We start from the raw sequence: 72,089 nt of genomic DNA on the forward strand, positions 1-72,089 counted from the left end.
CATATAAATTCAGAATCTTTGGCCAATAAACCAAAAAAAGGAGAGGCTAGCATGTTGAAGTCATTTATAGATCTTCTGTAATATCTAGCTAGCCTTAAGAAACTCCTAACATCTCTCTGATTTTGTGGAGGTGGGACCCTTTGAATGATTGCTACTTTGTTTGGGTCCACCTGCAGTCCCTACTGAGATATGGAATGACCGAGCATAGTCCCTTCAGTCATTAAGAATTCACATTTTTCTGTACTGAGGGACAGGTTCATCTCAATGCATTTGCGTAATACTTTTCCTGAGTTAGTTAGGGCCTCTTGGAAATCATAGCCTTAAGGTGTAAAATCATCCATGTATATCTCCATAGCGTCATGAACTAATTCAACAAAAATACTTAGGACTACTCTTTGGAAAGTGGCAAGAACATTGCAGAGGCTGAAAGGAAGGACCCTATAGGAAAAGGTACCCTAAGGATAGGTGAAAGTGGTCTTATCCTGGTCTTCTAAGAAGATTTGGATCTAGTTGTACCCACTGAATCCATCTAGGAAAGAAAAGAACTTCTTCCCTGCCATGCCATCTAACACTTGGTCAATGAAGGGTAAGGGAAAATGATCCTCCTTGGTGGCTTTGTTAAGCTCCCTATCATCGACACAAATCCTCCACTTCCCATTTTTCTTGGGCACTAGCACCAAAGGAGAGACCCACTCACTATCAGAGATAGGGTAAATGAACCGTGCATCTAATAGTTTCTATAGTTATTCCTTGACTATGTCTTTGAGGGTTGGATTCATCCTCCTTTGGGGTTGCCTGACTAGCTTGCAACCTTCCTTAATGTATATGTGGTGAGTACACACCGAGGGGTGTACTCCCTTCATTTCCTTGTAGTTCCAAGCAAAGGCTTCTAGGTACTCCCTCAACAAGTTGCATCGTTATTCCTCTGAAGTAGAGAGAGATGGATTAATCTTCAAGGTTTTCTCTAGCCCAAATTATATGGTTTTGACTCAGAGTGGGTTGGAATCGGACAAGCATAAGTCAATTTGATGATTGTTCAGTGTTTGTTTTATTCTTCTTCTAGGGGTAATGAACTAGGAGTTGGACTCTGGAGCAGGTGTTCAATTAAATCATCCTCATCTTGCTGTCCTCCTCCTATGATGGCTTCCAAAGTATACAGTTCGGCAGAATAAAGCTCATCTTCTTCCTCCTCCTCCAAAAATAAAGGTAAGTCCTGTTCTAGGGAGGGTTGCGCGGGAGGGTATAGGACTAATTGTTTCGCCATATGCCCATTCTTAATGGTCGTATTCCTAGCTCTGCAACTAATGTAGGCATTATATGTGGCCATCCATGGCCTCCCAAGGATGAGAGGGAAACCGGTAATCTTAGCCTTGGGCTAGAGAACTAGGAAATCTGCAAGGTACTCCCAGGAATCAATGGAGACCATCACATCCTCCACAATTCCCTTAGGGGTGACTGTGGAATGGTCTACAAGTTGCAGCACTAGTGTGGTCTTCCTCAATGACCCTTGGAGGTTAAGCTTGAGCATGGTGTCCTTTGTAATCACATTAATGGTAGCCCCAAGATCAATCAAAGTGTGTGGGATAATGGTGCTGTTGATGTGGACATCAACTACTGGGCTTCTAGGGTCTAAGTATTTTGGACATATTGCCTGCCCCAACATTAAGTCAGATAACTGCCCACTAACATTAATGGTAGGGGCATCCCTTTTTCTTCTTCCTGGATTCTTAAAGCACTTCTCCTTAATCAATTTATTGTAAATAGGCACATCTTTGATTGCCTGGAGAAGGGAGATATTTACACATAGGTTTTCCAATTCTCCCAGAAGTTCAATTTCTTCTGGGGTAGGCTGGTGTGGTTGGGCTAATCTTTCAGGAAAGGGTGGATTTGATTTAAGGTTGCTCTCCTTTTTTTCTTCCTCAACCTCCTTACGTGGAGAAGGAGGTTGGTTATCTGGGAGAATTCTCCCAAATCTCAGGTTGATCTCCTAAATTTCAACAACATAAGCTGGGTATAATGTCTCTCCACCGTATGTTTGTTGAGCCTGCCTATTGTTTGGGTTTGGATTTGGATGGGCATGCATCTGGGGTTGCCTAGGTGGAGCAAAGTGCAAGAGTTGCGATTGGGTAGGTGATGGAGGCGATAGAGATGGAACATTGTTGAATTGGGGCCTCCACCCCTAGGGTGGGGTATTATACTGATGTTGTGGCTGATTGTAGGTTTGAAGTGACTGGCTGGCTAGCTGGGAATGATATTGATATCCATAGGCCCAAGGAGGGGGTGTAGACCAGGAAGGATGAGCAGGGGATCCCCAAGAAGGTGTAGTTGTGGTTTGGTTGGGTCTGTAATATGCATGGGATGATCCTTGCATACCCTTCTAAAATGGTCTAGGCCCAGGAGGTCTCCTTTGGTTAATGTAGTAAAGATGCTCAGTGACCCCTTCAGCGCCTTGGTATACAGCTTTGAGTCCAGGTAAGGAAGGGCACCTGTCTGTGGAGTGGTTTTCTTCACAGACTGAGCAAACCTCAATACAATTTAATGTTCATTCCTAGGATGCATTCTAGTGCATCTAGGACAAAAGATGGCTAAAGCTCTCTCTGCTTCCTCTTGCTTTCTTCTGATATTCATTGTATCCAATTGCAAGGCAAGGGTTTGCAGCATCTCACTTTTGAATTCCTCCAACGTATTTCCAATTTCACCCTTGATGGATGAGTTGGAAGATGAGGTACTAGCCATAGGTTGACTATTTCTACCCTTGTTTCTAGTTGCCCTAGAATGGTTTCTGTTGAGCCTCGAACCTGCACCTTTCCATACACCCTCTTAGCCTTCTTTTCCACTCATTTTATCCACCAAGTTGATTAAATCATTGTATTTTAGTTTAAAAACGAGCTTTTGACATGGTTTTCTAACTATGCTGATGACTGTTGTTTGGTTTAGAATTTTGTTCAGACAGCTGCGGAAGCTTCTCAGTTTCCGCAGCCAACACAGGTTTCCGCAGCTGACCCAGGTTTCTGCAGCCAGCACATGATTCCGCAGCCGTTTTGTCAAACACCATGCTACAGGTGTCCTCTCAGGAAATGAGCCACATGGGCAAGTTACAAGAGTCGAGGACATGGATCGTGTCCCTCCAGATCATCCAGCACGGCCATAAAAGCCTGCGGTCAACCAAGGGGCAAAGGATAGTCAACGGAAGTGTTCAGCGGTGGCATGGCTCTGCGTAGCTCTGTTTTTGAGCACGTGAAGCTACGTGGCACAATCCTTAGCCACGAAGACATCCTGATAGCGTGAATCCAACAGCCATACCTCTCAGATTTAATAAACATGATGACAGTTACCTAGATCTGGGCTGAAGAGGATTTACGTGTCTCTGGCAGCGTGGTTAATAGCGTAGATTTAGTTAATCTGTTTAGCTTTCTTTCCTTATAAATAATGCGTCCATGAACGCTGTAAAAGTTAATCTCTGGTGTTAATATTTTTGGTATTGTAATCCGACACTGTTGTATTTCCCCACTGCACTTTTACGTTGCTGTTTAATATATGAGAAGACTGGTTTAAATTTAAGCTTGTAGCTGTTCGTTGAATCGGTTGAAGTGGCAGAGGGCCTCTGTTACTGAAGCCTTGTACAATTGTCTTTTAACTCTTGCATTACTTTTTCCTGTTCATGTATATTAGCTGTACAGTTGTCATTTAAATGCTGCGTTTTATTTCAACATGTATATTAGCTGTACATAACAAAGCTTTTGATTTCTGTTGATTTACATTTTCGTTGCTGCTCTTTTATGGTTACAACTGATCAGTGTTTTTGCAGGTGTTCTTAGGCAGCCCGGGGCAATTTTTCACCTTTTCTTTCCATAACTATTGGCATACGAGATCATCTTGTCTTTGTCGCTGACTCTTGTTTTCTGAAGTTTTGATTTCCAGTACTGTCATTTCCTTAAGTTGTACATTTATTTTCTGCTTTTAGATATCATGTTATTCATCTGTTAACGGTTCCTTTCTATAATCAAATCACTTTATTAGGAACCAGAATATCACTCATTATAGCTTGATTTAGTTTGCTTTAGATCTCACATTGCTTGACTTGTTCATGACTGTTTCTCACAGGGTAAATTAAGCTGAAAGGCAAAAGGTCAAGAAAGTTAAAGTAGTGTGATTAGTTTCTTTTATGCAGTTTAACTTCTTTTAGATTTCACATTGCTTAACATTTCATGATATCTTTTCACAAGGAAGATTGAGTTGAAGAGTTGAAATAGTGTGGACTAGTTGTTCTTACTTTTCATTTAGTGTAGATTTCACTTTCATTTTGATTCAGCAACAAAGATACTGGGCCGATGTCATAGTTCATTGTTTGATGTCTTTATTTCTTTTGAAGAATTGATTTCATTGTAGTTATTTTTAAGCTTTCTCTCTTTTAAGTTTTGAAAATCACTTAGAGATCACCATAATCATCCATATTTTACTTGCTTTATCACGTTTTCATCATCTCACATTAGGGAAAGATAAATCTAAAAACAAACTTAAAAAAATTAAAAACGACAAAAGACTAAGGAAATGGTTATCTAGTACATATAGTACACTTCACTTCGTCAGTTTACGAACCCCGGGTTGACATTATAAATAGCAATTTAGATCACACTAAATTGACCAAACATTTTGGCGCCGTTGCCGGGGAAGTGAAATTAGGTAGCCAAATTCTTAAAAAAAAAAAAAAACAAGAAAATTTCAAGGAAGGAAAATTGATAACCTCTCAAAGTATGCTCTCCTCTTGCACTTAATGTGATCTGGAGGATCAGAAAAGAGAAAGTTGTTGGTTTAATAGTTTCTTGAGTATGCTCTCTTCTTGCACCTAGAGTGACCTGGAAGATCAGAAAGAGAATTATTAGCCCGACTTGAAGAAAAATAAAAAAATGACATGCATAGAGCAAGAGATTCTAGGGGAAGGTTTTTAGCTAGAGCCAAGAGTTCGATTTTTACAAGTCCATCTACTTCAAGGAATAGACAAGAGACACCTCCATCATCTCCAACTTACACTCCTAGCCCTAGGATTCCTGGAATTCAAGAGGCAGGAGTCGACTCTCCCACACCTTCCATCGAATCTGAATTAGAAAGAGATCCCTTCCTTCCTTCTACAGAGAGACAAATTGTAATTGAAGAAGTAGAATCATCTGAAGAAGAAGAGGGAGAAATTCCTTCTCGTTCACCCTTAGTATAAGAACCAAAAGACTCTGAAGTCTCCAGGGAAACTACCATGACAGAGGAAGGAGCAACTGGATTTGGTAGAGGTAGAGGTAGAGGAGGAGGAGGAAACAATGGAGGAGGTAGAGGTAACATTGGGGGAAATAGGGATGGAGATAACTCATTCGGATTTCCTATAGTCGATGAGGACTCCCGAGCCACAATGAAAAAAATCTCACCATCTGTCCTCCCAAACTTCCATGGGTTAAGGAATGAGGACCCTGAAACATTTCTATTTGAGTTTGAAGTCGTGTGTCGAACTTATGATTATTTGGAAGACTCTCAAAAACTCAAACTGTTTCCTTCAACATTGAAAGGAGCAGCCTTGAAATGGTTCATGGGATTACTCACTCAACCCATTAGGTCTTGGAATGATATGAAACAAACATTTTTGGATAGGTACCTGGACTATTGTATGCCCACCAATCATAAGGATGAGGTATTCAAAATGGTGCAAAGAGAAGATGAAAACTTGGAGGATTTACTTGAAAGATTTCAATACAATCTGAAAAGAGCAAAAATGAATAACTTAGATGAGGAGACCTTGAAAGCCCTTCTATTAAAAGCCATTAGAGATGAATGGATAGATATTTTGAATATGATGGGGAAGGGAGATATATCTCAACTTTCACTCAATGATATAGCAGAGCTATGTGTCCATCTCTCAAGGGGGAAATCTAAAACTCAAAAAGGGCCTAGAGATCCTTCTCTCATCAGAGCAAACAAATCTGCAACTGGATCAGTAAGTAGGGCTGAGATTGGCAACATGCTTGATGAATTCAAAACTGACATCTTAGGGAGTCTTAGTGAGCAACTAGACACCTTTAAGATTCACAATAAACAGAAAGCAGAAGCTGAGGCTTTGGCCATCTTTTGCCCGAAGTGTAGGAAGAAACATGCTCTAAGGGAATGTCCCTTGGATGCAAAAGTTGTAGAAACATGTGTAATTTGTTCAGAGAATCATGAAACCAAGGATTGTCCTTCAATTCCTGGGCTCAAAGTTGTCTTTCAAGAAGATCCAAATACAATCGAATCTCTCTGTTTTGTTGCAAGGAGACCTTGGCAGGGGCAACAAAATCAATGGTTTAGCAACTCTATGAACTTTCAACCCCCACCAAATTGGAATCCTTGGCAACAACCTTGGTCCCAACCTCAAAATCCTTTTCAATCATGGGTACATGGTATGCAAAATCCTTATGGGAGATTTGCTCAATTTTACCAATATCCTCCATCTTTTCAAAACCAACAAGCTCCACAACTTCCAAATCAAAATCCACAACTATCATTGCCATTTCCACAACAACAACCTTCTCAACAGAATCCAAATTCTCAACTCTTGCTTCCATTCCAACAGAAGTCAAATCAACTTCCTTCTCAGCCATTGCCAAACCCCAATAATAAAAACCCTCAAAATGCTTACATGATGGAAGGTCAACAATTTCCTACCTATATGATTGTTCCTCTCAATGAAGTACAACTCAGATCAGGTAGAGTCCTAGATAAGCCTTCTATAAATGCTCAAAAGCAAAGCATTTTTGAGGAAGAGTATCTTGAAGCCAATAAGGGTTCTGAAGCATCTCTTCAAAACTCAAACACTCAAAAAGAAAAAGAAAAAGAATTAACCCCCACAACTCCCATAGTTGAGCAACCTGCATCTTTATCCACACCTCCTTTTCCTGAAAGATTACAAATTGAAAAAGGAGTGGAAAAACAAATTTGGCTGCCTGACTATAATTTTCTAGATGAATTGAAGAATGTCTGTATCAAGATTCCCTTGTTACAAGCCATTAAAGAGATTCCTATTCTAGCAAAAACAATAAAGGAGTTGAGTCTTAAAAGACCAGGAAGGAAACCAAGAGATACCAGAAGAATCCACCTGGTAGGAAAAATTGCAGATATCATGATGGGAAAAATTACTATGCAGAAATATGTAGATCCCGGTAGTCCAATTGTCAAAACACATATCAATGGGGTAGAAATACCAAATACTTTGATTGATTTAGGGGCTGCTATCAACATCATGAGTAGACAGACTATGGAACAGCTCAAACTTCCTAATCTTCTTTTTACACCTACTTTACTGCAACTTGCAGATCGATCAATTATCAAACCAGATGGTGTATTAGAAGACATTCCAGTCTCCTTAGATTCTTGGGAATACCCAGTGGATTTCATGATTTTAACTCCCAAGAGTAATCTAGGAGGACATCCTCTTATTTTAGGAAGACCATGGCTAGCCACAGCTGATGCTTTCATAAGTTGTAGGTCTGGGGATATGTATATTTCTGATGGTAATTCGATAAAGAAGTTCAATCTGTATCCTCCAGCAAAAGCAATTACAGAAATAGGAGATAATGAGTGGGTTGATGATGAAGATACTATACAACCTGTCTTTACCATTTCTGAGATTAGTGAAGATAGTCAAATTCTGAACACATTAGAAAACTTTGAACCATCTTCAGAATATGACCACACACAATTTCAGTTGGATTCTGACATTGAGTGTCTATCATCTAGACAAATGTCTCTTTTCTCTATGGAAGAGTTTGGTAGTTCTACCATTAAGATTTTTCCAGGAAAAACAATAAATATCAACAGAAACTTGGAAAAATCACAACAAGAGGAGCTAACCAAAATCTTGCAAAAACATTCTACTACATTTGCATGGGAGTATACCGATATGAAAGGTATTGATCCTAAGACTTGCATTCATCACATCTACATTGAGGAAAACAGTAAACCAATTAGACAACCTCAAAGAAGGATGAATCCAAACCTTAGGGAGATAGTGAAAGAAGAGCTCCAAAAGTTACTTAATGTAAACTTCATTTACCCCATTTCAGATAGCTGGTGGGTTTCTCCTTTGGTTATAGTACCTAAAAAGAATGGTAAATGGAGGGTTTGCATTGATTACAGGGAATTGAACAAAGCAACTTTGAAGGATCACTTTCCTTTACCCTTTATTGATTAGGTATTAGATACTTTAGCAGGCAAAAAGTATTTCTCATTTTTGGATGGTTTTAGTGGTTACAATCAGATTCAGGTAGCACCTGAAGATCAGGACAAGACCACATTTACCTGTCCATGGGGAACTTTTGCTTACCGAGTACTTCCTTTTGGATTATGTAATGCACCCGCAACATTTCAAAGGGAAGTACCAGGAATCTTTTCTGATCTAATTCATGATTGTGTAGAGGTCTATATGGATGATTTTACAGTTTATGGTAATTCATTTGAAGAGGCATTAGAAAATTTGGAAAAAGTCCTTATAAGATGTAAAGTAACAAATCTTTCATTAAGTCATGAAAAATGTTTTATGATGTTTACTGAAGGGATTGTTTTAGGACATCATATTTCAGGAGATGGGATTAAAGTTGATAGATCAAAAGTTGAAGTCATCTCCAAGTTACCTATTCCAAATTGTCAAAAAGATGTTAGAAGTTTTCTTGGATTTACTGGATATTATAGAAGATTTATTGAAAACTTCACCAAAATAGCATCTCCACTCTTCAAATTACTTACAAAAGACTGTGAATTCAAGTGGGATCCTGACTGTCAATCTGCATTTGAAACTTTGAAAACAAGAATATCTGAAGCACCTATTTTGAGAGGGCCAAATTGGAAACTTCCTTTCCATATTTCTACAGATGCTTCAGATACAGCTCTAGGAGCTGTGTTGGGTCAAAAGGATTTAGTTCCTTATGCCATTTACTACACCAGTAAAAATTTGACTCCTACTGAGTTAAATTATACTGTGACTGAAAAAGAGTTCTTAGCTGTTGTTCATGCAATCAACAAGTTTAGACACTATATAACTGGCTATGAAACTTTTGTCCATACTGATCATTCTGCAATTAGATATCTCATGAACAAACCTGTTACTAATGGCAGAGTTACAAGATGGCTTTTACTTTTACAAGAATTCAATATTACTGTGTTAGATAGACCAGGGAAACAAAATACAGTAGCTGATTTCTTGTCTAGAATCCAAAATACTAACGAAGATTCTCCTGTAGAGGATAAGTTTCCAGATGAATATTTGTTTGCAGTAACTACTAAAACTCCTTGGTATGCAGATATTGCTAACTATTTGGTTACAGGGAAGCTACCTCCACACTTATTTCCTAATGAGAAAAGAAAAATTATTCAGGAGAGTTCAAATTATTCATGGATTTCTAATGAATTGTTTAAAACAGGGCTAGATTGTGTGATCAGAAGATTTGTTCGGGAAGATGAAATGCCTGACATCCTTAAGGCATGTCATGATGAATCATGCGGTGGACACTTTGCTGACAAGAGGACGGCCTATAAAATCCTTTCTTTAGGATATTATTGGCCTTCTCTCTTCAAAGATGCAAAATAATATGTTAGAAGGTGTGACAACTGCCAAAGAGTTGGGAGACCAACTCTTTCAAATATAATGCCATTACAGCCACAGGTACTCATCGAACCCTTTGAAAAATGGGTTTTAGATTTCATTGGACCTATTAATCCACCATCTAGACAAAAGAAGTATATATTGGTTTGCACTGATTATGTTACTAAATGGGTAGAAGCCAAGGCATTGCCTTCTGCCACTGAAAATTCAGTTGTTCAATTTCTTTTTGAGGATATTTTTACTCATTTTGGTGTCCCAAGAGAAATTGTGACAGATCAGGGAAGTCAATTTACATATAACTTGATGGAGAAGCTGATGGAAGAATACAAAATCAAGCATAGAAAATCTACTCCTTACCATCCACAAGCAAATGGTCAAGTGGAATCTACAAACAAAGTTCTTGAGAGCATCATCACCAAAACTGTTCATCTCCATAGAAGAGATTGGGCAGAAAGGCTTCCTGAAGCCTTATGGGCCTACAGAACTACATGGAGGAACACAACAGGACATTCTCCCTATGAACTTGTTTATGGGAAAGAAGTCTTGCTCCCCATTGAGTTTCAAGTCAAGACTTTCAAGATGGCAGTTCAGTTGGGGATGAATCTATCAGAAGCCCAAAAGCACAGAATGGAGCAGCTGAATGAGCTAGATGAAATAAGACAAGATGCTATTTTAAGGACTGATCTAGTTCAGCACCAAAGAACTAAGTGGCATGACAGATATATCAAAGAGAAAAAGTTTCAAAAGGGAGATTGGGCGTTACTGTTTGATTCCAAGTTTAAAGACTTCAAAGGAAAATTTCAGACTCATTGGCTTGGACCATATGAGATTGACGAAGTCTTTAGCAATGGAGCAGTTCGAGTCAAGACCATTGATGAGTTTCAAACTCCTCTCATTGTGAATGGCCACCGATTAAAAATTTATCATAAGCCACTCTCAAAAGAGGACTTTGTCAAAATGTTTCAAGAAAATTCTGCAATGAGGCTGGTGGAGAGGAATCCTTCTCCTCCATCAGCCTAGTCTTTGTTTCTTTCAAGTTGAAAAAAAAAAAAAAAACTTTTATATAAGTCTGAAAACTAATCATAGATTGGCAGTCTTATACAGAAAATGTAGAGTGAAAATCAGGGGTACCTGACACTCTTTATTTTCCAAAAAAAAATCTCTCTCTCTTTCCATCTTCACTCCACCTCACTTGCCATTTCACTTCACCTCCATCCCATTTTCATCTCCATTCCACTTCACTCCACTTCATTTCCATCTCATTCCACTCATTTCATTTCATTCCATCAATAAAAGTCCCTCTCAGGACTATTTTATTTAGTTAGTTCTTCTCTAACTATCTTTGTGCAGTTAAAGGGGTGTTGTCTTAGTTTCCGCAGCTGGAAACCGTTTCCGCAGCTAGAACCAGTTTCCGCAGCCAGAAACGATTTCCGCAGCCAGCATCACTCTGTCTTTACAGCCAGCATCACTCTGTTTTCAAAAAAATCACAGTCAAAGGTTAGTGTCATCATCACCAAGTGTAGCAAAGACATGGGGCATCTTCAAGATCAAAAGAACAACCATGGGTCAGAAGCCTTAATCAAGAAGTGATAAACTTCCAAAGGTATGATCAAAAATCTCTACCAAATAACAATTCAATGTCATTATTATGCATAGTTATTTAAACCATGGCAAGTTCCACTAAATGCAATGATTTGATTCGACAAGCCCCATACCACTCCTCTTCCACCGACGTCATTCCACACACCCTATTCATTTCTAACAGTTCCATGATCATTCTAAATTTATGAACTGCTCTTCCATTTATTGGTCGTACTTTGAGACGTGACCTACTGAACTATGGCTCTCCTTCACCATAATTCCCGCAGCCGTCTGCTGAGACGTGTGCGCAAGTCATCCGATTCAAAAGGACTCAGCCATTATTCTGCCCATTTATCACTTCACTCCCGCATGCATTCGATGTTAAACTTGTTACTGTTGCTTACCCTTCACTACCCTCGGTACGCATACCATTCTCTGTTCTCCATTTCCGCTGCATCCACTACAGTTTACTCCAAACCTTGGCTCCAGTCACCACATACATCCTTAACTTCGATTACGGCTACTCCAGTTACCCTAAGAATCCCGTAATCAGCCCATTTTTTCCTGAACCTTCATACGCAGTAGAATTCTCAGTCGGAATTTAAAGCCGAGAATGGGAAAAATACTAAGAGCTGAACCGGAGGGACCAAAGTATCTGGAGGGTTATCCTCAAACGAAGGAGTCGTTAAAGAAAGCAAGGTGGCTGAGATTCATTCAAAAGTTCATGGGCTATAATAAAGAAGTGACTAAAGCTTTTGCCAGGTCCTTTAATGGACAAACAGTGGAGGTTGGTGACTTGAAATTTACAGTGACCGAGGCCACAATAGCAGCTGCAACAAGTCTTCCACAAGAAGGCGAAAGGTGGTTCAAAAACAGAAGTGTAGAAGATCAAATATGGAAAACAATGCTACAAAACCCAGGTATGGATACCTTTGTATTTACCAAAGGAATCCTTGTGCATGCAATAAAAGAAGAATGGTCCACTCTGTTATTACTTGTCCAGAAATTTATCACATGCGAGGGTCGTTTTGGCACAATGTACATGTATCATGCAAGGTTAATGATGAATTTTATGGAAGGTTATATCCTCAATTTGCCTTATTTTCTGTTATCAAGCTTGAAGAAAATGTGCTTTACTGTTCAAAAACACGTAGGTAATATTGAACCCCATCTTTACCATCACGGGTTCATAAAAATCCTTATTGAAGAGCAGTTGAAAAACACTAAGGATACTTGGGAAAAGTTTTTGACAAGAAACCACTTCCAAGAACTGACTGAAGCCTCTGGAAGCAGTTCCCCAAAAATTCCAAAGAGAAGTAGGAGGAAAGAAAAGAATATTATAGCCCAAGACTCTCCTACAATAGACATTCAGGAAACTATTCAGAAAGAAGAAGAGGAGGGAACTAAAAACAAGAAACAAAAGAAGGATAAAGGCAAGATAACTATTCAAGAAACCTATCCATCCCCTGAACAATCCCTAGAAGAAGATTATCAACCTCTGTCAGAGAGGTTAATAGATCTTCAAGCTGCTGCCATAACCAAGAGAAAGCAAAGAGGAAAACAGACTGCACAAGAGAAGAGTACTAGTTCCTACCTAAGAAGGAGCACTAGGCTAAAAGGGAAGGGGAATAAAACCAAAGAAAAACAGTCTCATTTTATTGATTTAGATAAAGAGACACTTGAGAAATCTCCAACTCAGCCAAGTATTGAGCCAAGTCCTCCACGTGAGGAAAGCCCTTTTCAGCCGGAAAGAGAAAGAAGTCCTCCTTCACCAGAATTTGAGTTCAGGCCGAGAAAGACACCTGAGGTAGACCCCACCCAGCAAGAAGCATATAACTACCTAGAGTCCTTGGAACAATCAGCTGCAGGACCAAGCACCACCTTGCCACTTGATGCACAAGTACAGTCTTTAAAACAGGAAGTGTTTGAATTGGAAGTCTTAAATAGGCACATCAAACAAGAAAACGAAGCACTCAAAGAGCAGAGTAAGGTAGACAAGATTGTCCATGATAACACTATGCTCCATTTAGGACTGTGGCAGAAGAAGAACAGGAAGCTAAAGAAAAAGTGTAAAAAGTTGAGCAGGGCATTGATTAATCTTAAGTTCAAGTGTCTAGTCAGGAAACCAAGGACCATTTTAGCATCAAAGAGAAAGAGAAGAAGGCTAGATGTTCTTGCAGAAGCCTCAGAGCATATGGATTGAGGGAAAATAACTAAGTTTTGGTTGCATGAGGACATGCAACACCTTCACCGTGGGGATATGTTGAGCCTCGAACCTGCACCTTTCCATACACCCTCTCAGCCTTCTTTTCCACTCATTTTATCCACCAAGTTGATTAAATCATTGTATTTTAGTTTAAAAATGAGCTTTTGACATGGTTTTCTAACTACGCTGATGACTGTTGTTTGGTTTAGAATTTTGTTCAGACAGCTGCGGAAGCTTCTCAGTTTCCGCAGCCAACACAGGTTTCCGCAGCCGACCCAGGTTTCTACAGCCAGCACAGGATTCCGCAGCCGTTTTGTCAAACACCATGCTACAGGTGTCCTCTCAGGAAATGAGCCACATGGGCAAGTTACAAGAGTCGAGGACATGGATCGTGTCCCTCCAGATCATCCAGCACGGCCATAAAAGCCCGCGGTCAACCAAGGGGCAAAGGATAGTCAACGGAAGTGTTCAGCGGTGGCACGGCTCTGCGTAGCTCTGTTTTTGAGCACGTGAAGCTACGTGGCACAATCCTTAGCCACGAAGACATCCTGATAGCGTGAATCCAACAGCCATACCTCTCAGATTTAATAAACATGATGACAGTTACCTAGATCTGGGCTGAAGAGGATTTACGTGTCTCTGGCAGCGTGGTTAATAGCGTAGATTTAGTTAATCTGTTTAGCTTTCTTTCCTTATAAATAATGCGTTCATGAACGCTGTAAAAGTTAATCTCTGGTGTTAATCTTTTTGGTATTGTAATCCGACACTGTTGTATTTCCCCACTGCACTTTTATGTTGCTGTTTAATATATGAGAAGACTGGTTTAAATTTAAGCTTGTAGCTGTTCGTTGAATCGGTTGAAGTGGCAGAGGGCCCCTGTTACTGAAGCCTTGTACAGTTGTCTTTTAACTCTTGCATTACTTTTTCCTGTTCATGTATATTAGCTGTACAGTTGTCATTTAAATGCTGCGTTTTATTTCAACATGTATATTAACTGTACATAACAAAGCTTTTGATTTCTGTTGATTTACATTTTCGTTGCTGCTCTTTTATGGTTACAACTGATCAGTGTTTTTGCAGGTGTTCTTAGGCAGCCCGGGGCAATTTTTCACCTTTTCTTTCCATAACTATTGGCATACGAGATCATCTTGTCTTTGTCGCTGACTCTTGTTTTCTGAAGTTTTGATTTCCAGTACTGTCATTTCCTTAAGTTGTACATTTATTTTCTGCTTTTAGATATCATGCTATTCATCTGTTAACAGTTCCTTTCTATAATCAAATCACTTTATTAGGAACCAGAATATCACTCATTATAGCTTGATTTAGTTTGTTTTAGATCTCACATTGCTTGACTTGTTCATGACTGTTTCTCACAGGGTAAATTAAGCTGAAAGGCAAAAGGTCAAGAAAGTTAAAGTAGTGTGATTAGTTTCTTTTATGCAGTTTAACTTCTTTTAGATTTCACATTGCTTAACATTTCATGATATCTTTTCACAAGGAAGATTGAGTTGAAGAGTTGAAATAGTGTGGACTAGTTGTTCTTACTTTTCATTTAGTGTAGATTTCACTTTCATTTTCATTCAGCAACAAAGATACTGGGCCGATGTCATAGTTCATTGTTTGATGTCTTTATTTCTTTTGAAGAATTGATTTCATTGCAGTTATTTTTAAGCTTTCTCTCTTTTAAGTTTTGAAAATCACTTAGAGATCACCATAATCATCCATATTTTACTTGCTTTATCACCTTTTCATCATCTCACATTAGGAAAAGATAAATCTAAAAACAAACTTAAAAAAACTAAAAACGACAAAAGACTAAGGAAATGGTTATCTAGTACATATAGTACACTTCACTTCGTTAGTTTACGAACCCCGGATTGACATTATAAATAGCAATTTAGATCACACTAAATTGACCAAACAGTTTCTAAAGACAATCTTGATGTCCTCATAGGGTAGTTCGTAGATATCTCCTCCTGATAACATATGTAAGGTGTCTAGGATATCCTCCCTTACTCCTCTAAGTAGGACCAGCTTCAGTGACTCAGGGTCAAGTGTGCACCTAGCCCTTTTGTAGCTAAGCTGGAATCTCTCCTCGTAGTCTTATAGGGATTCATCATGCCCAATGGTCATCCTGAAAATTTCATCTTTAGTGTCCTTTGACCTATAATAGTCCCTATATTTGTTGTTAAAGGCCTGCTGCATCTGAGCCCAAGTTGTTATGCTATCTCCAAGTAAACCCATGAACCAGTGCAATGTTTCCTCCTTGAGGATAGATGGAAACAGTTTCAACTTCTGCTCATCATCTGTGTAGTAATAGGTTCGGAAAACAACAACAAACTCAAATAGGAAAGTGTCAGGGTCCTATGTTGTCAAGCCATGTAAATGAGGTAGAGCAGAGGGGCTTATCTTCTTCATTTTAGTGTCCCCATTGGTTTCCCTGATGGGGAAGGCACTCCCAATTCTCCCTCTATCTCCTCTATCATTTAAGTGTTCAACCATTGGTTCAGTAGTAATCGGTTCTTCCTCTTCTTCTTCCCCTATAGGTTCCTCAAATATATTAGGTTGCTCACCTAAAGGGGCTTCCAATTCACCGCCAGTGAAGAAGAAAGAAGGTTGACTGTTCGATGAGGTGGGGGTATTTGGAAAGAATTTTCCTGAATTGTCCCTAATCCTACGAGGCATGAAAGGAAATGTTTTTCAGTTTTTGTGAGATTTTCTTTAAAGATGGAAAGTACTCTGTAGAAAGGGAATTGTTGATTAAATGAAAGACAACTAGCAGAATGGAAACTACTTGCAAAATGAAATTGCTGAATTGAATGAAAACCACTAACAAAAGGGAAATACTTACTGAATTGAAATTCTATTTGCAGGAAAGGAAACTAGATTAACTTGCAGAATGGAAAGGAAAGCAGATAAATGACAAAATGAAAGAAAGAAACTAGATTACTTTTGCAGAAATAAACTAATGGAAGAAAGCTGGAAACTAGAAAATAGAAGAAAAGAGCAATAATCACTACTACTCTGACACCTCCCTAGCAATGGCGCCAAAAAGTGATGAGCCTAGGTATTATAGCAAGAATGCTGCAACTCCCAGGGCTACCAACTTTACTTATCAACCCGGGGTTCGTACAAACTTGGAGGTGACTGTGCTATATACACAAGTGACAAGTAGAAGTGAAGGTACTACCTATTGTCACTGCTCATCTGGAAAGAGACCTTGGGGGTTCCAAGCCATACTTCTATAGGGTTAGATGAAGCTTGATTTTGATGGAAGGAGAGCAAACCTATCCTAGGGGAGAGCTATTCTACTACAGAAATGAAGAAAACAACATGCACACCTAAATCACCATAACCTAATTAATCATGAAAACAGCTAGACTAAGCAGAATTTCTAAACAACACTAATATAATGCTAACTATCTAGGTTGCAGAAGTAAAAGAGCATAAAAAAAGACTAAGGGGTGAACAATGGAAACTAGGCTAAGTCTGTGTTTAGGTGGAAGAGCAGTCGGAGGTCAAAATGAAGAAAAGAGGATGTGAGGGAGAAAAATTGCATGAGGACCATTGGATCAGGGTGGTGGAAGGCGAATGAACATCTGAGATCAGATCGGAGGAGGGTACGTAGGTGGATGGGTGAACAGGGTTAACTAACAGGATGGATGGCTGGGATTAGATCGCGGGGGCAATCAACAGATGGACAGCGAAGATCGCAGCCAAAAGAAAAGCGTGCGGAAATGGTATTGGGTGATGCAACAGTCGTCAGATCTGGCAGGGCAGATCGACATTGGAGATTGGAGCGCGAAAAGAAACATGTGGAAATGGCAAGTAGGTTTGGAGGGAAGTAAGCTGCATCTCACGCGTCCTCAAAGCTATAAATGGTTTTGTAGAATTTTGTGCGATTAGCCTCCCCGGCTGACATGTAGCATGGGGAAACCGCCCACATAGTGTGCTCTCAGCCCGATAACGGTCAAACTGAAATCCACGTGATATCGCACAATGGTCGTCAGATCTAGCAAGGCATACCTAGGACAAAGATGTGACCGAGCAGGTTGGTGAGCGGGTGCGTGACAACCGTCAGATCTGACAAGGAAGATCGACGGTGGGAATTTAAAGGGAAAAAAAGTCAAACACGAAAGGTGGATTTGAGCGGTGATTGGACGATTTGGCTTGTGAAAGGCGTTTTACCGGTAAAACCATTTAAACATGAATTATCAACTCCTGCACAAGCGTTTCGGGCCGAAGGAGAATGACAGTATGAGTGAGGTCTTAGGCAGAGGGTGAAGGGACAAATGACCAAGAAATGAGTGAATGATCATGAAATGAACCAAGCAATGATATGATGAACCACGTGATTACATTAAACGACAAACCCTATGAAAACCAAAACCCTGTGTTTTTGGGGTTGCTGCAGGGTTTCTTCCTCACATCATGGTCCCAGAGGGAGGAGGTGAGGCCAAGACACCTGTGAGCATCCTGATGGATCTTTTCTTTGCCAACCTACTAATTAAATGAAAGCATAAATGGAACAAACTGAAACACAACTACTATGTTCTACCCTGCTGTAATGGACTGCAACTATTCAAGCAAATGAACATGAAACAGGAAGCTACTTAATTCAATGAGTAGGAAAGCCATGAATCTGTGCTAAACCACTAGAATGAACATGCATCTACTTAACAAAATGAAAAATCAAACCATGCATCTATGCTACTGCTGTAATGGAAATGAACTGCCTGAGCAAATGCACAGAGAGCATGAATCTATACTGTTGTTGTAATGAGAATGCATCTGATTAAACAAATGGATAGAAAGAAGGAAGCTATACTACTTAACAATACAATAAAGAAGAGCTTTGGCTTCTAGGGTCGGGCCCTAACCCAAGAGCTTCATCCCTCTGAGTTAACTTAGTGCTGGCTCAAATCAAAACTCATCTTCATTATCAAAGAACACTGTATTACATCAAACTGTTACAAGTCAAAAGGTCCAAATACTTGCTAACTCACTGACTGATTATTGGTTAACTAACTAAAAAAAACTGAGGTCCTAAGCCTCTCTATTTATACATCTGAAGTCTCAACGACTTCCCTCAAAATTACAGAGGTACAGCTCCCAACTTAACGGTAACTTGTCCTTTCACTTTCACTAGCTCGGCTACCTTCTAGTAGGGAGGCTGCTTGTACTTCCACTTGCTTGGCTGTCTTTTAGTACTCCTGATTTGGTTGTGTGTACTTTTAGCTGATGGAGGGATATTTGAATGGATGGGCAGTAAATGAGGAGGATTTACCTCCTGTAATTCCTCTCCCTTGTCTCATCCGAGTTTTTACCAAGGTCTTTTACCATAGTTCCTTGCTTTTACCTTTATTCCTGCATTACATGCACATTAGACCACAAAGCAAAATATCCAACTCAAACTCATCTCATAAGCAAAATATAATCAAAAGTATGCAATAAGTTGTGAGAATGGTTGGTTTCACTAAGCTAGGAGGTGAATTAAGGCCAATTAAGGCCCATATAATTGCTCGATGATGAGACTCATCACCTGACCAAGTTGAAAACTCTGAAAATTGTATACAAAGATGAAATGAACAAATTGAGAGGAAAGGAATTTGTGCTCCTCATAATCATTCTACCCAACAACAATGGATCTCTGTATGGTCAGTATTTTATTCTTTCTTGAGGATTCATTAACTTTGATCATGTAGAAGCAGATTTTACACGGAATTTGATCATGTAAAATTTATGGAATATCTGAGTATGTTATTCCAGTAATATGTTTATCATTTGTATGAAACCTTAAGAGTCACCTTCAATTATTACACTTACATTTCTTTCACTGGAAGGGTTGAGAAACCTAAATTTAAGAGAAATTAACTCGATGACATTATTGATATTGATACCTATGCAGCATACATACACCCAAAGAACTTCTTCTTTATCACTTATGAAAGCCCCACCAAAGTTCGTAGTCTAGTATTTCCCTTAGATTAACCAAGGTGGAGATTCATAAAATGCATGGGATTATGCTCCTATTTATCTAGAAGGGGACTTATAAGCTCTAAATATCTTAGAAGTGAATGGGTGTTGTTAGGATTGAGCTCCAAGCATTAGATAGTTATAACATATTGTGCATTACATTATCAATTTACTCTAGGCACGAAGTATAAAATATCATTTAATGTATGTATTTCATGATCCTACCCTATATTCCATCCACTACAAGGTGGGTGTTTCATAAGACAGGTTGGTTCCCTTGCTTCGAAAATTACCATAGTAGGAAACCTAATTTTTTTTTCCGTGTGATCTCAAGAATGGGGTTCGATACTGAAAAATGCTTCTAGTTTACTATAGTTTCAAACCATGGGATCTCCACTTAGTAAACATATATAACTATGAGTTGTGTTTGAGCCTTGAGCTCAATCAGATAAAAAAAAAAAGACTTTGTGAAGGAGCTATAGTTCCACTTCAGGAATATGGATTCTGAAGTAGGACAGGGAACTAGTCTAGCCAAGAGCCATCTAATCCTGGATCTGATATACACCTTTAGGTTGCATACCCGAGTCACAATATTTGATATGTCAATTATTTCTTTGTATGAGCTCAAGATCCATTGGTTTTTATGAACTCAAGAGATGTAGCATCAAGCTTCACATGGTGCTAATTGAATATGGGTTTAGATGTGTCTAGATATGTGTGCATATTCAATAGTGCCCAGTGTACCATCAAAATTAAATGAATTATTCCACAAGTTAAAAGAGTTGATGTATCACCACACTCACTCAGGTTGTAGAATGCACCTTGATTCTGTCCATGCAAATAGGCTCCTCTACGATTAGATCTACAATGCATAACATTATGTTAATGCTGTTAGTTAGGAGAAATGTCAAGTAAACTAAAGTTGTGCAAATTTCAACACTCTCTTAAATTTGCTCATGAGACACTATAGGAAAATTATTTTTCCTTTTTTTATTTAATTTGTTGTAGTGCTCTGACATATCAGTCTATTTGAAATTCAGTTGAGACAACCAAGATCTCGTAGCCTATTGTATTGTTCATTCCAAATGTAGGATATCTATTACAGACTCTAATGAAAGCTAGCATTCAAAAGCTCACCTTAAACAGTAAGCCTTAGATTTATTTTTTCAGTGGATTAGGTTTCGATCATGTGCTTGATGATCTCAATACTGACTTCACCCATATGGGTACTTTTTTATGTCATATTGAAATTCAATTCAATTCAATTCCAAGAGCAATAGAGAATGCTCCTGGGGCCCATCCAAAAATGTTTGAAAGAATGCACCATGCCCTTTGAGAGGTTGATGGCTTGATCATTTGTGCCAAGTAATAACCATGGTGTCTCAGCTGTTGTTCCCTCCACAACCCCAAGTTGTCCACCTAAATCAGAGATTGGAAGATGAGATTTGATTGATTATTTGAAGAGCTTGAAAGGGTATTTTCAATCTCAACGAATACTCAATAGATTGTGTCCAACCTGTTTTGGACTTTGGCTCCGTAGGGTCGACCATTGAATCCACTCATATGCACCTGCATTGGTGTTAGTACATCTATGTTTTTTAGCTCTAGTGGGTCTCGATTGAGGTGGAGTGATTATATGTTAGCTCGATTAAAAATTTATATCACACAGTGCATTATCAATTAAGATTTTAGTTTATTTACTTTTAATCATTGTGCACCATCAACATTGAATTGAACTTTTTTATACTATATGAGCATATTCTACCATTAGTTATTACTTTTTAATAATATAATTTTCTTCTGTTATTAATGTCAACTCCATATAGAGTTATAATCTGGAATGAAAATGGCCTTTGTATTATAAAGTGGATTTAGGTCCATGTTCACATCATGAGTACTATTTTTTATGGCACACCCATTGAAATATTTGTTTGATATCAATCTCAACTTCTTGCAAAAGCTAATCTTATTCCAAATTCCTTATTCTCTTGTTTTCTTCTCTTTACATTCAAGTCCATGAAATGAGGATTATATATTTTTCATTTAGTTATTAAAATCACTATAGTACATGGAAATGCTATTAAGAGTAAGGCTTAAAAACATATTGGTCTTTAGAAACTGTATTAATTTTTTTGAATTCTTTAAGTTGGTTTCTCAGAAATTTTAATTTGATTTATTGACAATATATTATTGATTATGACCATATAGATGGCGAGCTTCTTCGGCAAGGTATTTTATTAAATGATTAATTACAAAGCGTGCTTGAAAAGCATGACGTGATAGCCTCATGGTCTCCTTTACAACAACAACTTGTGATTTCCAGATCTCAAACACCATCTTCTAGTGCCCCTTATGAGGAAGATGACGATGAAGATCATTTTGGACAATTGGCCCACAGGTAATGTGAAGATGTTTTCTATTTTATGTTGCTAGAGATAAGTTGAAATAAAGATTTCACTATTATCTTCAAATGACATATAGTTGTGGAAAAACAACTTAAGAACAAAATTCATTCACGTAATAGCAATTTCGAGCATTGAAACAGATAATAAGAGCAAAATTTCCCATAGGAAAATCCAGTCAAACAGGAAAATACAATGATATCTTACTATTGTGTTAACCTAACTATAATAGAATTTGACTTGGTTTTGGGAGCCAATTACAATAACATGGCCAAAAATGAACTTACACAAGGCGATTTCAACAAGTAGTTCACATGCCCATTTCCTGGATTACTCAATTTCAAAACTAAATGCATACAATATCAAAATTCATTCAGTAAATAACGATTTTGAGCATTGAAACAGACAATAAGAGAAATATTTCTCATAGATAACCAATCTCATAGACAAATCTAATGAAACCCATGCAACTAGGACCTCCTGTAAGCCAAAGAAGAAGTGGATCATTTTCTAGATCTCTTTCTGACTTCAAAAAATAGTAGAAAATTTATCTTCCAGTAACCTCACTAATTGTCACGTACCTGCATGAATACAAAGAAAGCACAATGAATTTCATGCAGTTACTGAATTGGTCATCCAATAGAATATAAGCATTGAAGAATCACATCTTTAACCACTCCATATAAAAAAATTAACTCTTCTTTACTTCATACAACAATTTTGACTCCAGTAGTCATTTTTTTTAGCTTCAATTGTTACAAAATTTTGTCAAATGTCCATAGATATTAAACTTTGTTCAAACATATGTCAAACTTCAATGTGTTTATATCAATGTAAATCGTTTCTTTTTGGATGTAAATAGAGATCTGTGTCTTTTATATTTTTCTCTCTCTTTCTTTTTTTCATATTAACATGCATTCTGCTATTAAAAGTGGAGATTTATCAACTCTTTGGTTCTCTTCTTAATCTTCACATAAATACAAAGTTGATTGTTTATTTATCAGATCCATATCAACCTAGAATCTTCTATGTTGGTCTTCTAATTTCAATATTTGAACATGGACTATATATAATATTAAATAGGCTAGCCTCGATTGTATTAACAAGACATGCATTGAACCATTAGAAAATACCTTATGTGATTTGACCATTTTCCACTGTGAATGCACCCACAAAAAGTATATGGGGATTTAATTTTACCTTACGCAAAAAATTGGAACTTAATAACTAAAAACATATATAGATTAGCTGCATGAAAATATAATGTATCAAATATTCACACATCGGTTTCCTTGGATCTTGAACATGTATACCTGTACAATATGGTACACATGCATGGGCTAGAGCCTTGTTCATATGACATAGATAAGAGCTTCTTTGGTATGAAATTTGGCACTTATGCCACCTCCTAATATCATTACATTAGTTTAGAAGTTAGAGGTTCCATATATGGGCTTCCTAAACTACTGGACATGGAGCTTTGCATTCCATTGTGCCCTTATCTTTGTTGTTGTTGCTATTGTGACTCTAACTATTGATTTTTCCATTGAGAACCCATTTGTGGTGACATCCTTTCCCTTATTACTAGATGGGCTCCCACATTTTGACCATGGACTAGACCAAGTGGACTTACATGTCGTTGTTGATGTAGTCTTGTGATATTTGTCTCTGGAGACAATATGCCAAGAGTTGTGGGTGTTGGCACTACAACAATTCCATTTAATGGGGTGATCAATGTCCTTGCTAAATTGGCTAGAGATATTTGAGTGCCTGAAACACTATTATGATTAGATAATTTATATGGCACACATGTTTGTGCTATGCTCTGCCCTTCTTTCCACTGTGTTGTATTTACATTAGTGGCATTTGAATTCATAGCAGAAGTAATTGGTACAACAGGTTTGGGTGATATTGTACTTAATATGCTACCCACATTAAACCCAACTTGAAATGCTACATGTCTGTTAATATGGTAGTTGAGAAGCAACCTGATCCTGTTGTTACACAAAGCCTTTGCTGAGTTGAGGGGATGGTTGTATTCAAGCATCAAATCATGTTTGACGAGGCAAAAGCTTTTGGTGAACAACCTATTGGGATTGCATTTATTTCCTTTGTTGTTCTGATGATGAAACTAATGGAGGGATGGAAGATGATGCTGCTTATTGTGACATGTGCACATGTTTTTGTGGTTGTACAGTAGGTGGAAATAACACTGATGATTGGTGGTTTTCCATGGATAATGAAACTTGAGATTGTTTCTTTACTGATGATCGGTGCAAAAATCCCTTTGGATGTTGAAAAAAGGTTGAAGTATGAGACAAGATACCTCCTAGCAAGTACAATAGAATTTGACTCGGTCTTGGGTGCCAATTACAATAACATGGCCAAAAATGAACTTACACATGGCCATTTCAACAAGGAGTTCACATATCTATTTGCTAGATTACTCAATTTCAAAACTAAATGTATACAATATCAAAATTCATTGAGTAAATAACGATTTTGAGCATTAAAACAAACATTAAGAGAAAGATTTCTCATAGCTAACCAATCTCATAGACAAATCTAGTGAAACTCGTGCAACTAGGACCTCCTGTAAGCCAAAGAAGAAGTGGATCATTTTCTCGATCTCTTTCTGACTTCAAAAAATAGTAGAAAAGTTCTCTTCTAGTAACCTTATTAACTGTAACGTACCTGCATGAATATGAAGAAAGCACAATGAATTTCATGCAGTTAGTCAATTGGTCATCCAATAGAATATAAGCATTGAATAATCACATCTTTAACCACTCCATATAAAAAAATTAGCTCTTGTTTACTTCATACAACAATTTTGACTCCAATAGTCATTTTTTTTTAGCTTCAATTGTTACATAATTTTATCAAATGTCCATAGATATTAAACTCTATTCAAACATATGTCAAACTTCAGTGTGTTCATATCAATGTAAATCGCTGCTTTTTGGATGTAAATAGAGATCTGTGTCTTTTATCTTTTTCTCTCTCTTTCTTTTTTTCATATTAACATGCATTCTACTATTAAAAGTGGAGATTTATCAACTCTTTGGTTCTCTTCTTAATCTCCACATAAATACAAAGTTGATTGTTTATTTATAAGATTCATATCAAACTAGAATCTGCTATGTTGGTATGCTAATTTCAATATTTGAACATGGACTGTATATAAGATTAAATAGGATTTACTGTGAATAGATATGACACTTACCCAACATATATCTCAAAACTAATATTGCCATGGTAGCCTAGAAATGACTCTACTCTTGCATTTGCAGGTGCTCCGGGGAATCAGGCAAGGCAAGGCAAGTGATAATGAAGAAATACTAAGAGTGCACACATTTCTATTTTAGGTACACACTAAATTTATTTTATTTTATTTCAGTAAGTAACTCCCTTGGAAATGGTTGAGCAATGGTATAAAACTTGCCTTACGTGAATTTATTATTTTATTCTTAACATGAAGAAGGATGGGTGGTTTGGTGTGCCTCCAAGAAACGATTAACTACCCAAAAAATAGTTAGTGATAGGGACTTCTCTACAACTTTAGCTTGCTATGTATTCAATTAAAATAGTTCATTACCTGAATTAGATTCATTGGATATGACGCTTCCTTTGGAACTAGAACACTACCAATTTGGATACCAATTGCAGCAATTCTCAGGCTGCAAACAGGAGATGGAGCCAACTCAAATTGTGAAAGCCAGTAATGGAGGAGATAAATTTGTAGGTCACCAATAGATTGAGAATTGGCCTATATCATGTTGCCAGGACCTATGTAAATTTTCCATATTTTGTAAAACCTTCATCAAGACATGATTGCTAATCAATTGTAGATTCAAATGCATATACATTCTTACAATTCTTTGTTATCAAGGAAGCCAATTCCAATTATACAAGGGTATTGAAATTGTGGATTTAACCACTGGATATGAATTTAATTTCCACCATTTAATGTGATTCAAGCTTTGGATTTATATGTTAGAGAGTAAACCCTCTTGTAGGATGGAGAAATCTTGAACATTTTTCTTTTGCCTCATAATATGTCATAAAATGAAGTTCCAATTGAGGATCCTGTATGTTCAAATGACATGTATTTATTTTCAGCAAATATAAGTGTGTTGCCTTATTATTTTCAAGGTTAGAATTGTTTTTTCATTTAGATTTAAAATGACTTTGCTGTTAGCTTTAAAAATAATGGAATTTGTTTTTTTTTTTTTTTGTATCCATAAAGAACAAAGATTTAAGGTAATTAAAATCACTATTTGGGAACTTTGAATGTTGAAACCACCTTAAAAGAACATTTAAAATGATTTTATTTATTTATTTTAAAATATTTTTTATATTGTCTCTAGAGAGACAATAGTTGGAATTATGGACATATAGTCTCTATAGAGACAATATGTTTTTAATCTTAGCTATTGTATCTGAAAAGACAAAAATCTAATTGTCTCTAAAGAGACAAAAATGAAAGTGTCTCTAAAGAGACAAAAATGAAAGTGTCTCTACAAAGTCAAATGAAATTGTCTCTTAAGAGACAATAATTCTTCTCTTTATAGAGACAATAATAATATGTGTTATATATTGTCTTTATAGAGACAAATTTGTAAGACAATAATTTTGAGACACTGGCTTAAAGACAATACACAAGTTTCTTTTTGTCTTAAGTTACGACAATTGACTCAAAAATTTCCTTAAATATTGTCTTAAACCCCCTACATGTAGTAGTGCATGGACACTAAGATTTCCAAACTCATTGACCTCTATTATCTCAACAAATCTTTCATTACTTAAATCATAGAGCAAAAGAAAAACCTTCAAACTATCATATAGAATAAGCCGAATAACATATAACAAAAATTTCACATTATTTATAACAAAGATTTCACTTCAAATTTTTAACCTCTAACAAAACTCTCATTTCCCCTTTCATCCGATCCACATTTATAAAAATACTCTTAATCACTATTCTAAAAAAACTTAACCGCTTCAACAAAATAACATAAAAGAAAAACCAACGCTGAAGTTAAAAAATGATCTCCCATACTAGCCCTTTTAAAATCTTCTATATTTATGTTAGAAATAAGGCCCTAGCTAATGTTGTCTCAATGTGTTGTTTTATAAACTATGCTACTTTGAAAGACAAAACTTATACAATGAACATGCTCGTATCCCTATGCTCTTGGTATTTAAGGTGGCAACCCAAAGTTACCTTTGAAATAATACACATGGCAGCTTGGGGAAAGAACTTTTCATTTATAATTAATATATAACAGAATTACTACAACGGTTAAATCGCACCAAAATCTGCCCTCAAATTCAGCCCACACCCGGCCGTGCTGGGCCAAATGAAGGGTATGAGAATCGAATTAGGGCAAGAAGAAAATAAAGAAGTACATCAAGGGAAGGCCTAAATCGATACCTTTATTATACATTGAGCAAACCCGAAGCAATACATAGCGTGAAATTGCCATCACTTTCATTCGCAGATATACGAGAGTTTGACATTCAAGGACGTGTAATTAGGCGGCGAATTAGGGACGCAAAAAACACAATATGGTGTAATTAAACTAGGGTCTAGTGGTTTATTGGTTTTGGATATATGTGATTTGGTTTTGGGTAGATGTGATTAAGTTTTGGATAGACGTAACAGGTGTCTTGGATAGACATGATCAGGTATTACTGATTCAATTTCCTCGTAAAAAATCACATTAAAGTTAAACATGTGCAAGAATCCAAGGGTCTTTATAAAGAAGTGATTGAGTGTGACTGGTTTAATTCTCTACTATTCTGTGAACATGAACATGATTTAATCTGATCCAAAAATTCTCCACCGGATGTTATTATTTGGACATAAATTCATGATATAAGCCTGATATTCTCCCTAAATTCTTCAAAAATTCTCCACTTTGTTCGGGTGTTATTATTTGGACATAAGCATGATATAATATGACCCAAAAAAAAATTCGAGCCCCCAAATAATTCTGTGGAGTTCACAGTCAAAATATACACAGGATACGTCGACTACAGCCATGACGGATCCCACAGCTCCGGTAGGGATTGATCATCTTGATCACGAGCATCTGAAAGGTGGTACCCATTGGGAAGTTCATCGAATGAAGATATGGATCTTTCATGGAAAGTGCTCAGAGTGTGAGAAAACGGCTCCGATATGGATTGATCTCCGCCCTCAACAATATGCAGGTTTTCTTTTATGTAAGAAAACGGCTCCGATATGCATTGATCTCCAGCCTCAACAATATGCAGGTTTTCTCTTATGTAAGAAAAGATATTCGCCTGATGCAAATTCATGTGAAGAAGCTCCGCCTGCAAGATCGCCTTCTCTAACTGCAGCTTAGAGACATGTTCCTGCAGCTGCCAGATTGTTCCCGCGCACCCATACACAGGGTCTCTCAGCCTTGCGCTCGCTTCATATACCATACTGCTAACTGCATCAGCGCGATATTCCAGTGGCAGATCCTGAATAGAAATCGTCATGTCAGCACCGGTATTGAAAAATTGCAGCAAACCTGAATAAATGAGAATAAACCTGAGTGAAAGAGAATACTTCTATTTACTAGAGGCTTTGTAGAATCTCTGGAAAAGCTCCTGAATAAAATAGAATACTCTTAATTAGCAGAGGCTTTGTAGAATGTATGGAAAAGAGTTAAAAGACTATTTCTTCTATGCCCGAGACGAAGCTGGTTATTAGAGGCTTTGAACGATCGAAAAGAGTAAAAAAGTTATCAGAAGGTTTAAGGATTGAAAGAGTAAAAATGTCATTTAGTAAAAAACCTATTTTGTTTATGAGCCAGAGAAAGAGAATAGATTTTATAGAGGAGGAAGACAGTCATTTTTTCTAAACCATAAGAGGTTATTAGAAATCCATTATTATTAGACGTTTTTGCATAATTTATGGAAAAGAGTAAAACTATTATTTTATTTTTTCTAATAAGAAAATATCAACATATTTTTATTATTAAAAAATAATTACATATTTTAAATACAATTTGAACTATTTATATCTTGGTTTCCCACATTTTATTCTTCAAAAAAGATGTCTAATATCATTTATATAACTTAGTCAAAAATCAATTTAAAAGGTTATCTGTCTTTATCTAACTTCATAAAAACAACCAAACCTTGACAGTTCAATAAGATCTTCACATGATAATAAACAATAACTTTAAAAATCATCAACTGTATCCAACCAAAGACTAATAAAAACTATCTACATTAGGATACTAGGAAAATATACTTCAAAGGCTTTGTAAGTTACTATATTCAAAAGCAGCAAAACTGATCAAACCAGACTTACCACCACAGCCTTCCTTTGATAAGAGATTTGCTACTTGGTTCTGGTCCTTAAAAATGTGTGAGAAACATGTTCTCTAAAAGGTCTTTGCAGGAAAGAGCAGAAGATAGTTATTAAAGGCTTTGCAGAGTTTATAGAAGAGAGTAAAAATGTTAGCTTATCCATGAGCATTAGAAGAAGAAAATATTTTATATTGGAGGAAGATGGTTGTTTTTCTATGCTAAGGAGGAAGATGGTTATTAAAAACTATGCAGTATTTTAATAGAAAAGAATAGAAAAGTTATTTCCTCTGTCACCATAAGCAAGAACTAGAGAAGATTTTATTATGGAAAAGATGTTTATTTCTTCTATCCTAGGGAGGAATATAGTTATTAAATTATTTGCAAGATTTATGGAAAAAAAAAATCAAAATAGTTATTTCTCTATGAGCATGAGGAAGAAAATGAGAAAATATTTTATAATGGAGGAAGATGGTTATTTCTTCTATTGTAGTGAGGAAGATGGTTCTTGAAGACTTTGCAAGATTTATGGAAAAAAATGAAAAGTTATTTTATTTATTATCATGCCCAAGAGAAATAGATAAGATTTTATAGTGGAAGAAGATTGCTATTATAAAATGTACAGAATTTTTAGAGAAAACAGAAAGATGAGAAGATTTTATTTTAGGTTTATGTCAAGTGGTTAGGAGGAATGATTATTATCACACACAAATAATATGATGAAATTTAATATAATAACTTCTAATTTTATTGTTAACATTAAATAATCTTTCTTCATAATCTTTCTCCAACACAAACATATATATTGTGTATATATAATTGAATATAAATCATTTAAAAAATTATATGATATCATTATACACTCAAATCATTAAAAATCGAAAGCATTAAAATACCAAGGCCAATAGAAAAATAATAAATTATTGGCTTTATAATTAGATCCTCCCATTATAACTTAAAATCAAAAAATAAATTATATTACAATATTTATTTATATAATATATTTATATTATACTTTAAAAAACACATTTATATGATACATTCTACAAAATAAGAAAATGGAAAAGTAGTATGAGTAACATATAAATATCAACACTGTTATCTTTATTAAAACATAAATCAATTCAAGTTTGAACCAAGCGAATATAATGATAATAATTTTCTGAAGTTACAGTGCAGTCTGAGACTCAATATTCATCCCAAACACAAAGTTATGTTCATTAACATACAGATCAAATATATGAAGACTTATACATAATGTTGTATAGCATTACCTCTAGCATTTTTATGATATTGCTTGCTCCAAATACTCTATGTGCATCTGCAAATTTCTGACATTCATTTTGTGGGAAGTAAGCGGCGAGCACACAGCTCTCTGTACATCGTCTTCTCAATAGCTTGCAAGCTGCGCATGGTGATGTTGTATGCCGTCCTCTTAATTCGCTCATCTGCAATAGCAGTTACCACACAATAGCCCATTATGACCATGACTGCAACAATGAGAAACCAAATACTGCAAACAAAAAAAAGATGACGTTGATGGAAAAAAAATATGAGAGAAATCTGCAGATCGTTGGATTAATGGATTTTACTTTTTTTTTTTTGAGGTTATGACAAAATGCTCAGATTCACAATTCCAGCACTGGCCGAGGGACCTCAAAATCCTGAGGAGCAAGAGGGTGGTGTACGCCCTATGTGATGACATGGTGGAGGTGAGAACTGAATTTATAGGAATTGAGGGGAGAATTAGGCAGATTGTAACATGAATTCAACACGTGAAGTCACATAAAACGGCGCGACGCACTGTCTGGTTCGTTCCCGTGAAGCGGTTGACTATAAAATCATGTCCTCTGTCTGATCTGCCTGTGAGTTCTGATTTACGGATGCATGAGAATTATAATTTTGAGTTATGAAATCTGACTTACCGAACCATCAGAGGAATAGGATAAAATATTCAGCGTTTTTTTCAGGGGCATCCGTGTTCAGAGTTAGATGGTTTAAATGAGAACCAAATCTGCGAAATCAATTGCTCTACACAGTAACAAAAGATTAAGATTTCATTAAAAGATTTGGTCCAGGCAAAACTACAAAAAAGTCAAGATTTGGTCCAGGCAAAACTACAAAAAAGTCAAGATTTGGTGAAAAATGGTATGACATAGTTTTGAGGAAAAAAAAAATTTCAAAATATATAATAGTTAAATTTCAACCTTACTTTAATGAATTTTAAATAATTAAAAATTAAAAGCTAAAAATTGTATGATTAGATTTTAGAAAAAAGAAAAACTCCAAAGGTATCATAGTGAAATTGAATCATATCTTAATTATTAACATATTAAATGATTAGCATTCAAAAATAATGCTTATAACTATTTTATAATTATTTATATAATTAAAATTATTATAAAAAATTTCAATATCATAAAAAATTTCAATTTCAAAATAAGATATTTGAATTTCAAAGAGTAGTTTGCAATAATCATATAATGATGTTAATATGACTTATGTCTAAAGAGTTTTCAAAGATTTATAGTTTTAACCAACATAAGTTTTTTTTATCATAATTTTTTCATGACAACTAATTAATTTATTATGATATGTATTATTACTAATATTTAATTTTATAATAGTCTCTTTTTGTGCCAAATGACTCTCTTGTGACTTTTCTTTAGAAATTTTTTCACAAAAACTTCTTTCTTATATTTTAATTTTAGCTAATACATTTATTTTTTTCCAAATCGGGTAAGGTTTGTTGGAATCACAAGTTTTAGTTGACAAATTTTCTCAATCCAAATGCCACATAGCTTTTAAATAACAAAAAATCAAGATTTGGTAAAAAATTGTGTGAATAAATTTGAAAAAAAAAAACTCAAAATATATAATAGTTAAATTGAGCCATATTCTGGGATGAGAATATGCTCTACGGTTTGTTCAGACAAATGATGTTTTTGGGAAAACCCTAGGCTTTGCGGCCTTGTGATGTGTGATACCCTCTAATTTTGAGTAGTAGTCTCGACTGGCTTGGATCCTCCAATGAAGCAAGTTGCAGATCTTCCTGATGTCAGTTTGATATAATTACAATCCTCCTTCCCTCTCATTAAAGGTCTATGTCTTTGGCAAAGGTAAGCGCTCTGAGATTTTGAGGTCTCTAATTTTTTTCTTTTTACTAGGCAACCCTTTGTGGCCAGTTTGGCCCAAGATTACAATTTAGCCCTAGAGGTTTGAACCTTCAATAACCTAGTAGCTAATGGACCCAAATTCCAAAATCCCCTTCCTCCAAATTTGTTAAGAAGCTTGATGATATCCCTAAAGTTGTGATTCCAACCCCTCGGGCCTAATCAAGGGCCCTTCAACTCACTAAACAAGGCTTGATTGGCCAATTTACTAACTTTGGGCTTTCACTAAGATCAGTTAGATCATGGATCAAGACTAATTGGAAAGAAAAAATGAAAGGGGAAGTGGTTTCCTCCTTTGTCGGAAAGGGTTTCTTCACCTTTCATTTTGAGCTCAAGGAAGATAGGGACCTTATTTTCAGAATCAACCCATACTTTATGGGACCTCAAGGTTTGTATTTGGACATATGAAACCCTAACTTCAATCTAGATTGTGATATCCCTATGAAAGTCCTAGTTTAGGTTAAGTTTCCATATTTCCCTCTTTATTGCTGGAATGATGCCACCTTCAAGCTCATTAGCAACTCTCATTGAAAATACACTGATTGTGTTGAACCTAGGGAAGGTCTATTTGCTTATGCTTGAATTTGTGTAGAAGTGGATATGCAAAACGGTCTTCTAGCAACAATAAAATTATGCATACATGACTAGAAGCACATTCACGAAATAGACGATGACCAATTACCATTCAAGTTCCATATTTTCCACAAATATGGTCACTTCACTAGGAACTGCACCAAAGTCCTAACAATCTATGAAAATCAGGGAGAAGAGGAGGATCAATGGCAATAATCCAAAAGGAGAAGAGGTCCTAATCAACAACATTATCCTCAACACGAGAAGAATGTCTAGTAGCCTAAGGACATGGCAAACCCTAATAAGACAAATAAAAAACGAGAAGGCATTATCTAATCTAGTAGCCATTCAGGAGAAAATCATAAATATGAAGCTTTAGCAGATCTGAATGATGAAGAAGGACTTCCCAAAAATATACAGAGCCAGATCCTCAAAACATCCCACCTCAAAGTCCAAATAAAGATTCGGAAGAGGAGAATCGAGCTCCTGAAACCTCTCAAAATGCTTCATAAAACTTGTTTGAAGAAGAAGAGGATATCTACCTCTCATCAAAGGAGCCCACTGACTCATATAGAATATCCACTTCAGAAAATAAAAAATTAGAAGCTAAAAAAGGCAAAGACATGGAAAGTAGAACCCGACGTATAGGAAGGAAAACCAACAGGGAGATCCATGTAGCCCAAACTAAGAAAGATAAGGAACTAGGATATCAAAGCACCATACCCCACGAGCTTGTTAGTCATGGTAACAAATAAGGGAAAAACGGTGTGACGATAGGCCCCTTGAAGGGGGCATCTCAACCAAAATTTTAAGTAATGAATATAGTCGTCGGGAATTGTAGGGGCTTGGGTCCCAATAAAATAATCATAGAAGCAAAATATTCGCTATTGAAAGAAAAGCAAACAATAGCCCTTTTCCGCAAGACTAAGTTAGATGAGAAGGACTTCTCATCCAAGCACAAAAAGATATGGAACAAAGGTTGCCATCTTGAGGTAAGTTCTCGGGATGCATTAGGAGGTGTATGTACATTATGGGATCTAGATCAATTAAAACTAATAAAGAGTAAAAAAACCCAACATTAGATCACTCCTTCTTTCAACACTCTGACTCTTAATCAGGTATGCACTATTGTAAATCTTTATATGCCTATCCTCTTTAGGGAAAATAAATATTGTTGGAAATAGTTAATGATCTTAAATATATTGCTTTTGTTTACAACTTGCATCATTAGCGGAGACGTTAATACCATATTTCATCAAAAAGTAAAGAGAGGAGGGTCACTGGTCAGGGATGTGCACCAAGAAACTATGGAGGACCTGATTAGTTCCCTCAATATGATTGATATAAAGCCTTCTAAAATTAGATACAATTGGAACAATAAAATGTAGTTGGAAGATTTTGGTAATAGATGGAAAAGATTGCCAATACTATTTGTAATAGATATGTTAATAAATTTTTATAAGTATTAAGTAGTGTAAGCCTAGGTGTTGGTAAATAATTTTCTAAAGTAAATTCTTACTTTGGTCAAAATAATTATATTCTCAAGATTTATCAGAGTCCATTCTACTCAATTTTGGTTGATGAAAGTACAGACAGAACTATGGAGCAACATATTATTATTTACATTACATATTTGACAAATAAGGAAAAGGCCAATGCATGAAAATATTCATACACTTACCTCAAATTAAGGATAGAACAATTGAATCTATTTATGATGTAATAATAACTCTTTTAGCATAAACGAATCTATCCTTGATGAAATTAGTTGGATTTGGATTTGATGGGGCTTATGCCATGAGGGGTATATTGGAACGTTTATCAACTAAATCATGTCGACATCCTCTTCAATTATATATTCATTGCATATCTCATTGAGAAGAATTAACAACAAATGATGCTTCAACTCATTTTCAAGAGGTGTAATTTATTGACAACTTCACAAATAAAGTTTATTCTTGGATTGGACAATCTACTAAAAGAAATGGAGAACTAAAAGAAGTAATTGAAACATTTCAAATCACCAAGTTAGAGGTGTTACAAATTCACCAAATTAGGTGGTTGTCTAGAGGAATGGTCATGGGAAGACTTGATAAGCTCATGTCAACTTTGTTAAAAAATTCAGTGTAGGGGGATAAAAAAATGTATGACTTGGTAACAATATTTCAAGTAGAATTTTGCATCAATTTACTTGCAAATATTCTTATTGAGTTAAATAGATTGAATCACAAGTTCTAAAAGAATTACCTGGATATTAATTATATAGGAACTACTTTATATATTACAATTACCATGCTTTATAAGCAGTTTTTAAGAGGCATATTTGGAGTTGGTACAACACACACATCATGGTTTTTGAAGAAAGCACAAAAAGGAACTCTTTAGTTTTCAAATGGTGCATGTATGCTACATGTACATCCATTGGAGTTCATTATTTGTCCCAATACATATACATAAGGGACACTAGATCATTACATTCTTTTGGGCAAGAGCTTTGTAATGAAGAAGATCGATTCTCTAAATATGAGGCTTGCAGATTTTCCCATATTTAATATTGCTAAGATTTTTAGTCCTCACCATTATTATGAGGAGATAGATGATAGAGATGCTCAAAGAAGAATGTGGTTAACATGCATATGTGAAAAAATCATTGTTGAAAATTGACCTATTGTGGATGTTGTTAGGTGTTTGGTGAGATGGATGAGTTTGTTTGTACTATTTATAAATCATAAACAAAAAACCATATGCATGGCGTATGGGATCTATGTGGAAATGAACCTGAATTATTTGAAATTATTCCATGTATAATATCATTATGGCAAACTATTCTTGTTATTCCAATTTTACTATTATTTTACTAAAACTAAATAAGATAAAATGTCATGATAGATCAAGGATTTTGTTGGACACATTAGGTATGTTAATGTTTCTCTCTCGTATTGCAAATCATGCTCTAAATGAGGTAGATTGAAATATAAGTTATGATGTTTAAAAACTAATGAAAACTTGAAAGCCATTTTTATTCGGCAAATACCTTCATCTCACCCACGATGTAAATTTTGAAAAATGTAAATTGAATAGAAGCAAACTAATCCAATATTATTTTTTAAATTCAGATACATTATTTTATTAGGTTTTATTGAAATTAAAAAAAATTATTGAGTAATTAATTATTTCTAACAATATCAGTATTTGAAAGAGTGATATTTTATTAAATATTTTTTTAATAAAATATATAATTAATTTATTATTTTCAATTAAATACAATCATATATAAACTTTTGAAGTGAATATATGCTCTTAATTTTTTTTTAATGCCCTTCCAATTTGTTCACTAAAGTCTGTTCCATTGCAATGCTAAATTAAATACAAAGAAACTCATGCACAAGATATTAATTTAATAATATTTAAAATATATTTTACGTTGCATTGGCCTCAATTTATGAGGTTGAAAATCATTTTTTTTTATATGGTCATTTTTTTATTATCAAACAACAATAATGATTTAAGCAAAGTTTTTTGGTAGACATCATACAAGAGAAATATTATTCTTCAAATTACTTGAAATTATGTCTCTACATTTCTCTCTATTTAAGCCTTTGCCATGGTCCGTCTCTTCATATGGCCCTGATTAACCACACTTGTTGGTTTGAAACGCATCGGTCAAAATTTCTTATTTTATGATTTCTAGTAAAAAACTTTACTTAATTCATTATAAATCACAAAAATCTGAATAAAAAAACAATAATGACATTATTATTATTATATTCCTTTCCATATATCTCCAACGTGAAAGCTAGTCAACGAAATTCATCGAATAATTTACATATTTAAATATTATTTAATAGTAATGAGGACTAAATCTGCATGGGTAGGTAGTTAATACATTTATTCATTTCAAATATGGAATAAAATAAGGTTCATAATAAAAATTTATATAAAATAATTTTCTTCTATTGAATGTCGTAAGTAATTGTCGGTTACTTTTAAGCCAAAATGAAGACTTCGGTTATAAAAACCTATACTACTTTCGCAGAAAATGCAATGGAATAATATATCAATGGTTCAACGGTCCTTTACTATAACTTACAAACATGTCCACGATTCATAATTAATGTGAAATTGTGAAATATATCAATGATTCATAATTAATGTGAAATTGTAAGTGGGGAGGCCACGGTAGAGGCAACAAAAGTATATTGCATTAGATATTAGTATTTTCTTGTGTATTTTATAAAAATAATTTTATTCTCTATTTTCTCAAGACTACAATATTCGCTTCATATTCATTATTAAAGTTTTTTTGATTCCCGATTAGTTTGTGAGTTTTTTGGTTTTTTTTTAGCAATTTTAATCAAAGTTTTTATAAAATATAAAATATTTCTATTTTTCTATAAATTCAAAAATATTTTCCTAAGTTTTGAAAATCTTATTTCTAATTTTTTATTGGCTGAGTGAGCTGTGATGTGACATTATTCCCTTGGTGAAGGGAAATTTAATATAGGTATTTGTAACCCCTAGGGGTGCGATTTGTTGGCTAGCGAATGTACTGCTAAGGCATCTTTGTTGATGTGCAGGTCACAGATTCAAACCTCTTCTTACCCATGCCCTGTGCTTGGGGGCAGTGCAGTTGCACCTGGAGGTTATAGTGGGAGTTGTAGGGGATCAATCCTATGTCACGCGAGTACAACAACTGGCATGTTACCGATTCAGCTAGTCATAAAAAAATAATTTTGGTATTTCTCAATGTCTTACAAATTATTTTTAAATGAAAATTAGACTAATTTTGTAAATGACCATTTTGTCGATGACTACTCTGACACTAACGCTGAAACTAACACTAACACAGTGCTTTGAGAAAGCGTTGTGAGAGGGGTTGGGGGATGAGGCATGTGAGAGGGGGTGGGGAACGAGTCTGTGGAGCTAGGAACATAAAATTTTATTTGCAATGTTCTGCATCTTTGCATGCATTTCCCATATGCACATTTCTTTTGCATACCTCTGACACTACATCTTAATCAAATAATTAGTAGTTTTAGATCATTAAATTTAGGGGCATGAAAAGTTTGGTTTACGTGTATCTCGGGTGTGAAATAAGGTTGGGCGGTTAACTTTTTGCACTACTATGTGGACGTGAGATTGTTTTATTTGATATCGGGATGCAAAGGAGTTGTGGAAAAACCACTTTATTGATGACCCGATGTGCGTTTTTCAAAAACTATGTTTAGCGACTTTGATCATTTAAAAACTGTATCAAAGTAGAAATAACAAATCTTTGTATTCCTAGTTCTCGAATATTATGTGCATTTGCGATCTCACATTTTTGAATTAAATAAGTTTATCCAATATTAAATGAAGTACCTTCTAAATGCGTGTGAGGAATAAGTGTTGTGTGGGAGAAAGGGTGTGTGGAGCAAGGAACATAAACTTTCTTCCACAATGTCCTGTACCTTAGCATACATTCCCACATACCTCTGTTCCACACAACACTACATATTAATCAATTAATTATCATTTTTTGGATTATTAAAGTTTTGGGTATGAAAGGTGTGGGTTATGTGTATATCGAGTGTGAAATAAGGGTGGACGATTAATTGTCACCACTACTATGTCAATGCGGGCTTGTTTTATTTGAGCTTCTCAAATACTAAGTGCATTCATAATTTCATATTTGTTAATTAAATAGTTATTATCCAATATTAAATAAAGTGTCTTTTTAATGTGTATGATGAATAAGTGTTGTGCGGGAGAACGAGTTTCTAAAACAAGGAACACAAACTTCCATCTACAATGTTCATACTTCTGGGTACATTTTGCCTCTACACACTTCTTCCACACACCTCCCTCCCGCACAAATCTACATATTAATCAATTAATTAGCAGTTTTGACTTATTAAAAACTGAGGCGTGAAAAAATTGGTTTACATGTATATTAGGTGCGAAATAAGGGCAGGAAATTAACTATCCACACTACTATGTCGATGTGGGCTCACTGTATCTAATATCAGGATGTAAAAGAGCTTCGATAAAACTACTTTGTGGATAATTTAATGCATGGTTTTCAAAACTATGTTCGATGGATCTTATCATTCATTATAATTAGTGGTTGATATAGAGTGTGGGGTCCCTCTTCTAACCTCAATCAACTTCCCATGTCACGGACTAGCATATATTAATATCTAAGTCTTTTCGACATTTATTTGGTGAATTGATGCATAATCAGGACATCGTACGTGTGTTTAATATCATTTACTCTAATAACTTGTTTCATTACTAACTACTGTTGTACTTTGACTAGATTTTCATTCAATATTGATATGTTTATCTTGATGTTTCTTTCAAACTAATTCTCCTATTCATTAAAAACTTTATCAAAGTAGAATCAACAAATATTGGTATTCATGGTTCCAGAATACAAAGTGCATTTTTAATGTCACATTTGGGAATGAAATACTTATTATCCAATATAAATGAAGTGTCTTTTTAATGTGTGTGAGAAAAAAGTTTTGTGGAAGAGAACAGGTATGCACAGAAGGAACAAAAACTTTCTTCTAGAATTTTTTGTACCTCTACATATATTCCCCCTCTGTACACTTCTTTTGCACACCTCCCTCCCACACAACACTACATATTAGTCAATTAATTAGTGATTTTTTTTGGCATGATAAGCTTTGTTTACATGTATATCATGTGTGAAATAAGGGTGGGCAGTTAATTGTGCCCCCTACTATGTCGATGTGGACTCATTTTATTTGACAAGTAGAATCAATGAATCTTGGTATACATGCTTCCTAAATACTAAATGCATTTGTAATTTCACATTTTTCAATCAAATATTTGTTATCTAACATTAAATGAAGTGTATTTTTAGTGCATATGAGGAATAGGTATTGTGCGGGATAACGACACTAGTAATAATGGGGAGAAAATGTGCCATATATTCATCAGCTATTTGACTTACTATCACCGGCTATCTGACACATTGGAGTCATAATTTTCATCTTTGGGATTGTGTCGAATGATCGACGCTTTATTACGCATAATATACTCAATGAGACTGATGTCGAATATCCAATGTTAAAGATGCTCAAAAATTTCTTTAACCATCTGACGAATTTTGGTTAGTTTCCAACATACATCGGATATGCAGTGGGCTAAATGTTAGATAACCACTGCCCTAGATGCCAAAAATGAGTATAAACATCCAAATATTTGACATCGGATATTCGATGTTCTACTATTCTACTCCAACGTGATCTGGCGGTTTGTTCCATCAGTATGGAGTCAGATGTACGACGGGTACATGTCAAATAATTGACATTAAAAGAATTGTGTGCGATGAGATTGTTATGGCTCAGACACATTGTTCTTCCAATACAACATCAGACATCTGACGATATGTTCCATCGACTTAAAGTCAGATATTCGACAGTTTCCACTTAACGTCGAATATATGACAAGTGTCCTTATGCATGTGCTTATCAGAGGAATTCTCTACCTCCTTCTAATCCATTTCTAGTGAGAAATGGGATGGTATCTGGTATTGATTATTGTGTGGTAGATCTAGGGCTTCAATATCTACACCATTAGAGAATAAGAGAATGTGTTTTAAGAGAAGACTTATCCTGATGAGATCAGTAAGACTTATGGGGCAAGAGAGGCTGACTATAGTGAAGCTTCCCTTTGTAGAGCTTACTTTAGATCTCCTCCAGGTATTTCATATCCTTCACTACTAGCATCATCTTCATTGTAACAATACTGATTGAAATATATTTTATGTATGTTTTGGTAACTTTTATGAATTGAAAATCACTAGAGACTTCTATTATAAGGAGCATGATAGAACATTTACCACAGACATTTCTTTGGAATAGAGAAGGCTATTAGTTGATCATTAGTGTCAACTTTCGCAAGCAAAGCATAAAAAATTTATTTCTGACACATGCTGGAAAATAGTTAGGTGTCTTGGCTAGTGCCTACGACTTTTAAAGAGATATCCAACCTAATGGCTTGCCTTCTATATTCAAAAGTGTATTCTTGCACCAGTTATCACTATTCTTACCTAAGGTACTACCATTTCATGAGTGGCTCGTCTTCATAACATATGGGATAAAGGTGTAACATCAACAATGTCTTGAATTCCTCCCAGTTTGTAATAATGGGCTTCTTGCCTAGCTTCAATGCACCCACATGGCTCTCCCACCACAATAGATAATGTCCAATTATCTTCAACCAACAAACAAAAATATACTCCATTTCCTAGATATGATAAAGGAAAAAATAAACTCCCATTTATTTCAACTACTTATTTAATACTTCAATGTTAACTTGTCCATCAAACATGGGTATTTCAAGCTTCGCTTCAACTCTCAAAGGAACATTTGGAGATGAAGAAGATGAGTTGTTTTTACACAATTCACTAGGTTTCTTAGCTTTGGTATCTTGTCTTCTTCTTGCTTGAAATTTATTGAGTTTTCTTCCTTATCCTTTTGTACTTTCCATAATATAACCCACACTTTATTGCTACATCCAAAAATATGTAATAAAAAACAAAACCACCCAATAAAGCAAATGAAGACCAAAATTACGAAAATTAAAGCAATAAAATGACTAGAATCAAAAGATTGACCACAATGTCTCACTGAGAATATTTAAATATATCAAAATGTAACAACAAAGTGCTACTTACAAAATCCATCCAAATTGCTTACAACTATATGAGTTCTAAGAGTATTTTGAGATGTCTTTAGGAGTTTTAAGGACATTTTGTTGTGTTTGAAGAATTTTCATTGATGTCAAGGGCTGAATGGGCCATATCAAGATTAAAATCTACAATATGTTTGGTTTTCCTTGAGAGGATTGATTAACATATTAATGGGATTCCCACTAGTTTTTGTAATCATTCTTCCAATCTTCGTGTGTTGCAAAATGGATGGATTCATCATCTCCAAGCTGTAGATATTGTGAGCAACAACCTTATAAGTCTTATTTTGTTAGTTGAAGGATAATTTTTTAAGTATCGCGGAATTCCTATTTGATATATTCTGTTTATAAAACAATCAAATAGGTCTTTCTCCTCCTTAATCACAGGATGATTTTTTCCATTTTTAGTTTAATAGAAGTATTATCTTCAACTTTTGTATGTAATTTAATAATAATTAAAACTTGAATGCTAAAAATTGCTTCCCCTCTAAACTTTCAACTATCACAAGTCAACATGCTAAGCCCAACTCTAGTGGATGATATATTTGACATCACACCAAACCTGTTCAAAATATTTATCATTGGCATTATAGTTATTAGAGCTCAAATATGATAGATCAAAATTTGCTTGAAATGTATAGGCCAATTCTTAAGAAAAAGTTGGCTCATCCACTAAATATAAATCAGTCGCCCCAAGAAACATGTCGATTCACACATGTTTGAATTGATATAAATAGACCATTCGATTACTCCTCTTGGAAATCCAACTTAGTTGAGGAGGAAAAGAGAAAAAGTGGTTCAGATATCAAGAAAAAAGAGAAGTTCATAACTCATGAACTTAATGACAAACAAGAAGAAGAATTCATAATTGACATCTTCGTGCTTGGATCTAGTTTTCTTGGTGGATTTTTGTTCGATTCTTGGTGGATTCATTGCTATATTGTGAACATAGTTCTTCCGTTAAAGAAAACCTTTGGCAAGGCACTTTCAGTCATGGGGAGGAACTAAAATACAAACCTATGACAAGACCTGTAACAAAGCTTTTTCGGCCCTATGAAAAAACACAAAGTTTGGTCCTAACGTCATACACCAGACTTCAACCTTCAATTTCAATAAATATCTTACCCTTGGAGTAGACCTAGTAACTTACATAATTAAACTTTAAGTAGTGCTATTCGACCTCTTGATGCTGGTCTATTATTAGACTTGTGTAAGAGGTATACTTCAGACCTTCTAAATCTTTAGGGGAATCCTTAGACCTGTGGCAGATATCATGTTTATGGATAAATATTCAACACTCTTCCTTAGCCTTTTGCACTTGCCATAATATAACCCATACTTTATTCCTACATCTAAAACTATGTAATTAAAAACAAAACCACCGAATAAAATAAATGAAGACCACAATTATGCAAATTACAACCATCAAATGTCTAGAATCAAAACATTGTCCACAATATCTCACTAAGAATATTTAAACATAACAAATGAAACAACAAAGTGTTATTTACAAAATCCAACCAAATTGTCTATAGGTATATGAGTTCTAAGATTATTAACAAAATAAGATTAAGAAAATATGTAATAATTTAGCCGACCTACTTGATTTCCAGTTAAGTATTTATTCAAGTATTTTCATTTGTATCGTTTTCTCGATGTTACCTTTCATTCCTGAAGGTTTCATGGAGTTCTAGGTACTCACCTCAGTCCTGGCCCTGAAAAATTGGCATAGAATATGGGGTCACAAGCTCAGAACTAGCTAAAAAGGACCCCAGTCACTTGCATGCCCATGATGTGAGAGGGACTGGAAGGCCCTGTTAGATTCCTATACCAATAGGAGTCATAATTTTTGAATGCATGAGATTAAACCTGTAATATGTACATACCTTTGCTTTCTGCAAATGTTTTCCATATTCAAGAAATTAAAAAATGTAAAGAGGGTATGTCCTAAAAGAAATATCAAAGGACAAAAAGGATAAAAAGGGGTCAAAAAAGATGAAAAAATGAACCCCAAGAAAAGAAAAGACCATGAAAGTGTGCAAGTCAAAATGCCACTCCTAGTTACTTTTGATGCAGAATAAATGATTGTGTGCAGCTTGTTACCTTTGCAACAATCCATGATAGTCAAAATCTTTAAACTTGACTATTTCATGCTTTCAATTTTATGCTTATAGATAGAGAATAAAATCTGACCAAACAGTGTAATCTTGGCAAATAATTAGATTAGGTAGAGTGAATAAAAGGAGCTCAACTGTTTAATCTAAGCCCTTGGATATAATAAGGTTAGACTTAGTTAGATTACTATTGTAAAAGAAAAGAAAATGTTTTGATAAGGGTTTGCCAGCTTAAGTGCACCCTAATAAAGAGAAGTAAAAATGGTAGGTGAGTAAATGGGTATGGAGAAGAAAGGTTGCAGAATTGTGATGATTTTTAGATAAAAGCATACTGATCACCTTCATCATCAAAGTTCTAAGTATGGATGAAAATTGGACATGCATCAAGTCCACAAAGTCACATTGATTAACTTCCCTCACTCTTTACACCTTTCACTTAACTAATTTCCAATAAAAATCCTTAAGTACCCAAAATCTTAAGTCAAATGGGCTCAGAGCATTTCTCTAACTTCTAGAGGGACCGAACCCTCGACCCAATGACTTATAGGTCCTAAGTACTAAAAATCCCCTCATAAACATTCACCCCTTTCAATTCACTCATATCTCCAAACAAATCCCCTTTCCTAAGAAAGACACCATTTTCCTAAGGAAAAGTCACTTTCCCCTAATAAACCCATTTTTCTAAGGATAAAACCTTGTTGTCCTAGGAGAAGTGATCACCCCCATGAAAAAGACCCCTTTTCTCAAAAAACCCAAAAATACTTTTGGCCTAAGTCATAATATATGTGTGTTAAAGCAAACAAAGGCAATAGATACATTATACTTAGCGCTTTTTCATTCTCCGCCATTATCATATTAATTTCTAACACTTATATGTATATTAAATCCAAAAGAAATAACCCTTCCCCATATATGTTATAAATAAATCCTTAATATTAATACCCCTCCTCGAAAGTTTGAAATATAAACCTTATAATACCCCGGACCTGACTAATGAGTTAATTAATCAATCAGTGGTTGATTAATAATCAAACCCTTCGCCAATAAAATCACCCCCAACGCCCTAAACCCGCATTAAACCATCATTTGATTAAACCCGCTATGCTTAAATGTTAGCTAGGCCCATCCATTACCCTTCGTACAAAATCCCCACTCCGATCACCATGTGATCACCTTCCCTTTAATCCGACGGCTGTTATACATATCGAGCGGCCTCCAACACCCGAACTTTACCCGCCCAATATGGGTTGTTTTCCTTTGGGCCCCGATGCTATGTGGCATCTGATGAGTGGGATCGGGCACCCTCCCCCCAAAACCACCCAGCCCATAAAAGTGGTGTGAGCAAACCTGCTTACCGCCTCCCGCTAAACGACAAAGCCATCACATCCCTCGCTAAAAGCCAAAAGTACTTTTCCCCATGTGCCCGCCAAATCATTGAATTTGTGAATAAAACCATAAAAACCTGATTATTTTTGTTTTATCGTGAAAAGAATGCTCCAGACCTCCATGCACGCGACTGACGACGTCCAACCACCAACCTGCAGAAGCCATTAAACTCCCAGTCAACCCTCCAGTTCACATAGACCTTCTGCAACCGTGCACAATCGCCCATCGACCCATTCAAAGCCAATTCCCTGAAATTCCAGGTATTTATCCAAATTTACCAGAAACCTTGTCTCATTTCTGAACCAGTTACTAAATTGCTTATAATTATTAAGTAATTAAGTGAAATAATTGCCCTGCGACCCCAAAACTGCTCTGTATTTAAATCAAATTTCCCCAATTGACTAAAAACCATTTTCCCCATTCTTAAATCCACAAGAACTAAGAATGGCCGCTCCAGTTGCTATGGATGTCCGACCAGTTTCAACTCCCCATCTGGATTTAGACCATCTCCCTTTGGCAGACAAAGACTTCCAAATCAAGGACACCTCTGTCTATGAATCCCCAATAAAATTATGCTGCCGATATAGAGACCAATACCTAAACCATGCAGACAAAATAGGTCTTTGGGAGTCTAATTTACCCAAGTACCAATTCCGTCCAGTACATATCTTTCCCGAAATTGTCCACTATTGTCATACAAACTATAGTCCCAACCAAAGAGCAGTGATGTACCCTGACCATATTGTACTTTTTACTATCACTACTGAATCCATCAATGAAATGCTGAAGTTGCAACCAGGACAAAATCTGACCCCCATTTCCATTGGAGACCTGCTAGACAAATTCCCCAAGATTACCCCTGCCAGACTTGCTGAAATATTTCAAACCTTTATTGTGGAAGAGAAACATATTCCAAAGGATCCTCCCTTGTACATGTGGACCATATTTTCTTAACTTGGCTAGGACATTGTGTCAATGATATCTAGTGTCTTAGGCTATACTACCAATGAGTATATTGATGAAATCATTCTAGCCTTCATGTCCATCTTCACTCCATGACAACCCCCTGCCATCATATATGATTATGCCAAATTCATAGCAAATAAAATGCATGATCAATTCTTAGGAATGAACAATGAAAGAGTATTCAAATATTCCTCAGTTCTATACCACCTTTTCTTATATTATCAAGCTGATAAATTCCCATTTACTCTTCAAAAACTTGATACCAAAGGCAACCCTAGGTCAATAGTCTTCTGGACTCCTCTGATCCACAAATTTGAATCACCATATCCATACACAGACTTCATAGATCTTTTTGTATATCCAGTAGTGACTATGCTACTAGGAAGTCCTCCTCCAAGAATCAGTTCAGACATCAGGAGGATCCTAAAGCTTTCAAAATAACACAAAGTGGGAGATTGGTACTTGTACCAAAATCACACTGAAATTAGGATCTATGGATGTGAGTTAGTGCCATACAAGTTACCTAGATACCTCCCAATGAGGTTATTTGCTCTGGAGTACTATAAACAGATAATCAACTCAGATGAGGTACATTTTGTGAAAGCCAAAAAGAAGGCTCAACTCAGAATCAAAGATCAACTAGGCCCCTTTGTGTGCAATAGTCAAGAAGCTGGAGGAGAAGTAGAAGAAATCCTTCAAAGGCTCAAACTGAAACAAAGCTTAATATGGAGATATGACCCCTTTGATTTCATCTGCAATGGAAGACAAAAAAAAAAGTTGTCTCCCCATATCCACCATAGAATCCCCGAGATAGAAAAATATGAAAATTAGTTGGAATGGGTGGAGAATACTCTAGTAGACAGAGATAGCACTGAAGTTGCTATTGAAAATGCATTAATTGATCTAGAGAGGAAGCTTGATGAAGGTTCTTTCATACAGGTGCTTGGAGAATCTCAAGCTCAAAGGGAACCACAGGCACACAATGAACAACAAGCAGAAGAAAGACCCCACGTGCAAGAAGAGTCTGAACAACCGGACTTATCAAAAGAATTGACTCAAACAAGACTAACACAGCCCATCATGAGCACTCCCCCTATTGTGTAGACTCCTCTCAGTGACGAGAGAAACCTCAAAAGAGATAGGGAGGAGGCCACTCCTTCAAGCAGAGCCATTTCACAAACATATGTCAAAAGGCAAAGGTTAAATCCTTTCTCCAAGCAAGAATTCACAGAAGAAACAGTTGGAGCCACAAGCACAGAAAGAGAAGGGAGCAGGCATGCTACTCCCTCTGGAGGAACACAAGAACCTTCCACATCACATGCTCAGATGTTGGAAAAACAAAAAAGTGTGGAAGTGTCCTCATTAAGGATTCCAGCTGACCAAGACCAGGATATCAAAGAAAAGTACAAGGAAATAAAGGCCAAGAATGAAAGGTTAAAAGCCCAAAGCTATGCACAGTACCTCAAAATGGCTCCCACCAACCAAACAAGGCTTATGTTAGCCTTTGATGTGAAAGAAGGAAAAATGTAGATGACTTTCATGAAGCCCACCACTCAGCAGCCCAGATCAGCAGCTGACTACCAGAAGATAGATTTTGAAGTGTTAGCAAAGGACATACATCCTATTGACCAGATTGAATTGCATAAACAAACAGGAGAGATGGTATATTCCACGTTGACAAGAAAAGCCATTGCAACCCACCAATTACAGAATTCACTGAATAATATATCAACATAATTTCGACTAGAAAAGGCCTCCTCACAGGCCAAGGATACCAGAATCAAGTCCTTGGAGGACTTAATCATAGAGTTGGGACATGATCCCAAAGATGTGAAAGCTGCATAAAAGTTAATTAAAAAGAAGAATGATGACATAACTGCTTTGAGAAATCAGCTCAAATTCAACATCTTCATCATCCACAAATAGCAGAAGTCTTAGAAACTCAGGAGGAACAAGAAGAGCTTATGAACTTGGTCCTTAAGCTAAATGATCAGCTGAAAGAAACTGAGAAAGAGTTGGACACATTGATTCAATCTAAACAGAGTGAGTTGGCCACCACTCCACAGACTGTTATTCCCATAGTCTCTACTGCAGTTCCCTCAACATTGGCAGCCTCTTTAGCACCAACAGCTCCACCTGCTACATCAATGCCAATCACAACTGAGTCTACAACTGCAGGTACATCAACAGAAAAGACAGCAGAGTTAGTGAAATCCATGGAGGAAATGTCCATCCAGGCTACAAAGTTGGAAAAGCTTAAGGAGAAAGTGACAAGCTTAGAAACTGACTGTAAGCTTGCCCAAATACAACAAAAAGAAGAAACACAAAAAACCCTAAGGATGGGTGAGAGGATAAAGTTCCTTGAAAAAGATTTAACATTACAAAAGCCACTAGGACAAATTAAGGAGATGCTCTGAGCCAATATAATTAACTCTGTCAATTATGTTTGGCCATCAATTCAAGTAATATTCGAGCAAACAGAACTAGTGAAAGTGGCCATCGAAGCAATACAAAAGATCAAGGAAGACCTGGGAGACCAGCCTGAAGAGGCTAATCAACTCATCAAATTCTTGAATAGCAAGAACAGGGAGGAACAAAGTGAGCTTGGTGTGGAGGACAAAACTGAAACCATCATCCAAGTCAAAAAGGTTCTGACTAAAATAAACCTTATGCTCAATCTAGAGAAAAAATGCCATAACATGCAGGTTGGTATTGACAGATTCATGGCAAAGCTTCAAATTTTGAGGGATAAAGGCCTTCCCAATCCCATGGTAATCGATGACAAACTTATGACCCAATTGGACTATGTTGACAGATTAAAGAATTTGTCCAAGGAACATGCAAGCACTTCAGGAGTCAAAGCATTGCCAATAGGGAAAGTATTATATGATATTTTAGAAAATCTATTCTTCCTAGAGCATGAGGTAAAACATCTATTCGTCACCAAGCCTAGATTTGCCCAATACATTGAGGCGAACGAGATATATAGAAGGATGCTCAAGGTAAAGTTACCTAAAGATGAATGGTGGAAAAAACTGACAGATTTACTATAAGTTACCATAGTAAATCTAAATGGCAGCTAGATGAAACAGGTAAACAGGGTCAAAGAGTAACAGGTAAAGAGTGTCAGTCAAAGGTTAAAGACAAAGATGATTCCAGCGTACACATATCAACCAGCTTAAAAGGGATCAAGTTCAACTGCAACAGCTAGCACTACCACAATAAGAGGGACAACATGATGCAGTTTTCCATTTGTCTCTATCTTCATGCTTGAAGATATTTTGATTTCCTAGATTAATTCTCAAACTATTATGAGATATTTTGTAAATATTTTTTGTATAAATACTTCACCTTTCGAAGTATTGAGGGTGGATTCAAAGACATTTCTATATACATTTTCCTCTCAAGTTAAAGTGTTATTGTATCAAGACTGGGTTGGCTTGCTGGATCAAGGAATAAAGTAAAGACATTTCACAGGATTCTTGTGTAAAACGGAAATTGAATAAGTATTCTCTCTCTCATGTGTATTATTGTTTCTCTTTATGTTTATTAATAATCTGTAGAAATTTTGAATAATATGACAAATATTCACAGAGATTATCCTGATTATACACTTATAAGTGGATCATGCATAATACATAACCTCCTCTACGTTGATCATCAATTTATAGAAGCAGAAACATTCACAGGCGTACATAGAAGCATCAATCATACATATCAACACAGTATTTTCCCGGGGAAAGCATCTCACTAAAAACCCCAACTATTTGTATATTATAGTGATTGAATCATGTAAGAATACATAGTACAATACTCCTCACAAGTACTCAGTACTATCTCCACATGCTACACACAATACAGCTCAGATCTGATCTCCAAATCTCCCCCGCTGCTTGCCTGCCTCCACAGCTCAATACCTGCTCAAGAATGAATGAGAATGGTTTACCAAACTCGTATTTAACCTCCAAATAATCACTCACACTAGGAAAGACGTGAGCAGATGCTATAACACTTGGTATTGGCCAATTCATTGGCATACTCAATCCCTTTGATTGTGCAAATCATCATGCACAACTATGTCACAACTGATAGCAATCTGATCCTCTAACACTTGTCCCTGCTGAACTAAACATGCACTAACATGCAACTGAGTTAACTGATGTATTATATAGTTGCATTATGAGTTACTAATTAGTTTAAAAACTCATCATTAGTCTATTTTCAGTTAGACTAATTACAACTAGTTTAACCAAGTCAAACTGAACACAACTCCATCACTCTACAATCAACTCCACCAAACTCAACTGATTGAGTTCTAACTGAAGTCATGCATGCAACAACTCAACGGACCCACAAAGAAAGTGTACTTCCTTCTGACAGCTACATGTGCCACATCTGTAGCTCAAACTGAAGTGCTCCAAGAGAATAAGATCAAGTTTATAGTCCAAATATTATTATGAGACAATAATATTTGACTTTTCTATTTTTGACAGTCAGTCTAAAAATAGACTTTGATCACTCCTGCTGTGATCACTCCTACTGTGACCACTCCTGCTGTGATCACTTCTGTTGTGGTCACTCCTGCTGTGATCATCACTGTTGTGGTCACTCCTGCTGTGATCATCCCTGCTGGGATCCAAAAATAGAACTTGCGCCATAATTTGCCTGCGGGCCCACTTAGTGAAGGCGACTCCTTTCCACTAAGCTCCATCATCTTGTTGCATTCTCAACAAGAATTTCTTGTTGGACACTTTTCAACACTCCCTCTCAACAAGAAAGGCTTCATCTCAAACCCGATCCTATAACTCTGGAATGTTCTCCATGCAACACATCTGGCCGGTCCACTTGCTCTGTCATCAAAGTCTCTGACTGCTATTGCCTCTGTCGACTGAAAACTCTGCATCTCTGTGCTCTTCAGTATCTGACTGCTCTAGCCTCTGTCACTTTTATCTCTGACTGCATCTGTGTTGCTGCTAGTTCTATCTCCCAACATTGCATCCGCACTGCACCTCCCAACTGACCTCCCTGTTGAGCTAGAAACATCCTCTGATGCTGAAGCTCTACCTGCTGCTGACAAGTGCTCCCTCTCTGACATCTGTGCTACTGCAACATCTCCATGCATCTCGCACCATTGCACACCTCTCTGTGCCACCTAGCACTGTGCAAAACACTTGTGCCTCTCGCATTGCTGCAGCCTGATAGCTATGCACTGTCCTGGGATTCCCTGCACTGTCGCTCTCTCTGTCGCTCCATCTGCATCTGTCTCTACCCAATCAGTCAGTTCCTGCTACTACACATCGGGGTTCCTGTAGCAAGGTCTCATCCAAGAGGCTGGGTACCTCAAGGATCTTACCCCTCCTCCTTGGGACGATCACTCCACATTGGCCCACCTCCTACCTGGAGGTACGGCTGCATGTGATCCCTCAGCCCACCTGGCTCAAAGTTTCCCCCTACTGGAGGTCTCTGCATGAGTAGATGTCTCTACTCCATCTCCACACAGCTCCCCCTGTTGTGGCTGCTCCACAACCTCCTGAAGCTGTTGCACCAATCGTGGCTCCTCCATAATTGTCTGAGACTTCTTCTGGCTCTGCATGTTGAGAGGTAATATACCGTCCCTCTCAACCACCAAGTCTCCATCAGTTGCCTCGCTACTCAAGGCTTTGCATGCATCTTGAACCTCAATAGCATACAGGTTCTTGACCCGTGAACCAATCTTCTTCACCTGTCTAGTGATGATGTGTCTAAGGAAAACCTTTCCCTTACTGAAGACCACATCATAGCCTCTGTCTTCCAGCATCGCGATCGACACCAAGTTTCTCTTCAGTCCTAGTACATACTTGACATCGGTCAAGGTAAGGCGAGCTCCATGCTCCCTATGAAAAATAACCGTGCCTACACCTGAGACACTATACTTCTCATCATTACCCATCCCTATGAGTATCTGGAGATCTTTATCCTCCAAAGTACTGAACAAACTTTTGTCACCGGTCATGCGGAAAGAAGCTCCACTGTCAAGAAACCAACCACTTCCCACCATGGATGAAACCATGCATGTGAAGAGTGTGAAATCCAACTCAAATTGTGAAGCAAGTGCCTCACCTTCAGATCCTTCCCCGGATCCCTTCTTGGACTTCTTCTTTGGGCAATTAGTAGCATAATGACCCAACTCATGACAACGAAAGCATCTCACCTTCGCCTTGTCAACCTTCTTCCCATCATTGGAAGAACTAGATTCGGAAAGAGAAACCTTCCCCTTCCCCTTCTTCGCCTTACTCGCTAAGGCACAGTTGTCCTCATCATGCATAGATGAAGAACTGTCTCTGGTGCTCCGTCTAATCTCCTCCTGCACAAGATCCGACCAAAGTCTCTCCCATCCTGGCAATTCTTCCCTTCCATTCACCGAGTCCTGGTAGCTATGCCAACTCTTAGGAAGGTCAAGGAGTGCTAGACTCACCATCCTCATCCGACAGTCACCCCCACACTTCCCAACTCATCCAAAAATTGGGTGAACTTTGTGAGATACTGGGGCATATTGTCTCCATTCTCACACTTAATGTTTCTGAGTTTTATCTCTTGCTTTGGAATTAAATTCGAATTCCACCAGCTCAAAACTCAACCGCTTCTGATCTAGAATTCGTGAGAACAAAGTATTTCTTGTATAGAGATCGACTGTATGGGCATTCACCGGATATCTCACCTTCCAAAAGAAGGTTGAATCCAGAGGCTACCTGGCCCGATCACAGACTCTGCCTGAAGAAATAAAATGTAAACACTTTCTGAATAATAGATCTGATGATCAATCCTCGCTTGATATCCTGTAAAAATCTCTTCTACAAATCAAGCAACTCTGATACCATGTAGAAATTTTGAATAATATGACACATATTCACAGAGATTATCCTGATTATACGCTTATAAGCGGAACATGCATAATACATAACCTCCTCTACGTTGATCATCAATTTACAGAAGCAGAAACATTCACAGGCGTACATAGAAGCATCAATCACACATATCAACACAATATTTTCCCGAGGAAAGCATCTCGCTAAAAAGCCCAACTATCAGTATATTATAGTGATTGAATCATGTAACAATACATAGTACAATACTCCTCACAAGTACTCAGTACTATCTCCACATGCTACACACAATACAGCTCAAATCTGATCTCCAAATCTCCCCCGCTGCTTGCCTGCCTCCACAGCTCAATACCTGCTCAAGAATGAATGAGAATGGTTTACCAAACTCGTATTTAACCTCCAAATAATCACTCACACTCGGAAAGACGTGAGCAGAGGCTATAATACTTGGTATTGGCCAATTCATTGGCATACTCAATCCCTTTGATTGTGCAAATCATCATGCACAACTATAGTCACAACTGATAGCAATCTGATCCTCTAACACCTGTCCCTGCTGAACTAAACATGCACTGACATGCAACTGAGTTAACTGATGTATTCTATAGTTGCATTATGAGTTACTAATTAGTTTAACAACTCATCATTAGTCTATTTTCAGTTAGACTAATTACAACTAGTTTAACCAAGTCAAACTGAACACAACTCCATCAACTCTACAATCAACTCCACCAAACTCAACTGATTGAGTTCTAACTGAAGTCATGCATGCAACAACTCAACTGGCCCACAAAGAAAGCATACTTCCTTCTGAAAGCTGCATGTGCCACATCTGTAGCTCAAACTGAAGTGCTCCAAGAGAATAAGATCAAGTTTATAGTCCAAATATTATTATGAGACAACAATATTTGACTTTTCTATTTTTTGACAGCCAGTCTAAAAATAGACTTTGATCACTCTTGCTGTGATCACCCTTGCTGTGACCACTCCTACTGTGATCACTTCTACTGTGGTCACTCCTGCTGTGATCATCCCTGCTGTGGTCACTCCTGCTGTGATCATCCCTGCTGGGATCCAAAAATAGAACTTGCGCCATAATTTGCCTGCGGACCCACTTAGTGAAGGCGACTCCTTTCCACTAAGCTCCATCATCTTGTTGTATTCTCAACAAGCATTTCTTGTTGCACACTTTTCAACATAATCATATGTGTTTCTATGAAATATGAATGTTAAACTAGGAATGATATTTCAGAACTGGCTTTAATGCTCTCTATCTTGACTATTTACATTCTTAATGTTTTCTGCTAAACTATATTAGTCTGGGAATTCTTAATTGCTCCCTTACTTCCGTAGTTTCCCCACTAGGTCTATAGTAAAGGATTCTTAGTTTCCCTTTTCTCATGATCACAACCTGATCTTCATCTTGATCCCGATCTAAGGATTCTTCATCGCCCTTTCACCCTGGTTAGGATTATCTCATCCATTTGAACCTGAAGATTTTCCTTTTGCTTTGCTAGCCTGCCCTGTGAACTTTCCTTTTAGTGATTGATCTGATCCAGTTAATCCATCCTTTGATTGACTCCATAGCCCAATGGCTTGAAAGCCTTGCTCTGTCCATCTGTTCCCAGAATTCCACCACCCAACCAAAATCAAAACCTTATGAACACTAAGAACTAGCCCAAAATCCCACAAAAACAAAGTTAAATTATAAAGAGAGAGCCCTCTCTAGACTTAGGTTGGCTAGAACCTAAGTCTAAAAGATTAGGTTTGTGGTTACCTCAGATTATTCCTTCTTTTTACAACTTCTAGGGAAGACTTCTGAGTGATAACAAACCCCAGTCACATGCATGCTCGTTTCGTAGGAGCGACCGAGGCTCTAGGGCTATAAATTGTCAAGTTGTCTTAGGGGTTGATCACCTAGAAGGGTTGGTTGGCTCCTGTAGGTTCTGTGACATGTGCATAAGGTCAAATTGGTTGTGTTGGGTTGGTGACTTCCTTAACTGTACATGGGGATTTGAATCATATTGTAGTTGCATCTCACCAAATGTTTACCCCAATAGACTAGTTAACTTGGGTAAATGTGGGAGGAGGGTGTTACATGTTGAAATTTAAGGCCTAGACCATGGCCCATTAGATAAATATTATATTTTTAGGGTGTAATTCCTTGAATTTATCCCACAACCATTTTTAATATCTTGATACTTGTAGGTTTTAACCTCGTACAGAAATTACCTGCATACGAATTCTAAAACACAGAAAATAAACATTTGCGAGAACATAACACATAAAACACATATACACAGAAATTTTCCCCTAGATCCCAAAACCGGGACTACCAGCTTGATTTTTCATTATGTTCCTTTCAATGTTACAATACATATTTATACATGCCGAAGCATCCAATACCATGGACCGAAAACCATCGGATCCAAAACCATGGACCGAAAACCATCGTGTCCAAAAAACATGTGCGAAAATCATGCACAAAACCATAGGTGGGTCCACCCAACCTAACATAGGGTCCAAAACCAAAATTTTCCAGGGTGCTGCCCCGAACCCCATAAAGTGGGGTTACGCGTACACCTCAAACCCCACGTGACTCTCCCCCTCTAACCCCCAGTTAACTACGTGGGCTAGTCGTGGAAAGAATATAACACAACCCAACATTCTCCCACTTGTCGTTTTCTTTCCATAGGGGGCCACAAGAGAGCTTAGTCATTTTTTCAGCCCTGAAATGCCCATTGTCTCTCTACACCAAGAGAATTTCTCAGAGCTCACATATTTTGTCAATGCATCTGCAGTATTCTTCAAAGTGTCCACCTTTACCAGCAACACCTTTTTGTCTTCTATCATATCCCTCACAAAATGATACTGAACATCAATGTGCTTTGTCTTTGAATGATATGCAGGGTTCTTTGCCAAGAAAATTGCACTTTGGCTGTCACAGTTTATCCTTATAGCTTCCTGTACTAGCCCCATACTTGAACACAATCTCTGCAACCAAACTGCTTCCTTGCTTGCATGAGTGGCTGCCATGTATTCTGCCTCTGTAGTTGATGGTGCCACTACAGATTGTTTCTTACTCATCCAACTGACTGCACTTCCAAATAGGTTAAACACATACCCACTTCTAGATCTTCTCTGATCTAGATCTCCTACCTAGTCTGCATCAACAAAGCCACGAATATCCAACATTCTGTCCAATACTAGTCTTCCTTGGTAGCACAAACCATAATCACTAGTGCCATGCAAATACCTGAAAACCCGCTTCACTGTTGTCCAGTGCTCCTTCCCTGGTTTTGACATAAACCTGCTTAATACTTCCACTTCATGTGCAATGTCTGGTCTAGTACAGACCCTTGCATACATCAGGATACCGACTGCACTTGCATATGGAACACGGGACATGTCCTCTTCCTCTTCTTGTGTCTTGGGACACTTTTCAGCAGATAACCTCACACCTACAGGAATAGGAACCTTCACTGGTTTACTATCCTACATATTAAACCTCTACAGTATTGTCTCGACATACTTCCTCTGGTTTAACCAGAGCTTCCTCTTTACCCGATCTCTTTTAATTTCCATGCCCAAATATAGTTTGCAGCACCAAGATCTTTCATGTCGAATTTGGAGGACAATTGGGTCTTCAAATCTTGTATAATTTCTTTGTCACTTCCAACCAACAACATATCATCCACATAGAAGACCAGATAAATAACATGATCACCAATTAATTTAAAATACACACAGTGATCTGCTTTGCTTCTGGTGAAGCCAATTCCCCGTATAAATGTATCAAATTTCTGATACCACATCCTTGGTGACTGTTTTAACCCATACAGAGACTTCTTTAACTTGCATACCAATTCTTTCTTACCCTTCACCGCAAAACCTTCAGGTTGCTTCATGTAGATTTCCTCTTCCAGATCCCCGTGAAGAAATGTTGTCTTCACATCCATCTGTTCTACCTCAAAATCAAAAGCAACAACAACAGATAAAAGTAATCTAATAGAAGTTACCTTGGCAACAAGAGAAAAAATATCACCAAAATAAATTCCCGACACCTGGGAATAACCTTTTGCTACCAACCGAGCTTTGTGTTTCTCCACCTTTCCTTCTGCATTTGTCTTCTTCTTGAACACCCATTTGCTGCCAATGGGTTTCCTTCCAGCCGACAACTCCACCAGATCCCAAGCCTCATTTTTGTGCAAAGATGTCATTTCATCAACCATGGCCTCTTTCCAGAGTTTTCCATCCTCTGAATCCACTACTTCCTTCACTATTCTGGGATCATCATCAGTAACAGACAAAGCAAAATTTGAACAGAAAGCAGATGAACTATACTTTTCTGGCTGCCTTCTTTCTTGAACTGATCTTCTCATAGTCGGTGTTTGTGGCTCTTCATCTTCTGATTGCTCCTCTACTGTAGAGTCTGATTCTTCCTCCTTCAGCTCAAACTCTATCTTCTCAGGTTCCTTTGGTTGGACTTCATGTTTAATAACATCTTTCACCTCTCTGAACACCACATCTCGACTATACACAACCTTCCTTGTTACTGGGTTCCAAAGCTTATAACCCTTTAAACAATCCTTATACCCAATAAAGATGCATTTTTCAGATTTGCTATCCAACTTGGTTTGTTTCTCCTTTGGATCATGTACATATGCATCACATCCAAATACCCTCAGATGTGAAAGAGAGGGTTTCTTACCAGTCCATACCTCTTGAGCAGTCTTATCCTCTAACGCTGATGAAGGTGACCTGTTGACCAGGTAACATGCAATATTCACCGCCTCTGCCCAGAATTCCTGTCCTAACCCGGCACCATTGAGCATGCTTCTTGCCCTTTCCATCAACATCTTGTTCATTCTTTCTACAACTCCATTTTGCTGAGGTGTATATGGAGTAGTCTTATGTCGTGCTATACCACACTTCTTCTAGAATTCTTAAAATTCCTTACTGCAAAACGCTCCACCATTATCTGTCCTCAACACCTTTATCTTCTTCTCTATCTAGTTTTCCACAAGAGCCTTAAATTCTTTAAACCTGTCAAAGACTTTAGATTTCTTCTTAAGGAAATATATCCATGTATTCCTTGAGAAGTCGTCTATAAATGATACACAGTACACAGACTTACCCAGTGATGGAACCTTCACAGGTCCAAACACATCACTGTGCACAAGCTCTAATATCTGTTTCACCCTCTTACCACCAGAGGGGAAACTCACCTGATTCTGCTTCCCATATACACAATTTTCACAGAAATAAGAATCTAGAGAGCTATTACTCATACCTTCTACCATACCTTTACCATGAAGTATTCGAAGGCCCTTCTCTCCAATATGTCCAACCCTTTGATGCCACAACATGGTCTTCTCTCCAAAGACCACTAGATTTTCTGCTCCACTTTCAAGAACCACATAACTGTTGCACCCATCAACAACAGTGCTACCTTGCAGCTTGTATAGAGTTCCAATCCGAACTCCCCGCATCAATACTAGTGCTCCTCAAACCATCTTGCAGGTATCCTTCTCGAACACTGTTTTTACACCTGCATCATCCAGCTTGCTTACAGAAATTAGATTTCTGGCTAATGCAGGAATATGTAGAACACCCAGAAGTGTTCTAACCCTTCCACCTTGCAACTTCAACTTTATTTTTCTACGACCAACGATTCTAGCCTTCCTATCACCCCTTAAGAAGACATCACCACCATCATATTTCTCATACTCGCAGAACCACTCTCTATGGGTGAAGTGAAAGGATGCACCTGAGTCAATCAACCATGCCTCATGATCTACATGTTACTTGAAGAAGCCAAGTACACATCCCCACCTTCATCTGAGGTGGTTTTTGCCTCTGCAGAAGGAGCATCATTAGATCCCTTTCCTTTGTCAGGAGCTTTAGATTTACAGTCGCTTTTGAAGTGCCCTTCCTTCTGCATTTCCAGCACACCACCTTTACAGGTTTTCCTGGAGATTTAGATCTCCCTCTAGATTTAGATCTTCCACTCGATGACTTATTTTTGTTTCTGTTCTGGGACCGTCCTCATACAGACAAGGAATCACCATTCTGGCTCTCCATATTTTTCCGTCTCATCTCCTCTGTCAGCAAGGATGAGATTATTTCATCAAAATGCAAGGCAGTTGCATTGCTACCTATTGCAATAACCAGACTATCCCACGAATCTGGTAGAGAACACAACAAACTGATGCACTTATCTTCATCTGAAATTTTAATATCCATAGATGCTAACTGACTTACCACAATATTAAATGCGTTCATATGCTCTGTCACCGAGTCTCCATATTTCATCCTCAGGTTATACAGTTTTTTCTGCAAGAACAATTTATTCACCAGAGACTTAGATTGGTACAAAGTCCCTAACTTATCCCACAAAGCCTTCGTTGTATCTTCCCCTGATACATTCAACAATACTGAATCTGAGACACACAATCGTATTGTGCTCTTTGTCTTCTGATCCAACTTCTTACATTCTTCATTGGACACTCCCGTTGGTTTAGTACCCGGATCTACAGCGATCCACTGATCTTTATCCACCAACAGATCCTCCATCTTGAGTTTCCACAACTCAAAACTCTGACCATTAAATTTCTCGATCTCTATCTTTCCACTACTCGCAATCTTCTTTCACCACCAGAATCGATTTCGCAGATCTCCCACTGAACATGGTCTACCACAGGCCCGAGCGAAAACCCTCAGCAACAAAGGCGTCCCCTTGAAGCCAAAATAGCTCTGATACCAAATGTAGGTTTTAACCCCGTACAAAAATTACCTGCATACGAATTCTAACACACAGAAAATAAGCAATGCGAGAGCAAAACACATAAAACACATATACACAAAGATTTTTCCCTGGATCCCAAAACCGGGACTACCAGCTTGATTTTTCATTATGTTCCTTTCAATGTTACAATACATATTTATACATGCCGAAGCATCCAATACCATGGACCGAAAACCATCGCGTCCAAAAAACATGTGCAAAAATCATGCACAAAACCATAGGTGGGTTCCCCCAACCTAACATAGGGTCCAAAACAAAAATTTTCCGGGCCGCTGCCCCAAACCCCATAAAGTGGGGTTACGGGTACACCTCAAACCCCATGTGACCCTCCCCTTCTAACCCCCGGTTAACTACTTGCGCTAGTCGTGGAAAGAATATAACACAACCCAACTGTACCCATCGCTAATGTATAAAACATTAGAATGGTAATCATATCTGACTCAAAGAATAATGATTCCCTATAGAGGACCCATTATGTGGTTGATTGCATTTTTGTGGCTCTTGATACTAAATTATTCATTAAGTGCTAATCATCCTTATTTTCCTTCCTTTTCCATTAACACTACCTCGAGACACCTAACCCAGTAATAACAAGACCTCATAATGATACCTCTATTCAACTTGGAGTGCAAATATCACCTCTAATGAGCAAGGTATTTGTTTTATCTTGAGGTCATGTTAATCACTAATGAACTTTAGAATTCCATTGATAGCATAATTCTATTATTTTTCTTTCTTGACTATAGTCAAATCCCTATGACTCATTGCTACTACTTGTAAACTCCTTACGATTCCTATACCCCATTTGCATGATAAAGATCCATTTTAAGGGTCTTGTTCCAACTTGAGGCCTTAATCATGGCTCATTACTGCAAAAATATTAAAATATAACCTCCTTTTATTTCTTTGTTTGCAATGGTCAAGGCCTTGGGGTTCATAGATAATGCATAAAATACATTCTAGTATTGCCTATATCCCACTCTAATGATAATAATTTCTTATACAATGAATTTTTTTATGGTTTGTAGTGTTGTTCATGGACATTGGCCCATATAAGCTTCATATAGGGCCTAAGGATCTTATTTTCAACCCCTATCCATTAAAAATGCTTCTATATTGATCATTGTTGTCCAAGGCACTATAAGCGAAACCATATTTCAATCAAAGGCCAAATATCCCATTTACATGGCCCATTTGGTGGTTTCAATCCTTATCCATAGTTATAATCTTCATTTAAAGCCTAATTGTCATGTTTTCCTCTACCGTTAAAAGTCAATTCCTCAATACTCATTTCTATGTGAAAAACACTTTCGGAGCCTCTATATGACCACTTGAGGCCGGAGATCCTCATTAAATTGATTATGTGATCATTTGAGGTGAACATATTTTATTTTTTTGAAAATAAAAAATTATATCTACATAAACATAAAATAATCATGACCTAAATATTGTACAAGTCTGGTAGGCCTTTCTAGCAAGTTAAATAAAAAACATATGTTCAAATAAAAAAGTTATAGCAAAATAACTAAAAATATACATTTTTCAAGACGTTAAATCCATTTGTACATTCAAAAATACAATTTAAATAACAAAAATTATACTCTCCAAAAAAATTATATTTCCCAATTCCAATTAAAGAATCTAAAACTTGAAATAATAAAAATGTAAAATAACAATTATTACTATTATTTATTCTTCCGTTTTTAAATAACTAAAAATTAAAATCTCACCAAAAAAATCTCCCTATTCTAATTAAAAAATCTAAAATTTAAAATAGTGAAACTGTAAAATGATTATTATTAGTATTAATTATTACTTGCTGAGGAGATGAATGATTCTCTCAATATAATATAATTTATGGAAGAATGGTATCAATTCTTAACTAAAAATCACGTCTAGCAGCCGACATGATGGAAATTTAACACGTAGGATGTGAATTGGTGTTTTTGGACAGTGAATTTTGAGCCAAAGTACGGTGGCAAATCCCCATCTCAAACTTATTTCAAACATCAAATTACCACCTGCATTGTTTGGTGGTCTGCCTGGTCATTTCACACACGTTTCAAAGTTGAAGGTTCCCTGGCTGTCCATATTAATTTCGTTAAGCTTTTTTAACAATTTTAAAATGCAATAAAGTTAATGAGCGGCCCATATTACTGGGATCGTCCGTTAATGCAATAAAGCTTTACACATTCTACTGTTTCTGTCGACTGACAGATATGTCTCTATTATAATTTAATTCCTTAATTTGGCACCATGACTTAGCATTTAGACTTGCTGGTGTTTTCATGAATTTTATGGGTATTTGCTGATAGGGATTTATACTGATATTTACTAAACGTTAATACTGATCGAGTATAAAATATGTACACACTTTATGTTGTTGTATAGGAAGTAGGATAAAGGCTTAAATGGCTCAATTGTCATTGCAATTCGGTGATCAAATCTTGTTTATAGAAACAATAGTTGCTCAAATACATATATGGGTTTATAATGTTTTGGGTGTTCGAACTTCTGATTTAAGAATACAATAGATGGATAGAAAGCTTTTAAAATTGAATTACCTTCGTTGAAGAAGGGTTAGTTGTTTAAAAAAATCAGCAGTTTAATTGATTTTGCAAGGTTTGTAATATGTTGTATTTATTATAATATTATATAATATATTATATAAATTTATTTTGTGGTTAAATTTAGCTACAGTATATATTTATTTAAGAGTTTTCTATATTCACTATATTCCAAAACTTAAACATGTTAATTTAGAAGACTTGAACCTAGGTTGGAAAGAGGATAATATCATAGTTACCAAATTTGTTTGAAAGACAATTCAAATATTGAATAGTCTTGCACCATAGTATCCTTCTGATACTCTCGATAACCACCATTTCAAACATGTAGACATTGCTCTCAATTGTATATCCATACTAGATCAAACCAAATCTATGTTGATCCAGGGTCTTCACAAGTAGATCTCCTCCTTTTGTCCATAATGGAATTTCACATAGAAAAGAGCAACTCTGGATCTTCGCAATTCTCCTTTGCATGCAACTTTCCGCAATCCACACATAAATCAAATATTCATACAAACAATAGATCAAACACTCTATTAAACTAATCTATCAAACACTCTATTAAACTAATCTATGTACACATGAGTATCATGGCTAAAATTGCATGATCAACACTCTAATAAACTAATCTATCAAACACTCTATTAAACTAATCTATGTACACAGGGGCATCATGGCTAAAATTGCATGATCTCAGTCACGGTTGAACACTCTATTAAACTAATCTATGTACACATGAGTATCATGGCTAAAATTGAATGATCTTAGTGAGGGTTGAACCAACTCTAATTTGATATATCTATTGATCACAACACTTACAGATATATAGGATATAAATCTCTCTCTTCCACTGTTCTAGATCACGCCTACAACTCATACACAGGAAAGAACAACTTCTAGATTAAGGCTTGGGAACTCTCAATGACAATTGACAACAACACATGAAGGGTTACTTGTAATACATAAATATAACCTAATATAATTTCATGTAAAGTAATTAGAAGTAAAAAAAATTTATGTGAGTAACATGTGATATCAACTTCATATATATCTATATATATAGAAAAAAAATGTTAAAAGAAAATATTTTAATATTGTATGGAATAAAATATCCAATGTAATTTATGAATAAAATATTTCAGATAAATTAATATTTACATATATTTAAAAATATATTAATAAAAAAAAAAGTTTAATGTGCACTAATAAATTAGATCAATGCACATGTTATGTAATCTCTAAAACATTCAAAAATGCAATTTAAACGGTAAAAAATTACACATTATTTTTGTACTATAAAATAAATTTGCATGTGAATAAATTTGATCCCTCTCTACTCATGTTAGAACCGTGGTTAAGATGAATCTTTAATCATAGTTTACTCACACATGGATATGTTCATTCTAGGGCACAGGATGGTAAGGGAAGTATTCTCCTAAACACAAATATATAGTCGTGCACGAAAAGAAATAGAAAATAATAGTAAATTTGGAAAATTTCCCCTTTTCAATTTCACTAATGCCTTTAAGGGCTAGACAAATGTAAAGTAATTGTGAAATTGGAAAACCTACCATTTTTCAATTTCATTGTTGCTTTGAAATGATAGAAAGTTGAGAAAGCAAAAAAGTAGAGGATTTGTCAAAATGTGCTAATTTTAAGAAGTCACTGAACTGGACTCTTTAAATAAGTTTTGAATACGGATTTTCTAAATATGCATTTGAAAAGATGAAAAGTTGTAAAAGTAGGAAATGATGAATTTGTGATAGCTAGCTAATTCGATAGGAGTAACTGATTTTTTCTCAATATGTTTCTAGCAAATAGATCCTTATAAAAAAGGTTTTGAAAATTGATTTTTTAAATATACATTTTAGATAAATAAGTTTTGAAATTAAAGAGGGATTTCCGTTTTTGAAAATGAGAGAGGTTTTTAGAGAGAAAGAAGTGTAATTTTTTTAGTGAATTGTATTTCTAAGCTGTTATATTATATAGAGTTATTAGCACTTATTCAAAATTTAAATGAATCAGATATAAAATAAGAGAAAAAAAAGTATAAATTTTTAAGAGATATACTGTCAATTTATTTATTTATTTTTAATTGATTTTTTAAAATATAATCTTGAATTCAAATCCAAGTCCAAATCCAAATTCAAACTTGGTCGCTATGAATAATAATGCCCAAACTAAAATGAACCGATGATAAGATTTTAGTTCATATATGATATAAGTTTTAGTAAAGTTATAAAATTTAAATGATATATAATATTATAATATGAGTTTTTATTTTAGTTAACTCCCTATGAGAAAGCATGATATAATATATTTTTTTAATTAGAATTTATCTATTTTGTGGTTAGGAATTAAAGATTTGAAATTATATACATTTATATAAAGGATGGAATTTTCAATACTAATTTCTTTTTCATGCTTAAATCTAATTTTTTATTATTATTGAATCTGTTTACCTCTTTATTTTACTTCATACGTACAAATTATCAAATAACAAGTGACATACATAATAATGAGAACTTTAGCAATCAAATGACATTGATTGTGACACTGTGATTGTATATCTGAATTCATCAACCACTTAATCCATAACTGCTGGTTATAAGTAGTCTTGGATTCAGCAATTAAAAACAATGAATATAAATTTTAATTAATTATAACCAGGCTTATCCTGAAGGAAACACTTCTTAATTCCTTAGAAGATGAAAACTTGTTAGACACTGACTAAAAGATTTGCTGTATTCTAATTATTTTATGTTTTAGAATTTTTTATGTATTTATTTTCAGGTTAAATTTATTTAAAATTTAATAAAAATTTGTTATAATTACTGGAAATGTTTCGAATATTTAAAATATTAAATCTATTTAAATCTATTTATACCATTCAAAATTCATTTTTAACGACGAAAACCACAATCTCACTCACACTTGTATCTCAAGATTCATGGAAAAAAAAACAAAAAACCAAAATCATTAAATCTTCTATTAAAGACATTAAATTTTGAAGGTTGCTGGAGATGATTAGTCCACAACAGTGTATGGTCTAAATACCCATTAACAAGAAATTTCGTTTACTGCGAGTCATTCATAGCAGAAAACCATCGGGATAAGACTTCACGTCACTACATTAAACGGTGCCGTATTTGGTTTCAAGGCTTTTCAGTTGACTACGATGGCCGTACAGCATGGCGAGGGCAGAGCAAGTCGTCCAAATATGAGGAAGACAGAAAGGAGACGAATCTCTGCCATAGGGCTTCTCACTTCTTCAGAGAATGTCTGCACCCTAGCCGCTTGATTTATGTCCCTTGGCCTCACATCAGGTCTTTGGGGTGATACAGGGAAGTATGTTACTAGTTGTATGGCACTATAGCCATACAAATAACAAATACGTATTAGTGTGGTTATTTTACAAATTAAGAGTGTAGGTGGCAAATAGATTAAATTGAGGTTGATGCAGGTTGGTAGAATGAGTTGGTTGTTATCTTGGTCTTTTTAAGTTCTATATCTATAGATCATTATGTTGGATCATCGTGTAGGTGGCAAGGTGGCAAATAGATTAAATTGAGGTTGATGCACGTTGGTAGAATGAGTTGGTTGTTATCTTGGTCCTTTTAAGTTCTATATCTATAGATCATTATGTTGGGTCATGGCTTCTAGGTTCTAGTGTGTTAATTTTGGTTATTTATTTCATTTTATAGTTGCGAATTTACCCACCCTAGTTGACCCAATATATGTTACACCTAATCTATGTCCATTGGTCCTCATATTAGGTTTATGAGTTCATACTAGGGAAGTATGTAACGATTTGTATGGAACAAATGTGCATCGGGGTTGTGGTCTTGTGAATCATGAGACTCAAGCAATAGTAACTCATGTTATGATGGAGGGAGTATGCGACAAATAGCTTAAATTGAGGCTCACGTAGATTTAGACTTAGTTGGTTGCTATCTTGGTCTCTTTAGGCTCTAGATATGTAGATCAGTTGATTGATATATTGATCTCTTTAGGCTCTAGATAAGTAGATCATTGTGATGGCTCATATCTTCTAGGTTCTAGTCTACTAATTATGGCCATTCATTTAGTGTTCTCATTGTCTATTTCAACTTTTTGTCTTTTGGTTATTCATGGTTGTTTCTAGTGGCCCATTAGGTGGTGTAGGTAAACTTAGACATAGAAGCATTGCTCCCTTTCTATCCATTGTCTAAATCTTCTAGATTTCTCACCTAGTGAAATATTTGTGCATTTTCTCTAGTTTTTCTTACCTCTAGCTACTCTTTGTTGATTTCCTATGGTCCTTGGCCGAGCTAGAATCCCATATTCTCTTGGGAGTTCGTGGTGCTCCTATTCTCTACGTGGTTTAGGGCTTCATTTGTGGGGATTAGGGGTCATTATCCTTTCTTGGCCAAATTTTCAAGTCATTAGTAACCTCTCTCTCATTTCGAATTTTGTCAAGGTTGTGGCTTCTAATTCTCTAGTTGTGTCTCCTATGTCGTTGGATTTTAGTTGGGTATTGGTGTGTGGCTTCCCGTTGTATCTTTTGGTACTTTATAATGAAAATGAGAATCCCACCCTCTAGCTCTACTTTTAGTTGAACAAATGCCCGCAAGTGCTCCCTTTCATGCTTCAAGGCACCCCCTTTGCGAAAACAATGACCTCAAGCCGCTTAGGCTCAAAAGAATGCTCTCTAGGTGGGCATGACCTTACAACTCATATGGAAGCACTTGTAGCTCCCCAAGGACCAACTACAACCCAAGTTCAAAGAATGGATTTCTCACCTTGGTTAGTCACTCATAAACCATGGACACTAAGATTTGCAAGATCATTGACCTCTACTAATTCAGTATGTTTTTTATTACTTAAATCATAAAGCAAAAGAAAAACTTTCAAACTATGATATAAAATAAGCTACATAACATATAACAAAAATTTCACATTATTTGTAATAAAATTTTCGCTTCGCTTCAAATTTTTAACATCTCTAACAAAATTCTCATTTATGATCTTATCCACATTTATAAAATACTCTTTTAATCATTATTCTAAAAAAATAAACACGTGAAACAACATAACATAAAAGAAAAACAAAAGCTGAAGTTAAAAAATGATTTCCCATACCTTTTAAAATCTTCAATATTTATGTTAGAAATAAGAACCTAGCTAATGTTATTTCAATGTGTTATTTTATAAACTATGCTCCTATGTTATTTTATAAACACAATGTGGTGTAATTAAACTAGGGTCTAGTAGTTTATGGGGGATAGATGTGATGAGGTGTTTTGGATAAATGTGATTAGGTTTTGGATAGACGTAACGGGTGTTTTGGATAGACATGATCAGGTATTACTGATTCAATTTCCCCTTAAAAATCACATTAATGTTTAATTAAACTCATGTGTAGTAATACAAGGGTCTTTAATAGACGTGACGGGTGTTCTGGATAGACATGATCAAGTATTACTGATTCAATTCCCCCTTAAAAATCACATTTAAATTTAATTAAACTCGTGAAATAATACAAGGGTATTTATAAAAGAAGTGATTGAGTGTGACTGGTTTAATTCTTCACTATTCTTTGAACATGAACATGAACATGATTTAATCTGATACAAAAATTGTCCACCAATGTTATTATTTGGACATAAATTTATGATATAAGCATGATATTCTCCAAAAATTCTCCACTTTGTTTCGTTGTTATTATTTGGAAAGAAGCATGATATAATATGACCCAAAAAAGCTCGAGCCCCCTAATAATTCCATGGAGTTCACAGTCAAAATACCATGGAGTTCACAGTCAAAATATACACAGGATACGTCGACTACTGCCATGACGGTTCTGAAAATAGAATACTCTTAATTAGCAGAGGCTTTGTAGAATGTATGGAAAAGAGTTAAAAGATTATTTCTTCTATGCCCGAGACGAAGCTGGTTATTAGAGGCTCTGAACGATCGAAAAGAGTAAAAAAGTTATCAGAAGCTTTGAAGGATGGAAAAGAGTTAAAAAGTTATTTAGTCTATGAACATGAGCAAGAGAAAGAGAAAAGAGTAAAACCGTCCAGAGAAAGTTTTAGAGTAAACAACTTATTTTATGAGCTAGAGAAAGATTTTTGCATAATTTAGGGAAAGAGTAAAAATATTATTTTATTTTTCCTAATAAGAAAATATCAACGTATTTTTAATATTATCAAAAAATAATTTTATATTTTAAATATAATTATTATAAAAAAATAATTGTATATTTTAAATACAATCTGATCCACTTATGTCTTTGTTTCTCACATTTTATCTTTAAAAAAATGTTTAATATCATTTATATAACTTAGTCAAAAATCAATTTAAAAGGTTATTTGTCTTTATCTAACTTCATAAAAACAACCAAACCTTGACAGATCAATAAGATCTTCACATGATAATAAACAATAACTTTAAAAATCATCAATTTTATCCAACCAAAGACTAATAAAAACTACCTACATTAGGATGCTAGAAAAATATACTTCAAGAGCTTTGTAAGTTACTATTCTTAGAAGCAGCAAAACTGATGTACCCCCACAACGTTCCTTTGACAAGAGATCTGTTACTTGGTTCTGCTCCTTAAAAATGTGTGAGAAACATGTTCTCTAAAAGGTCTTTGCAGGAAAGAGAGGAAGATAGTTATTAAAGGCTTTGGAGAGTTTATAGAAGAGAGTAAAAATGTTAGCTTATCCATGAGCATTAGAAAAAGAAAAGATTTTATATTGCAGGAAGATGGTTGTTTTTCTATGCTAAGGAGGAAGATGGTTATTAAAAACTTTGCAGTATTAATAGAAAAGAGTAAAAGAGTTATTTCCTGTCACCATAAGCAAGAGCTAGAGAAGATTTTATAATTGAGAAGATGGTTATTTCTTCTATCCTAGGGAGGAAGATGGTTATTAAAATATTTGCAAGATTTATGGAAAAAAGTAAAATAGTTATTTCTCTATGAGCATGAGGAAGAAAATGAGAAAATATTTTATAATGAAGGAAGATGGTTATTTCTTCTATTCTAGGGAGGAAGATGGTTCTTGAAGACTTTGCAAGATTTATGGAAAAAAAATAAAAAGTTATTTCATTTATTATCATGCCCAAGAGAAAGAGATAAGATTTTATAGTGGAAGAAGATTGTTATTATAAAATGTATAGGATTTTTCAAGAAAAAAGAAAGATGGAAAATTTTTATTTTAGGTTTATGTCAAGTAGTTGGGAGAAATGATTATTGTCACACACAAATATTATGATGAAATTTAATATAATAACTTCTAATTTTATTGTTAACATTAAAAAATCTTTCTTCATAATCTTTCTCCAACACAACTATATATATTATGTATATATAATTAAATATAAATCATTTAAAAAATTATATAATATGGCTATACACTCAAATCATTAAAAATTAAAAGCATTACAATACCAAAGCTAATAGAAAAATAATAAATGATATTATAACTTAAATTTATAATCTAAATCAAATTTACAATCTAAATCAAATGATAAGTTATATTACATTATTTATTTATATAATACATTTATATCATACATTAAAAAAACACATTTATATGATATATTCCGCAAAATAAAAAAATGAAAAAGTAGTATAAGTAACATATAAATATCAACATTGTTATCTTTATTAAAACATAAATCAATTCAAGTTTGAACCAAGCGAATACAATGATAATAATTCTCTGAAGTTACAGTGCAGTGTGAGACTCAATATTCATCCCAAACAAAAAGTTATGTTAATTAACATACAAATCAAATATATAAAGACTTATACATTGTTAGAAATATTTCGCCAATTTAATTTTCGTTTTGGCGGACCGGAGAGGCAGAGAGTTATAACTTTCGTGAATTTATTTTCGTGAAACTCGGTTCCAATCGCGAAGCTGATTTCGCGGAGCTATTTTAGCATAATGCTAACACGATAGGTTTGGAGCAACACACTAAAATTTAATATTATTTTTTGAACATGAAAAATATAACTTCATGAGATTGTCGCTTATTTACCAAATAAAATAGAATTTTACAGAGATTTAAACTTATGTGCAACACTATACAATGAAACACAGTAACTGCTGTTTTACTCGCTCTCTACTCTTCTACCCTTACCATCAAAATGGATTTTACATTCATATTTAACTCAACAGAGAATTTTACATTTAATTCATGACAGAGTGAAATTAATTTTGATGTTGTTGTTGAGTGTGATCAAAATCGCGCAGGTGTTTTGGAGTGTGAGCAAGGTTGTTGAATTAATGCTTGCCCATATCAGTTTACCTAAGTACAAAAATTCTTTAAATGTTTTTTTCCGAATTTTTTAATGATTCATGTCTGGCTTCGGTCTTTCTATCTTCACGCTGAAACACAACCTGCAAAATTGTCTTCAAACAGAGATGATACTTACAGAAGTCAAAACTTACAAAACAGAGATGATACTTACAGAAGTCAAAACTTACAAAAGTGTCTGACATATATGACTGCAAAAGGTCTCTGATATGCATGGCTGCTGTCCGGCTTGGGATTATTATTTCCATGTCGTATAGCATTAACTCTAGCATTTTTATGATATTGCTCGCTCCAAATACGCTATATGAATCTGCAAATTTCTGACAATCATTTTGTGGGAAGTTCTGATTTACGGATGCATGAGAGTTATGAAATCTTACTTACCGTACCATCAGAGGAATGGGATAAAATATTCAGCGGTTTTTTAGGGGCATCCGTGTTCAGAGATAGATGGTTTAAATGAGAACCACAGATTTGAGTTCTGAAATCTGCGAAATCAATTGCTCTACAAAGTAACAAAAGATTAAGATTTCATTAAAAGATGTGTTCCATACAAAACTAAAAAAAATCAAGATTTGGTGATTTGGTGAAAAATTGTATGACATAATTTTGAAGAAAAAAAATCAAAATATATAATAGTTAAATTGAACCATAATTTAATGGAGTTTAAATAGCTAAAAATTAAAATTTGGCTAAAAATTATATGATTAGAGTGTAGAAAAAAGAAAAACTCAAAATGTATAATAATGAGATTCAATCATATCTTAATTATCATGATATTGAATGATTAGTATACAAAAATAATGTTTATATCTATTTTGTAACTATTTATATAATTAAAATTATTATCAAAAATTTAATTTCAAAGTAAATAAGATATTTGGATTTCAAAGAGTGGTTTGCAGTAATCATATAATGATTTTAATATGACTTATGTCAACTATATACTATTTAAAATTAGTTTTCAAAGATTTATAGTTTTAACCAATGTAAGTTTTTTTATCACACTTTTTTTTATGACAACTAATTAATTTATTATGATATGTATTATTACTAATATTTATTTTTATAATGGTCTCTTCTTTTTGTGCCAAATGACTCTGTGGTGACTTTTCGTTATAAATTTTTTCACAGAAACTTCTTTCTTATATTTTAATTTTAGCTAATACATTTATTTTTTTCCAAAATCGGGTAAGGTTTGTTGGAATCACAAGTTTTAGTTGAGAATTTTTCTCAATCCAAATGCCACATAGGTTTTAAATAACAAAAAATCAAGATTTGGTAAAAATTGTATGACTAAAAAAAAGAAGCCTCAAAATATATAATAGTTAAATTGAGCCATATTCTGGGATGAGAATATGCTCTACAGTTTGTTTGGACAAATGATGTTTCTGCAAAGACCCTAGGCTTTACGGCCTTGTGATGTGTGATACCCTCTAATTTTGAGTAGTAGTCTGGACTGGCTTGGATCCTCCAATGAAGCAAGTCGCAGATCTTCGTGATGTCGGTTTCA

General features: G+C 35.7%; 1 pseudogene; it reads right to left on the reverse strand.

Moving 5' to 3' along the window:
* Positions 1-27,817: 27,817 nt before the first annotated feature.
* LOC149205606 (LOB domain-containing protein 4 pseudogene) lies at positions 27,818-30,555 on the reverse strand (annotated as a pseudogene).
* Between the last annotated feature and the right edge of the window lie 41,534 nt (positions 30,556-72,089).

Source organism: Pinus tabuliformis, chromosome 1_2 (assembly GCF_031772625.1).
Source record: "Pinus tabuliformis cultivar Carrire ecotype Pingquan chromosome 1_2, CPIR1, whole genome shotgun sequence".
Classification (NCBI taxonomy): Eukaryota; Viridiplantae; Streptophyta; class Pinopsida; order Pinales; family Pinaceae; genus Pinus; species Pinus tabuliformis.